The sequence below is a fragment of the Vulpes vulpes genome, chromosome X (assembly GCF_048418805.1).
Source record: "Vulpes vulpes isolate BD-2025 chromosome X, VulVul3, whole genome shotgun sequence".
NCBI classification, from domain to species: Eukaryota; Metazoa; Chordata; class Mammalia; order Carnivora; family Canidae; genus Vulpes; species Vulpes vulpes.
In genome coordinates, this window is record NC_132796.1 from 32,494,439 (window position 1) to 32,566,527 (window position 72,089).

General features: G+C 41.1%; 1 protein-coding gene and 1 pseudogene across 1 annotated transcript; one reads left to right on the forward strand and one right to left on the reverse strand.

The window, feature by feature from the left end:
* The first annotated feature begins 3,936 nt into the window (after positions 1 to 3,936).
* CYBB (cytochrome b-245 beta chain) lies at positions 3,937 to 40,910 on the forward strand. The gene is made up of 13 exons (XM_026012198.2): positions 3,937 to 4,085; positions 6,033 to 6,128; positions 7,472 to 7,582; positions 17,565 to 17,649; positions 20,387 to 20,532; positions 22,600 to 22,790; positions 25,605 to 25,734; positions 28,356 to 28,448; positions 31,260 to 31,513; positions 32,468 to 32,630; positions 34,172 to 34,318; positions 37,010 to 37,134; positions 38,416 to 40,910. The coding sequence occupies exons 1-13, from the start codon at positions 4,041 to 4,043 to the stop codon at positions 38,540 to 38,542; spliced, it is 1,713 nt and encodes a 570-aa protein (XP_025867983.1). The 5' UTR covers positions 3,937 to 4,040; the 3' UTR covers positions 38,543 to 40,910.
* Positions 40,911 to 49,423: 8,513 nt separating this feature from the next.
* On the reverse strand, positions 49,424 to 50,713 carry LOC112929921 (glutamine synthetase pseudogene; annotated as a pseudogene).
* Positions 50,714 to 72,089: the final 21,376 nt, after the last annotated feature.

Below are 72,089 nucleotides of genomic sequence, written 5' to 3' on the forward strand. Positions count from 1 at the left end.
TTAGGCAAAGGAAGTGGGGCCACATAACTCAAAGAAGCATATAGAGTGGGAACATGGCAGTTCTCAAAGGAACAGCATACACAGCAGAGAAAAAGGGAACAGAAATCAAGGCGCCTAAGTGGCTCAGTCAGTTAAGCATCTGACTCTTGATTTTGGCTCAGGTCATCACCTCAGGCTCGTGAGATCAAGGCTGTGAGATCTGCATCCAGGCTCATACCAAGTGTGGAACTTTCTTAGGATTCTCTCTCTCCATCTCCTTCTGCTCTTCCCCTACCCCATGTGTTCTCTCTCTTAAAAAAAAAAAAAAAAAGGAAAAAGAAAAGTAAAGAAAAAGAAAAGACAGAGAAATCCACTTCTCATCATCACCAGGAGCAAAACACACTAGGAATCTTGGTGTGGTAACATGCCTCCCTTTCCTCAGCAGTTTCACACATACTTCTGGGAATACATTAGGAGCCTAATTTAATTTGAAAAATCAAGAAAGAATTATACTTGGGAATGCCCAGTCAGGGAATTTCCTGACGACTTGGGTCTGTTCATCTCCTTTTTTCTCAGCCAGAGGTGTCCAGGATTTCAATCACATCTGAGGGTGTTACTCATGACTGTCTACTGGGAGGGCGAGTACTTCCGTCTGTTCGCCCACAATCTGGCTTGACACTAAATGCTTAGGAAACCATGGAAGCCAAAGCAGCTGGCAGAAGATACAGATGTTCAATTTTCTTTATTCTCCGTGTCCAGTCAATCCCAGTCAACCATTACTGGTTACTTCTTTATCAAACCCTCCATCTTTCCGAGAGTGGTGCACATTACAATTTACTGGAACAGTTTTCTCAAATGGGAAGGTACATTCCATAAAAGAAAGCTTTTACTTTTTTTTTTTCAGCTGATTTCTCTTCTTCCAGCTGTGAAATTGATTGAAGTTCTTCAGGCTCTCAAGAAATCTCTACTCACAGCCCTGTGATTACTTTTACAAAGAGGGTGAGGGAAGCAATGGGAGGGAATGGTTGATTACCCGCAGAAAATATTCTTTCTCTTTTGCATTTTCTCTCAAACCATGGAGGGAGCGGAAAGGAGTCGAACACGTTCAAGAAAAGAGTTTATGTGAAACAGAGCATTATTTCCGAGCGTATGAATATTCATCTCTGAGCATATGAATATTCATGATACCCTTTGTGTCCCTTCGCTAGAGGAGCACAGGCGTCAGGGGGTCAATGAGAAAATGTGAGAGAGGCTTGAAGATATATATTTTTTTAATTTTTTAAAGATTTTATTTATTTATTCATGAGAGACACAGAAAGAGGCAGAGCCATAGGCAGAGGGAGAGGCAGGCTCCCTGAGGGAGCCAAGTATGGGACTCCATCCCAGGACTCTGGGATCAAGACCTGAGCCAAAGGCAGACGCTCAACCACTGAGCCACCCAGGCGTCCTGAGGCTTGACATTTTAGATGGGATAAAGGAAGAGGAAGCAGCAGGCTGGGGAAGAGATGAGAGGGAGGAGTAGAGAGGAGATTTTGCTAAGTTTCACAGAGCTTGATGCAGCCTCAGTTTGTAGTACTCCCCCTGACCCCCCTGGAGGAGGCGGAGCATGGCAGAGGAGAGAGCAGATGTTTAAGCTGGTTTATTCCTCGTTGCCTCACTTCTTTAATTACATGAGAAAGTGAGTACATAACCTGAATTACATTTTGTGCATCAATAGGCAAATTCCAGTCAGAAAAACAAACCAACACATTTAACACAGGGAATTTCACACGAGGAATTTGCTGCATGGATGAGAGGAAAGCACAGAATCCCAACACAAGTGTGGAGGCAATGTAAAGATTTACAGCTACAGGAAGTGGTTACCCTCAGGGTTCGAGGGACACTGAGAGGAGGTGGTATAACTCGAGCCCAGAAGCCAGGGCCATCTGGCAGGAGCCAGAAGGACAGTGGCAATGGCCAGCAGGAGCTCGTGCTATAGAGGGAAAGGCTGACTGCTAGGAGCTGGAACCTTCATGGAAATGCAGCCACTTCAGAGATGCCACTTGAAGCAGAGAGCTAGGGGTCAGGGGCGGGGGCGAGGAACACCCTGGCTTCTCTCCTGCTCCTCATCTTTCCGTTTGGCTGACTGTATCGGACACCAGAGGGCCAAGGAGCCTGGCCAATACAATTCTCCCTGAAACAGAACAGAGCAAGGAAGGAGTGGAGAGTAGATCTCAGAGCAAAGAGGCCAATAATGGGCACATGTTTTCATTGTCTGTGTTTCTCTAATTCACCTCTGTGTGGAATGGAACCACAAAGCTGTCTGTCCTTTATGTGGGTTACTCATGATCCAAGAGCAATGGAGAAGGCCACAGTTTAATACCTTTTCTTAAATATTTTTTTGAAGATTTTATTTATTTATTCATGAGAGACACAGAGAGAGAGGCGGAGACATAGGCAGAGGGAGAAGCAGGCTCCTCGCAGGGAGCCTGATGCGGGACTGGATTCCAGGACCCCAGGATCATGACCTGAGCCAAAGGCAGATGCTCAACCATGGAGCCACCCAGGCATCCCCCTTTCCTTAAATATTAAGTGAAAAATAATATTACTTCTCTAATTGTCCTAATTCTATAGGCTGTTTCAAAGTGGCTCGTAAGTAAACAACCACCAAAAACAGTTTCATGCTTCTCCTCTTTTGATTCTCTCATTCCCATTTGGTCCTGCTATTTCTGCTTTGAATTCTTCATTAACTATAGCTATTGTACAACCACCCTTGTGTAATTTGTCAGCTTTGATCTCATACTGGGGTTACCATCCCACCCTCCTGTCTCTTTCATGTCCTGAAGACATAGTAGTCAGGAAAAAAAAATGCTAAATCTGGTTTTTGGCACCTGGCACATATACATTTGTTTCGACCCTGTTTACATATCTAACCTAGAGGATGTCATATCTTCCTGGGAATACTATAGTCATCCAAACATTTTGCTATATTTGTTATATTTTTACTTCCTGTAATTGTATTTGAAGTGATTTTGGATGGGGTTGACACAGTTAGGCTTTTTTTTTTTTTTTTTTTCTGGCATCCGGTTAGAAGTATAGCCAAAGTGCTTGGATTTCAAATCCCAACTTTACTATTTCCTAATTACATGACCGTGGCCAAGTAACTTAACTGCTCTGGGTCTCAATTTCCTTATCTGTAAGCGTAATCATAGTAATAGAAACTACTTTAGGGGCGCCTGGCTGGCTCAGTTGATAGACCGTGTGACTGTTGATCTCAGGGTTGTGAGTTCAAGCCGCATGTTGGGTGTAGAGATTATTTAAAAATAAAATCTTTAATTAAATAAAATCACTGAATTCTACTCCAGAAGCCAATATTGCACTGTTAACTAACAAAACTTAAATAAAAATTCAAAAACTAAAAAGATCTTATAAAAAACTATTCTATAGGGGTTGAATTGTTAGAATCAAGTGAATTTATTTATATACGGAATTTAATAGGTGTGTCTGTGTTTGGCATGTATCAAATCATATGTAAATATATATTGTTTGTATATGTATGTGTGTATATGTGTATGCACACACATATGTATCTTAGAAAATTGGCATGAGGTAAGTATGCTATAAGTATCAGCCGTCATTATTATTATTCTCAACAAGACTGTAAAATGCTGCTCAGTCTGTCAAAAGATATGTAATATTTTTATCCAGCATGAAGTCATGGCTGGTTGAGTGACTTTTTAAAAATTACTACTTGATAACCAATTAATCAAAAAGTTAAGTCCCCGTGTAAAATATATACCATCATTGGACTGTTATTTGTCTCTCAGTTGTAGAAATTGGTCTCATTTCCTACTCTGTTTAGTTATGACTGGATTATTATAGACCTTTTTCTGCAGCTGTTTTGTGGTTTAAAGATTTAAAGTTCTTATGGAAACAAGATTTTCAGTTGACCAATGATTAGCTAATTTCTGATAATAGAAAAGGAAACCGATTGCCCCAAGGCTGCTGTTTTCATTTCCTCATGGGAAGAAGAAGCAGAGCAGAGAAGAAAGGCAGACACAAGGCATTGAACCTTTGTCACCATGGGGAACTGGATTGAGAATGAGGGGCTCTCCATTTTTGTCATTGTAAGTACCAATGAGAGAGAAATGATAAATTCTCGAACTTGTCGGGGTTCTCCGGGAAACTAAAATAGGGCAAAATTATTTTGTTCATTTGTTTAATTTCTTTGAGAAATTGTATTGAAACTGATTTACTGTGTGAACATACATCTATCTGTAAGCAAGACTGAGTGCATTCTTCCAAACTTATTAATGATAAGAATGTATCTGGGGGATCACTTCGCCTACTTATTACTTGAATCTGGGAGTAATAAAGTAGCCAGCATTTCACAGAGCAAGTAGAAGACATTTCATGCTAATAATCTACAAGTCTAAGTTGTTTATTAATATTTACTCAGAGGCAAATTCTCCACTTTTTATGTGCTTATACCACTTAAGAATGGGGAATCATAATTTTACACCATCTTCTAAATAACAGGTACAAGGCTGACTCATGTATGGGAAATTGGCCTTTATTTCAGTGATTACACCAAAACTAATTGACGTTCTCAACTTTCTTTTTTTAAAAAGTACCTTTTTTCTCTGAGGTAAACTTGAGTTGTTTACAAGGTTTATAGAAATTCAAGGGAAGGAAATTGAAATAAACTAGACTCATAAATACAGTGGATATATATTATGTATATATATAAATATATATGTATAAATCTAGTTTATCTTAAAAAACAATTTTTGTAAGTAAAGATAGGGCTAATTTTCATGGTAATCTCTTTAGTCTTTTACCATAACAAGGACCAACTATTATTTTAACATGGCGGTCTCAGCAAAGCGATCACGGACAATTGGGAAGATAGAAATGTGATTTATAATTAGCCTTTCCAAATAGCCAATGAAAGTATTGTACTGATGCTAAAAAAGAACACTTGTGAGTGGAATTTCTGAAAGAATTTATCATAAAGTAAATATTGAGTCTTTGAGTTGCAGACATAGAGAGGAATTTGTGTCACAAATAAAAGCAAGAAATACTGTGTCATTAAAAAAAATATGCCAAACCAACATTCTAATGCCATATAGAATTCTTCTGAGGACTCAGAGCTGTTCACTTGGTTTCTTATCACCACTTTGAGAACAGATTATTCCTATAGAAAACAAGTTCATATTATACTTTTAGCTCCTACCACAGTTTTCCCCAGGAGATGACCTCCTCCTAAATTGCACACTCATATGCTTCACAGTAAAGACACATCTTGGAAAGCAAGAGTAAGAATGGAGAAGTAGTTTTAATACCTTCTTCTTCATAAAGAGTTCATTCTTAAGCACCCATTTAATGGAATTAAAGCACAGGTAAGAAAATATCGCTACGGAGCTGAAGGTTAGAGACTGAGCTGTGCCTCCACTTAATGCAATCTATGCTTGGGATGCAATGAGCAGTCAAAATGTAAAAGGGCCTCTTTAAAAAAAAAATCCCATGCCCCTTACCCCCATTGTTCCTGTTCAATATTCCCTCTTTTAAAAGTTAAGCAAACTTACCAAATAGAATCAAAGGCCTGACGTTCTAGCTGATGTGACTCCCACTAGCTGGGGTGGGGTGCCATGTGGTGGAGGGAGGTGATGGCACCCACGAGAATAGGATACAATGTCTTACAGGTGCAGAGGACTATATAGTAGCATATGCCTTTCCCTTCTTTTTTGAGAAGACTCACTCACCGCTATCTATTTAAGCTCCAGAAGAAAAGAAGAGGAAAAAAACAAAGGGGTGATAGACTAATAATAACCTGGCATACTGGCTGGTAGAGAAAGAATCATGGGAAACCACACAAGGTGGAAAGGTCAATCACACAGTGTAGTGGCACTGTTGTAGGAAAAAGCTGACTTTGAGCTGGTTACACCCAAATTTGTGATCAGCTTCGTTGAAGGCTAGACTGGGGAAGTCCTGACCCTAGTCTGACTCTAATCTTATGTGAAATCTACCTATGGAAATGTGGAAACTTCACGCAACTATTTCTCTTTTTGCAGCTGGTGTGGCTGGGGCTGAACGTCTTCCTCTTTATCTGGTTCTATGGGGTTTATAACAATGGAGAACAATTCTTTTACACTCGAAAACTTCTTGGGGTAAGTAAAAGTTCCATCTCATGCAATATTGACTGGCTCACATTTCTAATCAAAGATTCTGGTTCTTATTCTTTTCAACATTTTAAATAAATATTCTGACCAACCCAAATAACACACTAGCCTCGATCCCTCCATTGCAACCACCTGGGCACGAGTCTTGAGGCCACCCAGTGTTAGATAAACTAAAGCGTTTATCTGGGAATCAGAGATTCCCAGCAGCATCCCTCCTCTCCCAAGAACTACTGTGCCACTGTTTAGCTTAAAGAAGAAATCTGATGCCAACTCCGGAATGGCAGGCAAATTTGGAGAGATCCATCCAAGGGTGACATAGGTGGGGCAAGTGAGACTTTCCATATTCTTTAAATCATCTGATTCCTGACACTTTTGTGTATGGAGAGCTCTGCTCCTAGTGACATGTTGTGAAATGATCTTCAGGAAATAAGCCTCTCCCTCCAGATGGAATCGTTGAGGAACTTGTCCAAGAGTCACACTGACTAGGCCAGCAGAGTGAAGGCTGCCAATTTTCCTTGGGGTTCTTTACCATCCTTGATTTCCTTGAGCTGCCAGGGCTCTTCTTCATGACAAATGAAAATAACTACAATTACAACTGCCCTCACAGGATACCATTTGTTATATCATGCTGAAACCGTGAATTCATACTTAATACCAATTGTAATGTGTATTATATATCACATGTATAAAGAATTATGACACATAATTATATTGTACTATTATAATTGTTGTTAGCTTATTCAGGTTGACACTGAGAAGGATGATTTCCCTTTGCTTTCCCCTCCAAAATATGCAACTTCTGTAGGCGTTACAAAGAACAATTATAATGTCAAAGCATTACACCAGGCCAACTTAAGTTACTGCAGAAGTGAGTCTGAGAACTAAGAAAATCTTCTTTAGAAAACCCCAGTTTCTATATTGAACTCTAATTAATAATACACGTGCTTAACTATTTAGGGGGATGTGAAATAATGTCTGCAAGTCACTTTGCAATGCATCAAGAATAAGATGTATTGATGGATGGATAGAGGGATGGGTAGATGGGGGGAGAGATCTATGATGGTGGAATCTGGGAGTTGGGAAAACAGGTGTCATTATGAAAGTATTTCAAATTCTCTTTACATTTCAAAATTTTCATAGTAAAATGTTGGGGTGGGAGAGAAGGGCCAGATTAAAACGAAGGATCCCAGCAGGCCCTAAAGATAGACTCTTGGTTCTGAAGGGCCTTACTTCTCAGATTACTTGGTGTCTCATCTGGGAACTCTGGTCAAGTGGCAGAGGGGTATCCTGTGCTCACGGAAGTAACCTGCTTTCTATCCTGCACCTTCCAGTTTGCACTGCCGTTGGCTAGGGCCCCTGCAGCCTGCCTGAATTTCAACTGCATGCTGATTTTGCTGCCAGTCTGTCGAAACCTGCTCTCCTTCCTCAGAGGTTCCAGTGCGGTAAGAGCAAACACTTACAAAATTGAAAACTTCTCAAAATTTTCAAAGGCCATCAAACTAAATGTCCTTTCTAAGGAAAAACAAAAATGCCCTTTCTAAGGTGAGGATCCCAACCTCTGTCCAATATTCATGAGTCAAGTGATGCCTGATTCTCCATGGTATTTCTATATTTGTTGTTGATGGAGCTCCCTGGGACAACCATTTCACTTAGAATAGACATTTTTAAAAAGCCAACCAACCTACACCTCAAGAAGAGCAATCAAACACTTGTGCATACACATGCACACACACACACACATCAGACATATATGATATAATACATTATGGACTTTATGAGGCTGACATGGGATTTGGGAATCAATCTTACAATGCCATGTTTTTCAAAATATTTAAGTCAGACTCAGTCACTTTGTGCATAACATCCCAAGCAGTTGAAATCAATGAGTGATGAGCCACAGTATAATGAGAGTGACTAAGAGGTATTGAGTCCATGGAATTGAGGAGTTCAAAGCTTTCTAAGTGCTCAAGATTTTTTTTACCCTCACTTTGGCAATTTGGTGATCCCCTAAATGTACTATGCTAGAAGAAAGAAAAGATTATGTAAGAAGAAACTTTGTAACCTATAAAAAGGTATATGAATTTCTTATTGTTCTTATACAAAGATGAGAAACAAGGAACTTAGAATCTACTGAGATCTGTGTACAAAAATAAATACAATACAAAGCAAAATACGATGGGTCCCACAAAACATTAGAAATAAGGAGCTATGGGGGAATCAAAGAAAGGGGGAGATTTGGAATGAAGGTGGGGCAGGGAATGAAGAAAGGTTTCATCAAAAAGGTGGCATCAAATATGGGCATATGAGGATCAAATAAGCCACTAGGAGATGTAAACGAAAGAGAAAGACATTCTACATGGAGAAAATGGAATGAGACACGGCAAAGAAAGTGTTGAGGAAATTATATTCATGAAAGCCCCATATGGGCATGGCATGTGGCTTTTCATTGGATTTGTTTGCGGTTCCTGATCCCACCAAAGAGGGTAGCTCGGAAAAGTAAAAGGGATTGATATCTTGGTGAGACCCATTCCACTGGATCTTTAGTAACTAATAGCCTCTGTTTTTCCTCTTAATAAAATGTATGTGTTTTATATTAACTATCTTTAAAAGAATCTATTAAGTAGAGATAATTTATAGAGGAGAACAGTGAGCAATCTACTTTGATGGGGATGTAAGGATTGTAAAGGGCAGGTATCTGAGATAAGGCTGCAGAGGACAGCTGGAACTTGGCTGGTAAAGTGGGACCTTAAATGTATAGCTGAGAAGTAAATATTAATTTGGCAATCGTGGAACATTTGGGGGAAGGATCTGAACTGTCAATAACAAGTAGAATTTGCCTTACACTCTGCCTTATTTTTCCTAGTCTTACTAGATTTACTAGTTGATCTAGGAATATAGGATTAGTAGGATACAACTAATAGTAGACACTGATTATAAGGATTTCTAAATTATCTTCTCATTCTAAGAAACTGCAGAGGTAAAATTCCATTTGATTTAAAGTTTTGTCAACGAGCCCCCCGTAACATACAAAGCCTGATATATTACAATATATGCCCAATGCACATTTGTTAAGAGGCTCATGTACTGTAGCTTTTCATTTTTAGGGAGGCACAATTCTTCCTTTAGCCTTCCTTCCTATGCCCTGTTTGAATACTTTCTATTTAGAGGAAGTAAACCCTGAGAAATAGGCAGGGTTTTCACCAGGATGGCCTGTTAAGAAATCCTTGTTACCGCACAAGCCCCAATTGCACTGCCGTTGAGCTACCATGCCCTGTGAAAAGCACATGTTGTAATGGTTGCTTTCTGGCTTCCTGTGGCCCAGGAGGGAAGATCTTCATGAGTGTCTTTAAAGACAGGGACAAAATAAGGCTGTTCTTCAAATTGCACAGAAGCTTTGCTAATCAGAGAGATCTGTATGTAAGAGAATGTATTTTTTTAAATTAGCAGCATGCAACATTCTTTTATAAACACGGAGTGTCCCTCCTTCTGGGTTTCCCAACCTGAAATGTGAACTTGACAAATGAAACTTCTTTTCTGATTAGGATTAAAATAAGTGACCGTGCTGTGAACAATGTTGGAAATCCAAATAGCTGCCACTTACTGAGTCTTCACAGAGCTCACTTCATAAAGGCTGCACGTCAAGTCGGTGAGATGGGGATGCAATGAAATGGCAATGTTGGAATTCAAACCCAGCTCATTGTGTCCCCAGAGGCCATTCACTTCCCTACGTGCCACCTAAACTCAAAACTATCTTATTGTCCTATGACAGTCTTTAAAAAGTCCACCATCTATGTGAATGTTGGGCGTGCTGAATAGCCCAGGCAGAAATGGCAAGACTGTTGTAACTTCAAGGATTTGTTAGTAGGACGTTGTGCAAACTACATAGTCATAGAACTTCCCTTCAGTTTCCAGTGGTCTTAATCAGTTAGACTTTGCTTTATAATCCTTGTGATTATTTGGAGAAATAAAGCCCCAGTATTGGCCCACCATGGGGAAGATAAAGACTCTCAGCTTCCTTTGTTGAGGGGGATGGGGAAGGATGGGGCTTAGGATGCAGAAGTCCCCAGAGAATCCTTAATAAACCCAACTTGCCATGCAGAAACTAAATTCTCATTGGATGACAGTTCTAGTCTTCAGACCAGAAAGAAAAAGGAAGGTGAGACTGTTAGCTCTTATCTGTAACCTTATATAGTCTGAGAGTCAGAGGTCGTCAGTGTGGTTCTGTGTCTAGCCACATGGTCTAGGGAAGTCTGTTGGACTTCCTGTCTCACAGGGTTTTTTTTTCTTTTTAGCTGAAAAGCAGGTGAGACAATGCAATTGTAAGAATGAATATAACATCCTAAAAGTATATTAATTGATTAAGCTGTCAACTGCTGAGTTGTCAGTCAACAAATATGTGTTGAGTGCCAGCTACATGCTAAGTACTGGGGGACACATGGTGAATAAAGGGTAATAAATACATGGGCCATGAGCTCATGAAAGAGAGAATAAACATGCCATTGCAAAGTTTTAAACAGTGCTATACAAATAAATTAATGTTTTCTTTTTTTGTATATTTTTTATTAAAGTTTGATTTGCTAACATAGAGTATAACACCCAGTGCTCATCCCGTCAAGTGCCCCCCTCAGTGCCCGTCACCCAGTCACCTCATCCCCCGCCCACCTCCCTTTCCACTACCCCTTGTTCGTCTCCCAGAGTTAGGAGTCTCTCATGTTTTGTCACCCTCTCTGATTTTTCCCACTCATTTTCTCTCCTTTCCCCCTTAATTTCTTTCACTATTTTTTATGTTCCCTGAATGAATGAAACCATATGTTTGTCCTTCTCCGATTGACTTACTTCACTCAGCATAATACCCTCCAGTTCCATCCATGTTGAAGCAAATGGTGGGTATTCATTCTTTCTGATGGCTGAGTAATAGTCCATTGTGTACCTAGATCACATCTTCTTTATCCATCATCTGTCTAAGGACATGGAGGCTCCTTCCACAGTTTGGCTATTGTGGACATTGCTGCTATAAACCTTGGGGTGCAGGTGTCCCAGCGTTTCATTGCATCTGTATCTTTGGGGTAAATCCCCAGCAGTGCAATTGCTGGGTCGTAGGGCAGATCTATTTTTAACTCTTTGAGGAACCTCCATACAGTTTTCCAGAGTGGCTGCACCAGTTCACATTCCCACCAACAGTGCAAGAGGGTCCCCCTTTCTCCACATCCTCTCCACCATTTGTTGTTTCCTCTCTTGTTAATTTTTACCATTCTCACTGGTGTGAGGTGGGATCTCATTGTGGTTTGGATTTGTATTTCCCTGATGGCCAGTGATGCGGAGCATTTTCTCATGTGCTTGTTGGCCATGTCTATGTCTTCTTTGGTGAAATTTCTGTTCATGTCTTTGCCCATTTCCTGATTGGATTGTTTGTTTGTTTGCTGTTGAGTTTAATAAGTTCTTTATAGATCTTGGATACTAGCCCTTGATCTGATATGTCATTTGCAAATATCTTCTCCCATTCTGTAGGTTGTCTTTAAGTTTTGTTGACTGTTTCTTTTGCTGTGCAGAAGCTTTTTATCTTGATGAAGTCCCAATAGTTCATTTTTGCTTTGTTTCCCTTGCCTTCATCGATGTATCTTGCAAGAAGTTGCTATGGCCAGTTTCAAAAAGGGTGTTGCCTGTGTTCTCCTCTAGGATTTTGATGGATTCTTGTCTCACATTTAGATCTTTCATTCATTTTGAGTTTATCTTTGTGTATGATGTAAGAGAATGGTCTAGTTTCATTCTTCTGCACATGGCTGTCCAATTTTACCAGCACCATTTATTGAAGAGACTGTCCTTTTTGCAGTGGATAGTCTTTCTTGCTTTGTCAAATATAAGTTGACCATAGAGCTGAGGGCCCATTTCTGGGTTCTCTATTAAATTGATATTCTCATTTACCACATATCTTACTGCCACTAGGTTTGGACATTACTGTTGGCTTCTTTGCCTGAGTTCTGTAGATTCAGGGGTAGCTTTTGTGATTTCTTCCAAATTGCATATAAACAGCAAATTTAAGTGAATTCATGGCATGTGTGGTGAGACCAGGTGCACATAAAATAGAGCTTTTAAGGTTTCGAAATGGTCATGTTACGGAAACTCATGTTATATACCCCATTAAATATGCACTCCTTTTTAGTTCCATTTCACACTTAAAAAAATTTTTTTTCAGGGTGCCTGGGTGGCTCAGTTGACTGAGTGTCCAACTTTTGATTTTAGCTCAGGCCATGATCTCAGGGTTAGTGGGATCAAGCCCTAGCGCCTGGCTCTGTGCTCCACACAGAGTCTGCTTGTCCCTCTCCCTCTACACAACCACACACCCCACCCCCCGTGTGCACACACACTCTCTCTCTCAAATAAATAAAATCTTTAAAACAATTTTTTTCTCTTCAGAAAATTTTTTTTTCTCTTGCAGTTTGAATGGGCATAGGAATCTCCTGAGATGACTCCATAATCTCCCTTACACTTGAATGTTAGCTTAGTGAGATCGGGACAGCTCTAGGTGACAGTAACAGAGGAACTTTCCTGTAGAAGTCAATGGCAAGGGGCACCTGGATGGCTCAGTGGTTGAGCATCTGCCTTCAGCTCAGGTCGTGGTCCCAGGGTCCTGGGATCGAGTCCTGCATTGGGCTTCCCGCAGGGAGCCTGCTTCTCCCTCTGCCCATGTCTCTGTCTCTCTCTTGTGTCTCTCATGAATAAATAAATAAAATCTTTAAAAAAAAAAAGAAGTCAATGGCAAAAGGCCAAGAGGTAGTTCAGCAAGGAAGCCACGGGGCATGATGGCAGCTTGAGTAATTAGGAGGTGGCTGGCAGTAATCCAGAAGTGGCTCAAAAGCATAAAATGGTATCTGTGTGATGAGGAAGAACAAACAAGCCCTGGGTGGTCACAGGCAGCAAAGCCCTTCCTTCCCATCCCACCAACCAGCTGCCTTGCTCTCCTTTCAGGAAATGGTGAGAAAATTATATTTGGAAGCTCCATATAACATGACCTATGACTTCTCTTTGGATTTTCTTTTTTTTTTTTTGGCCATCCTCAGCATAACATAGAGGGAAAAATTAGGGATTGGTGCCTTGGTGAGACCTATTCCATTGACCCATTAGTGACTAATGGTCTCTGTTTTTCTTTTTCAGGAGATATACGTGTTTCATATTTAGTGGCTTTTTAAAAAATTACCTATTAAGATTGGAGTATTACTGAATGGACCTTTATTTCTCAAGCACATCTCTCCATTGTTCTGGCATTCAGTTTATTTTTCTCTAACACTGCTGCTCAAGGTGATAGGCATCAGAATCTGTTCTATATTTTTGATGATCTATTTTGATGATGATAAGTGTAGAACTATGGAGACACTGTAAAGGCCACATCAAAACCATATTGCTTTTCTTCAGATTCAGCATGCAGGAGCATAGTATTTTCCCCCCAAATTCCAAAACAGTTTGTCAAGGAAGTAAAAAAGAAAAAAAAGTGTGGCAAGTATAGATATGTGGGTAAATACATTTCTATAGGTTTAGAATAATCATCTTAGGTTCTAGAAGAGTGAAAGTGGAATTTATTTAACCAAATAATTATCAAGGGATTTTTTTTAAAAAAATCTATTTATAAAAAAAAATCTATTTATTTATTTTAGAGAGAGAGAGCAGGGCAGGAGTTGGGAGGGCAGAGAGAGGATGAGAGAAACTTAAGCACACTCTGCATTGAGTGTGGAGCCCGACATGGGGCTCAATCTCACGACCCTGAGAGCAGGGCCTGAGCCATACCAAGAGTCAGACACCTAATCGACTGCTCCACCCTGGTGCCCCAAGGGATATTTTTTAAAGCATATGATATATTGCTCTGCACATAGGAAGCTTACTCTCTAGCTGGGGAGCCACACCATACTAGTAAAAAGTTAAATAATGATACCAAAAAATCCTCAAATATTTATTAAACACCTCTTTGTGAATCTAGGAAATGGACCTATGAGAGAAGAACTCTGGTAAAAAAAAGAAGTGAAGAAGTTAGAAACTGAGCATATTGTTCAATGTCACACAGCTAGGCAGTAGAGCTGAGATCTAACACATGTATATCTGATAGCAAAACTTGCCCTCTGAAATGTAAGTCAGTACTAATTTCTGATCCTACTATTTCCATTTTCTCAGTCTTAGGACTCCAATTGTGGTCCATCGCCCTAATAAAGACTATATTAATTATCTGTTGCTGTGTGACAAATTTCCACAAATTCAGTGGCTTAAAGCAACCCCAATTTATTAGCTCACAGTTCTGCAGGTGAGAAATCCAGCATCCTGTGTATGGTTGGGTTCTCTGCTCAACATATCACAAGGATGAAGTCAAGGTGCCCCTTGGGCTGAATTCTCAAATGGAAACTAGGTAAAAGCCTTCCAAACTCATCCTTACTGGCAAAATTCAGTTCCTTGCAGGTGGGGGACTGAGTTTTCTGTCTGCTTACTGACAGCCATTCAGGATCTGAAAGTCCCTGTGTTCCTTCCATGTGGCCTCCTCCACGTTAAAGCCAGCAACATTACACCAAATACTTCTGGCTCGTTGAATCTCTGAACTCTTTAGTCTCTGAGTTCTGGACCCAGATTCAAAGGGCCATGTGATTGGCTCAGGCCCACCCAGATAATCTTTCTCTTAAGGTCAACTGGGACTTTACTTATCTCTGCAATGTTCCTATTGCCATATGATGTAACAAACTCGTAGGAGTGACATCACATCATATTCACAAGTCAGGTCCCACCCCCACTCAAGGGAAGGAGATCATATGAGGTCATTGGGGATCATCTGAATTTTGCCTACCACACCAAGGACTCCAAGAAACTGTGGAGGAACCTAGCAATTGGGAAACAGGAAAAAGATAATTCCTTAAAATTGTACAAAGTTGTAAAACAATGAACAGCACTTGAAATAAACACAAAAGACAATGAGGCCATGTAAGAAACCAAGGACAATTTTTCACCAACAGAAATGTAAATTAAGTGATTTCAAACAGGAAACCCTTATTTTGAGAGCCTGAGTCACTGCCTAGCTCCACTAGTGGACACTTAGTTTTATAGCTGATGCTGATGGTGGAACTCAGGTTCCCTCCACACTTACCGTTCTACAGCGCACGGAGTAGCTGCCTTCTGCAAGCCCTACTCATTCTCTGCCTGAGGATTTTCTTTCAGCCCTCTCCTGGGGCAAGCCTGAGATGCCAGGGAGTTGATGCCCTGGGACCAGCCCTCGGCCTGTGATGGATGGGAACTGGGGGGTATCAATACCTAAGCTTTCCTGCCCCTCAGATAAAAAACAAACAAACAAAACAAAACAATAAACACCTCTGAGGCATTTTCTGTATCTCTCAGAGTCCTCTAATCAAAGAGACCATGGTATGATATGACATAGGATATGATATGATATATGATAGTAGTATCTGATCTGATTAATATGCCTTTCATTGGTTTCCTTCTCTTCTGGTCTCTCTTCCCCTGACCTTGCTTTCTGTGACCACCTTGCTGTTGAGTACTTACACTTAAATTCTTGTCTTGGGTTTTGTTTCTTTTGTTGTTTGTTTTTTGGGGTTTTTTTAGACATGTAGAATAATAGTGACTATATCTTTGCATTTGGTTTGGTGGGAAAGGATATGAACTTTAAAGACAAATAGACTTGGATCCCAGCCAATGGGAGATTTAGCTTTGGTTTTTTATCTGTAAAATGAGGACAATAATTCCTATTTCATTGCCATTGAATGAGGTGACGATTATGGGTGAATGGCCTGGCTCACAGAAAGCATTCAATAAAGGCTAATTCTTTCTTCCTCTCTCTGGAATCCTCTGAGTCTTCCTCACTAGTATTTCTGCCGTTCCAGGAATCTGCTCTAGTGCTCCCATACTCTCCGTAGACGTAGCTAACTGAGAGATAGTGGCATAAGCACAATTTTCCACACAACTACATTTTTTTCTATCAAATCAGGACATTTTATTAAAAAATAAGTGAGCCATGGAGCACCTGGGGGGCTCAGTCGGTTAAGCGTCTGACTCAATCTCAGCTCAGGTCTCAATCTCAGGGTTGTGAGTTCAAACTCCATGTTGGGGCTTAAGTGTGGAGCCTACTTAAAAAAAATAATAAGTCAAATATTAAACATCCCTAGATTAAATTGAATATGTTTAGAACCAGGTACTTATAATACCTAAGATTTTCTTTGGCACTTGGCTCTCCTTAACAATCCTCTGTATTTCTACGGCAGTACATTTAGACTTGGGAACAGCAGCCAGAGCAAGCATTTGACCAGTTTTCAGGAGGACCAAGCTTTGATTCAACCATAAAGCAGAATTTGTTTATTTGTTTCTACTTTGAGCATTGATCTAAATCAAGATTCAAACTCACATCTTCTAACATGTATTAGTAGGACAGTTACACTTGAGTACTGGCCAAAATACTCTTTTTAATAGCAAAGTAATCATGCAAGGTATGAAATATCAGAATATTGATACTCTGGCATCAGATAGCCTGGACTTAAATCCCATCTCTGCCACTGACCAACCATGTGCCCTAAGGCAAAGTAACCTCTCCACACATTTTTCCCTAATCTGTTATACAATGATCATAATGGTACCTCCCTGATAGGACTGATGCAAGAATGAAAAGTCAGAATGCATATAAAACACTTAAAACGGGTCCTTGCACAAGCTCTTTGTAAATATTGGCCATTGTTCTCTTTGCTATTGACATTTGGCTAATGATATCTTGTGATGTCTCTCTCAACAGAGATGAGTGGATAATTTTTTCTCCTCCCCGCCAGTGTATGTCTTAGAAGGGTGTTATTCTAAAATTATTCACTTGTTCTAGAAATGTTCACTTATCTATGTCCCCGTTAGACTTTCAGGGTCTTATGAAATGAATACACTTTTTTTCTTGGAGAGAATCCTATTACACTGCCAGTATTCCTAGGAGAGATGACATTTGAATCTCTCACCTGACACTTAAGTTACTGGCTGACATCTTCACAAAGATGAGCCTTTGCTAACTGCCCAGCATGGGACTATGAGAGCTCACATACATTCTGGGGCAGGGAAAAGTGATGGAGAAGACACAGAGCCAGAGCTTTCCTCCTTCAAGTCCAGGTAAAACTGGTTGTAGGGACCTTACACCTGTTGCTCAACAAACTTCAGGTTTCTTGGGGCTGAGCTGGTTCTGCATGCATATGGTTACTGCAGGTACCTGTCAGGTAGGCCACTCACTAGCAGTTTGACCTTTGGAAAATGAACACAGGCATCTGAGCCTCAGTTTTCTCATCTATCAAATGTGTAAAATGACATAGTTTAAGGGTGGTTATGAGAATTGAACAAGATGATATATATCTACTGCCTGGCACACAGCAAACGTTCTTGTTAACATTATTATTTTCTTTTCCCTTTAATCCAAAGTGCTGCTCAACAAGAATTCGAAGACAACTGGACAGGAACCTCACTTTTCATAAACTGGTGGCATGGATGATTGCACTTCACACTGGTAAGTTTATTAAGATATTTGAGATTGCAGAGAAAACTTGGAACCAGAGAGTTCCCTCTATCCCTAGATACTTTTTATTTTCTAGGAGATATAAGTCTTTTTAGGTAGATTAGGTTTTTGATTGGATATGTTGAATTTTTAAAATTTATTTTTAACTGAAGTATATTTAACATACAATATTATGTTGGTTTAGGGTATATGGCATAGTGATTCGATGATGACATGTATTATAAAATTCTCACCATGATAAATGTAGTTACCATCTGTCACCACACAAAGTCATTACAGTATTATTGACTATATTCCCTATGCTGTACTTTACATCCCTGTGACTTATTTGTTTTATAACTGGAATTTTATGTCTCTTAATATCTTTTACTTATTTTGCCCATCCCTTTTCTCCCAACCCATTTGGCAACCATCAGTTTGTTCTCTGTACTTATGAGTCTGCTTCTGTTTTGTTTTGGTTGGTTGGTTTGGTTTTTAGATTCTACATATAAGTGAAACCATATGGTATTTGTCTTTGTCTGATCTATTTCACTTAGCATAATATCCTCTAGATCCATCCATGTTGTTGCAAATGGCAAGAGTTCATTCATTTTTATGGCTGAGTAATATTCCGTTGTGTCTATATACCACAATTTCTTTATCCATTCATCTATCAAGGGATACTTAGGTTGTCTCCATATCTTGGCTAAAAATGCTGCTATAAACATAGGGGTGCAGATAGCTTTTCTTAAAATTAGTGTTTTCATTTTCTTTGGGTAGGATTACTGGGTCCTATGGTATTTCTTGTTTTAGTTTTTTGAGGAACCTCCATAGTGTTTTCCATAGTGGCTGTACCAATTTACATTCCCACCAAGGCATGTTGTACTTTCTGAATGAATTCCACTAAAAAATATTCACCACTCTTTCTCCCATCCCAATATTAGGATTTATTCCTTCAAGTCTTAAAACTTTTTAACCTTGGGCTTTTCTGACAAAATCCCAGTGTCTTTACCCTTTTCCATGCTTTTTAATATAAAAAATGTTAGTTCACAAGTGAGAACTTTTATTTATCCATTAAAAAAATGCTAAGTTGAGGGATGCCTGGGTGGCTCAGTGGTTGAGCATCTGCCTTTGACTCGGAGTGTGATCCTGGAGTTCTGGGATCAAGTCCCACATCAGGCTCCCTGCGTGGAGCCTGCTTCTCCCTCTGCCTATGTCTCTGCCTCTCTCTCTCTCTCTCTCTCTCTCTCTCTGTTTCTCATGAATAAATAAATAAAATCTTTTAAAAAATACTAGGTTGAACATGTAGATTTGTGGATTTCTCGCAGTAATCCTAGGGGGGACCACAACCCATAAGTTGAGAAGTTATCTTATCTTAAGGGTAAGATAACCCTTATCAGCTAAGTGTCTTCTTTATTATTATTGTTATTTTATGTCTAATAGGTATGCATATGTATATACATATTCTATCTTATGTGTTATTTTATAATTATTAAAGCAGTGATGTTGACACAAGGGATGTATCTGGGACCCTTATTGAATCATCACTAATTCACTTAATAAATAAGTGATGTCCCAGGCAATAGGCATGCACACAATGTACAGTGACGAACAGAAGAGACTTTTATTCTGCCTTTAAAGAGTTTACCCATAATTTGAGTAAAATAGTCTTAGACTACAGATATTTAACTGGATTTCTCTTATTAGTAGACTGTGCAGGCTTTCTAAGCTGTGGCAAACAAAATGGTTCAAATGCAAAATGCATGATAAAATCTTATCAGAAAGTAACATAGCATAATGGTCAGAAGCAAAGATTTGAGTACCAGATTGCTTATATTTGATTCTTAACTCTACTGCTTCCTAGCTTGGTGATCTTGGGCAAGACATTAAAGCAGTCTATGCCTCAGTTTTCTCATCTGTAAATTGAGATGATACTAGTAGTACCTACATCATAGCCTCCATATAAGGATTAAGTCATTATAAAGCACTTATAACAGTTCTTGGCACCCAGTAATTGTATATAAGTGCTTGTTAAGGGCAGCCTGGGTGGCTCAGCAGTCTGGCACTGCCTTTGGCCCAGGGCATGATCCTGGAGACCCGGGGTCAAGTCCTGCGTTGGGCTCCCTGCATGGAGCCTGTTTATTCCTCTGCCTGTGTGTCTCTGTGTCTCTCACGAATAAATAAAATATTTTTTTTAAAAAAATAAGTGCTTGTTAAGTAAGGAATGCAATTTTCAAAAAGATATTCACTCTTGTGGCCATTGGTTTATATCAGTTCAATAAAATCTTGTTGTCTTTCTGGCCTAATGTCAGAGTCAGTTGAATGAGCCAGCTAAAGACATACATTACATGAGAGTCTTCTTGTTTGAGCATAAATATATTAGGAGGAGAGAGACAATGAGAACACAGCTAAATATCCTTGGAGACCAAGATTATTTTTGTAGAATCTTAGAACTTGCTTGGATCTTTAGGATGGTGTCGTTTAACATCTTCATTTTACAAATGAGGAAACCAAGACCAGAGAGGTGAAGTGATTTGTGTACAATTTCACAACTGGAGAACAGCTTACCCACTAGAACTGTCTTGCCTCTCTGGTCTGGAGACACAGTTCTTGTGTCTAAGTGTCCTGGGCCATTCCTGTGTCTCCCTGTAACTTATCACAGAGTCAGGGGCTAGAGGCAGAAACCCAGCTTACAGTAAAATTGTGCTCACCCTTCACCTTGTTTGTTTCTCTTCTCTCTCCTCTTCAGCAATTCATACCATTGCCCACTTATTTAATGTGGAGTGGTGTGTGAATGCGCGAGTCAACAATTCTGACATTTACTCAATAGCACTCTCTAACCTTGGAGATAATCCTGGTGAAAGTTACCTCAATTTTGCTCGAAGGAGAATCAAGGTAAGGCCCCTCTTTCCTAATGCAGATGTTCCCTAGGCCATTAAAACTGAGACTAGATTTCAGTGAGTGAAGAACTCCACTTGGGCAGAACAACAACAATGACAAAGGTTGACTAACTGTCAGTGGGATGAGCCTGCCTGTTGTTTCTAAGAATGTGGGTACAGAGAAGATGTCCCCCACATTCCCGACTCCATGTGTGGAGGGTCTCTAGATGGTTTCCGGTTCCTGAGGCCCACCTGTGGCATCTGGACTAACTCAGGCTCAGCCATGACAATGCCCACCATCAAAGAAAGACAAGAAAAAAAAAAAAAAAAAAAAAAAAAAAAAAAAAAAAAAAAAAAAAGAAAGACAAGAACACACGTCTAGTCAAACAAAGTTGAGTTATTACTTACTGCAGCAAAAGAGGCCTCCCACCATGAGAAAGTCTGGGACATTCCAAGAAGGTGTTAATAGAGGCTTGTTGTAGGACATGGACTTGTGTTAGGTGGTTTTGGAGGGGTTTAAGAAAGCAAGGAGTTGCTCTGCCTCAGGTATGGTCAGGAATTGGGGGGAGGTCTTTCGAGAATTGGGTATCTTGGCAGCAGTCACTTGTGTTGTTGTCTTGGCTCTGACATAATTTTGGAGTGGTCTTGTTTTTGTCTCACTCCCCCACGGTCACAGAATGACGTCATCTGATGTACTATGAAATTGTTCATGTGAAATAGGGAACACTCCCGCCTTGGTATTAGTCCCAGGCCAGCCAGTAGAGGCACTTTTCTTCTCTCTTGCCTATAACATCTGAGGGGTGGCCTATGTCTGCTGATTATCATCCATGAGCAGCTGAATGCACTGGGAGTAACTCTGTGGTCTTCCAGGGGCAGCCATTTGGGATAGCCACAGCAAGGACTGCTTCCCTTCCAGCAGTTGCTAAAGCTTCCTACACTCAGACGGAGAAGCTCCAAGTCATCTTCATGTGCCCAATGGCTTGGGGGGGATGGCCAAGTCACAAAATCATACACCAAATTCCAAATACGGTTCCTCGTGTTTAGAAAAGATGATCAGAAAAGTCGCGTAACTTTGTAGAAATCATTCTCCTCAGGCTAACATAAAAAAAATAACCTTGCATAAAAGTAAACAAACTCCTTTTCTGTAATGCCTGGGATAATTTTTCTTTCCTATTGCTCATTGTACAATGATACAGAAGGAAGGCAATGTGAACACGCTAGGTGAGCCAACTGCCATGCTCTGCCTGGATCTCTTTGAACCACTTGCACTATGTCTGTGTTCCCTCCACCTTTCTGTGTTTCCACTTTCAATTTCTGATACCTGGGTTTCTTTCTCCTTTCTAAGGGAGTCCTTTTGCCCACAAGCTCAGAGATCTGGAAGGGCCTGGAAGGCTACCTCTCTGTGGGCAGCTGTTAGCCAATAACTGATGGGCACAGGCCACGAAAGCCCAGCTTCCTTGCCTTGAGTCAGGATGAACTCTGAGGCATGACTCACCCTCCATCATTCCTCAGCAGCATCAGGCTGAAGCTACCCTCTCTAAAGACTTGGCCTAAGATCACCCTCTTATTTGACTTTTTTCTCTTTCCTGTCCTATAACCCATCTTCTTACCAGTCTCTTCTGGAGCACACTTTTTAAAAATCACTTGCTCATGAATCCTCATCTCAATGTCTATCTGCTTCAGGGGAACCCCGCCTGAGATGGTAGGCATGCCCACAATACATTTGCAGGCTAAGAACCATGGCCTTTTCCAGACCAAAGGAAGAAGGAGCTTCAGACCCTTTTAGGACATCTTATAGCTCACCAATGTTCTTTATTAGACACTCCTTCAGAACTATTTCAGTATATTGATTAGTACTTCCTATGACACCTCAACCACATAAGATGTTTTTAAATTGAGAAATATCTATTCCAAGTGTATATCACTCTGTGAGGGATGGTTAGGATTATCTAAGGGGGATTGAAAATATCTGTTGCTCTGTACACTGGACATTTTATAAATAGATAGTCCTGCATTTAAGAGCCTGTGAGTAATGTGTGTGTGTGTGTGTGTGTGTGTGTGTGTGTGTGTTTATATTTTACAGAATCCTGAAGGAGGTCTATACGTGGCTGTGACTCTGTTGGCCGGCATCACTGGCATTGTCATCACACTGTGCCTCATATTAATTATCACCTCTTCCACCAAAACCATCCGGAGGTCTTACTTTGAAGTGTTTTGGTACACACACCATCTTTTCGTGATCTTCTTCATCGGACTCGCCATCCATGGAGCTGAGTGAGTGTTTCATCTCTGAGGTGAAGTCCTTTAAGTGCTTCCATTTCCAGGTGTGATGCTGTTAGAGGCACTGTGATCTCCTTGTCTGTTTGTGGTTAGCCTGTCTGCTGAGGGAAAATGAGGAGGGGCCCACAGAGGTCAGTCTGATAGAGACCACTCAGCAGAATTTTAGTTTCTTGTACCCGATTAATAGCTATTATTTCTGAAGTAATTTAATAACAGCTATTATTAATGTATTTATTTCTAGCAAGCTATAAAAAATAGACCAAAGCTTGAGTACCTCTGCAAGTGTGTAAAACACGTTAAGGGTGCTGGAGGGGTCTTGGATGTCTGCAATGATGTTTCTTATGGCTTAATTAAATTAGACACTCCCAAACTGGAGGGGCTAATGATTAATCAGCTGAAGGGGTTTGCTGTAGTTCAATGAGCTTCAATTCAAGCTGGACATTTATTGATTGCCTACTGTGTATGAGGACTGATCTCAGGCACAGTGGGGGAATACTAGAAGGAAAAATGCATGATTATTGCCTTCCAGCATTCTAATATGACAAAGGTAAGAGCTCACTTCTATTGAGCATTTGTTATAGACATGAAATGTTTCCCTTAGGTAGAGATGCTCTTACATCCCCATTTCCTGGGGAAATTGTAGACAAAGGAACAGGCTAACAAAGGTAAAAGATATAGCCCAAGTCACTCAATTTGTAAGTGGCAGAGCTAGGATCGGAGCCCAGGTGTTGTAAAGCAGACCACCAGCAGACAAATACTCTCATAGAGACTCACAGTGCCTGCATGTGTGGTAGACAGTTCGTCTTACTGGGAATCCTATTTACTACCCAGTTTCCCTTTTATGCTGTTTCACACCAGCTGATTCTCACACCTGCACACAAAAGTAGGCTGGGGGAGTTCCCTGGTGAGTTTGGGTCTCCATATAACTCAGTGTGAAGAGAGCAGATGCTCAAGGCTCTGCTTGATGTTCTCTGCTGGGAGCCAAGTTAGCCTCGAGGTGACTAAGACCTGAGTGTGAAAAGGGGAAGGGTGAGAAGAAGCAGCATTAGGCAACCACTGAAAAATCTGCGTAGACAATCTCTTGACTCTCCTCAAGCAATCAAATACCTTTAAGTGAGATTTGGTCATAATCCAGCTGTTTCAGAGAACCCTAGAGACAAAAACTGAATCCCTTTTCCTCTCTAGCTTAGTGATTCCACCACTTTCTTTCTGCTTGTATAGTTTCACAACTATGCATTTCCCTTTGGAGCAGAGGAGATAGATCTGCCCCACTCTCCATCTGAAGACAATCTGCTACTTACACTGGTTGGCTGATTGCTCACAGTCTCATGGCCAGGCAGCGGCTGAACTGGGATTAAAACCCAGGTTTTTTGACTTCTGGTCCTGGCAGTGAGAAGAAGGGAGAATCCTTTTTTTTCTTTCCTTACACTTCCTTTCCACGTGAACTTGGGCATTAGGGACTTTGATAATTATCATTTGTTGTATTTTTACCTTGTGTTGGCATTTTTTATGCATCAGGCCAATTGGTCGCTAAAGTACACCTTTGATTAAGTATGGCTAAACCTATTTTCTGGCTGAAGAAAGTGAAGCTCAGAAGAAGTTGAATAACTTCCCCAAGACCACCAAACTAGCCAGGGGTGGACCTGGGATTTGAAACCAAGGCTGTCTGACTCAGGCCCAAAACTGTTTTCTCGCAATCATTCTGCTTCTAAGTTACTAGTTTCTCTAAGCCTCTATGTTCTCATATGCTAAATGGGGGTGCCAATACCTACCATTCAGGCTTGTTATGAGGGTCAACTGAGATAATTTGTGTAGAGTAACTTACCCCAGGCCTGGCACATAATAAATGCTCAATACATGGTAATTCTCTGCCCCAAGACCTAGGGATAGAAAAAAAATGGTTAACAGCCTTGAATTAAAACAGTCACAGAATATATCAAGTGGCACAATACATGTTAGGTCCCCCATACAACTATGGCAAAAGGCCTTCTGTGTCTCTTCTTAGTATATATTCTGAAGACCCTGCCATTTATGTTCCTTGAGGTTGGGAACATGACTTACCTGACTCTATGCCTCCCTTCCTCTGTTCCCACTAAACTCACATCATCTTGTGTGTTAGCAGTTGCTGCAATTACAATTTATGGAATTGAAATGAATGGGTTCTGAGCACCTCAAAGGACATACCATTAGTGTTGATAGCTCTGAGAATGTCACAATCTCCACAAGGTACCCTTAAATTGATTTTGACCTTTTGATTTTAATTTAGACAATTTTGGAACAACAAATGAAGCACTTGGACTAAACCTCAGAGCTACTGTGTGACAGTATGGACTGTCCCCCACACAGGGGTGCCTATCTGTGGGGCGTACTACTAGCCCATGCTTTGGGGCCAACTTGTGTGCTTCTGGGACTGTCTTCACAGGGGCAGGGCGGGGGCATCTTTTTGTAATTTGCAGAAGGGCACTGTATGGGACTTGCTCTGTTAGATTTGCAGTTTTCCTGTTTTTTGCTTGCTTGCTTATAAATGAAAATAATCTTGAAGCAGAAGCACAAATGCTTCCTTTGAGAAAACACATATTGATGATCCAAAATCTACATATTCTTGTGCCATCGTACATATGGTTTTTTTTTTCTATTGCTGAAGAAGACATATTTTCTCTCAAATCTACTCAGGGATCAATAAGATATAACTGTTAAATAGAAAGTACAGGATCCATACTAGAATACTTGAGATGTTCTTAGAATCTCAAAAATATAAGAACTTAATTTCTTTCTACTAAATGGTCTGGACTTACATTTCCTCCCCAGGCGAATTGTACGTGGGCAGACTGCAGCGAGTAGACTGGAACACAATTATAAAGTTTGTGCGGACAATATCTCACAATGGGGAAAAATACCTGACTGTCCAATCCCACAGTTCGCTGGAAACCCTCCTATGGTATGTACAGTTCATTGTTACTATTACAATTTCATTACCAACAATCTTTAACCTGTGTCTAAGAAATACATACAAATGCCATAGAGATGTCCATTATGAATGCCGGGGAACTACTAGAATGTTAGAAGTATTGACTTTTTTCTTCTCTACTTACTGTCTAGAATTATTTCTTAAAGAGTAAGGATTGCATTGGACTATTATGAACATCCTGATATAAAACATGGAAGAGCATTGTTTTTGAAAGTGCTGTTGAAGAAATTCCATCTCTTCTCTTCCAGATGTGAGGGCCACAATAATAACAGTTAATGATTTCCACAGGGATCCATTCTGAGATAAGTTGGATAGCTCAGATAATCACTTAGAAGGAGCTAAAAGTCTCCTCAGATACCAGGAAGTAAGACTTTCTTTTTTTATTTTTAAAGATTTTATTGATAAATTTGACAGAGAGAATGAGAGAGCACACAAGCAGTGGGAGGGGCAGGCAGAGGGAGAGGGAGAGACAGACTCCCTGCAGAGTGGGGAGCCCAATGTGGAGCTTGATCCCAGAAGCCTGAGATCACGACCTGAGCTGAAGGCAGATGCTTCACCAACTGAGCCACCCAGGAACCCCCAGAAATAAGACTTTCTATACAGCTTTCAAAGCTGGGAAGGAAATTGATGAAGTGACACATAGGGCTGCCTTTAACCATCAGGAGGCATGTCTATACCATACAAAGGATGCTGGACAGCCAGGTTCAGACCAACGCCCATTGGCTTTGCATGTGGAGCAGGAGTGTGGCAAGGATGACCAAGGGGAAACATGCTGTAATATTTACCTCTGTTGGGAGCTCTTGTTGGGTGCTCTGCAAAGTTCCATTTTGTGAAATCTTGGTATCTCCACTCCACTGAGTGAGAAGTGGGCCCTGTGTTCTTCATACCTTTTCCTCCATTGACAAGTAATGTACTTTATTGGTTATCATGCTAACCATTGGTATAAAACTAGGTAAAAATCAACATTTGTATAGGGCTTCTTTTTTTTAAGATTTATTTATCCATTCATGAAAGACACACAGAGAGAGAAAGAGGCAGAGATATAGGCAGCAAGAGAAGCAGGCTCCATGCAGGAAGCTCGATATGGGACTTGATCCTGGGACTCCAGGATCATGCCCTGGACCGAAGGCAGGCGCTAAACCGCTGAGCCACCCAAGGATCCCCTGTATAGGGCTTCTGAACAGGATTGTTGTTGTTGTTGTTTTTTAAGCACAGTATAATATAAAGGCAAATGTCCCATCCCATTATCTCCTTTCTTTTTTCTACACTCTTAACATAGGAGTTTTCTTTCTCTAAGACACAGTCTGCTGTCCAAGGACTTAACATCTTTAAGGATCCTTGCTCATTAATGAAAGCAACGAGATGTATCAGTGAACTGCTCCCACTACATGCAGACATCTATTGATTAAAAAAAAAAAGGGATTAAAAAAGGAACTGCATCGAGGGTCCTCTTATGGGTTAGGGGAAGGCACATTTCCTTGAAGACAGCTGGAATCAGTGTACTACTACCTTAACAGGCATCTACCTCAAAGGAGCTTCTGGGTTTCTGGGATTAGAGGCAATGTCCAAGACCTTGCTCCATTCAATGGAACCCCATTGTGGCCCCCAGGAAGTAAATGCATGATGCCAGCCTGTTTTAAAAACCTGTCCCATGAAGACAAAGGCCAGCAGCAGAATATTTCTGACTTTCAGAGCAGATATCCTTCCACTTTGGCTGGAGGTGGGGACATTCAGGTGCTCTCAACTTCCAATAAAAAGTTTCTCAAAAAAAATGTAATAGAAAGATCATATGTGAGGCTGTAGCAAGCACTCTGTAATTTTATTTTTCTTTTTTGAAATCCATTCTGGAATGCCATCTTTTAAATGATTCTGCTTTCTAAAACTGTTTGCTACTTCAGGTATTAAACTAGGAACCTAACTGATGAAGTCCCAGGATGGATTTGCTTATCCTAAAGGTTTTCATATAGTTAGAAGTACTACAAGGTGATTCCAGTATTGTGAAACACTGAAGATTCTGATGGGAGGAGAATCTAAAAAATCTGAAAATCTTTGGGCTTGTCCCTCTTCGGCAGGTGCATTGCACAGCTCCTAGAACTTACCAGGATATTGGAGAAACAGCTAAATTCTTTGGATGAAATTTCTTATCTTGCAAAAGATTAAGCTTTGGCTACAAGGATGAGAGAAAGCAACTACAATGTTGCATTAAAAAATATGGTGTTGTTGAAATGCTATCCTTAAGAGAAATATTAATTCTGAAACTAATCTTACTCCGCTGTAGGGTCACTGCAACTTCTATTGCAACACCAGGAGGAAATCTCATTCTTGTGAGCAGTTCCTCTTGGGAAAGTTTTATACTGTAGATAAAGTTTCCCAATATGGCTAAGGAGAATGTTCATCTGCGTTGGCTCAAAAATTTATTTTAATTTTAGATATTTTTCATGCATTCTGTTGTATTAGAAATTTATGAATGTGATCCTGAGTATTTAAACAAGCCTACAAAGATTGACTTCTAAAATGTTTTGTCCCCATGAATCTTATATCAGCTATTACCCCTTAACACACCGTGTTTTCATGTTTTGCTCTGATTACAGACTTGGAAATGGATAGTGGGTCCCATGTTTCTGTATCTCTGTGAGAGGTTGGTACGGTTTTGGCGATCTCAACAGAAAGTGGTCATCACCAAGGTATGGTCTGGTTTGGGAATTACTAACAGTATCTAACTATATCATGTTTACCCAAGTTCCCTATAGCATTGCTCGGAGCTGGCTTCCTCTTAGTTTCTTAATTAAACATAGGACAGAGAGAAGACCAACAGTTTATTTCAGTGTACTTAGCTTGATAATCAAATGATTGGACTTTTTAGCTGGAGGAAGTACAAGTTAACATTTTCTGTTGCAAAATAAAGCTGATTGCTTTGCGTGCACGAATCTGTGTGTATATGTGCGTGCGTGTGTAGAAGGGAGGAGGAACACACAATGATGATGTGAGCAGATAAGAGTGAAGAAGCAAAACACATGATTTCGAAAGGGTACACACTGAGCCTTAAAATACTCAGATGCCAAAAGAACCAGGGAGCCAAGGGCAGGAGTGACTGAGGTTGAGATAATTTTCCAGGCCTCTCTTTACCTCCTTTTCTGTGCTGTGTATATAATCATAGAATATCACAGCTGAAGAACCCAAAGTCTCAAGGAAATTAGTAACTAAACTGCATCCAGAATTGAGTCTGCTAACTCCAGGAATATGACAACTTTTTCCCCATGCTTCTGTGCTGCTTCTCATTACTCTAAATACCCAACTCAATAGATAGAAACTCCTGGTTGTCATTTCAGGAAACAACAGGCAAAACTAGTTTTATCAAATAAATTTTTAAATGTTTTTCAAGATTTTATTTTATTTATTCATGAGAGACATAGAGAGAGAGGCAGAGACTGGAGCAGGCTCTCCGCGAGGAGCCCGATGCCAGACTGGATCCCAGGACTCCGGGATCACTCCCTGAGCCGAAGGCAGACGCTCAACCGCTGAGCCACCCTGGTGCCCCTATCAAATACAATTTAATTCCATTAAATACAGTTTAAAAAGTGTTTACTAAAAGCTACTACGGGCTATTCGTGCACAACACTGAATTCTTCTTGTCCTCCACCCTAGCTTTTCTCTCTTGGCATCTGTGGAAGGCCACAGTAAAGTTAGTCCAGCTGGCACTGGAAATCTTGAAATATAGGAAGCTACAGCAGTTCTCCTTTTTTACTTATACTGTATTATAAGAAAAAGCCCACAGAAGAGCAAGAAGGGCTGCCACAAAATTTCCCTTACTAGGCTAGACCTGACTAAGCAGGCAAGTATTTCCTTTAAACATATTTTAAAGGCAACTTTGTTTTCCCGTGGAGCAAAGAATCATTTTCTACTCATAAAAACAAATACTCGTTTTCTTCTCAAAAACAAGTAAGAAACAAGGTGTCATCCCAAAGTATTCCAATGTCCATTCCACTAGTGCATTTTATGGAGTTGAATCCCAATTGCACCTGTGGCAGCAAAATTGCAACGGGGGAAAAGTTTTCTCACCACACAAAGTTGTGACACAGTGAACACCATATTCAAAATAATTTTTGTCAATTTTTATTTTCTGTTTCCAAAACGAAGCTTTAGGTCTCTTTATTTTAGTGATGAAAGGACATTGGGTACTGCTTTATCATTTAAGATGGACTGAAATCACAAGTTTGGGAAATGCTTGGCGATGTTTAGCAAAAGGGTTTCCCATCTTATCCCTCTTCACTCACGGAGGGAAAAGCTCAGCACTGTCAGTCAACATTTAGGAAGCTGCTATGTTGTTTCTATTGCTCCTTCTATTCCTTTGATGTGCCTTGGTTGGTTTTCCAGTTGTACATAGAAAGTCCCGTGTATCTCAGGAATCGTCCCAGAAACAGCATATTACTTTCTGTATTATAATGACATCTTTTTATTGTGCTTTCTTTGTAAAAGTTATTTACCACCTCACCAGCTGCTGGACGTTTGGACCGTTTTCAGTTTTTGCTGTTGTAAACAAAGATGCCATGCCCTTGCACACATGGAGAATGGGGATGGCCATGGGGTGTGCTTTGGGGGAGACAGAGAGTGTACTTCCAGGGTCGGTGGAAATGTAGACAGGCAGAATCAGGTGGATTCCAAGGCAGATCCAAGGTGTGAGTCAGAACAAAGATAGATCAGTACATGCGGCTTGGCTTGTGGGATGTTGCTAAATAGCCAGCCCAGGGGATCTCCTTCTCTCCAGCTGCCAAGGCTCTCGAGCATCCCCCAGGAGACAGGAAGGCCCGGCAGAGAGCCATCTCTTCTTCCTGTTCCTAGGACCTGCCTTGACTTCTGGGAGAAAAAAAATATCACAATAGGCTGGTGTCTTAGGCTGGACTCCCTGACAAGACTCTGAGACAAACAATCACAGACAGAAGGTTTCTGGGATGTGTTCTCAAGAGATGAACCTGTGAAAGAAAAGAAAATCAGAAATTGGGGAGGAAATGAATGATTCTGGGTGGTTGCAGCTGCAGCCTCAGCTGATCCTACAAGGAGGGCAGGGGGTTGGGATGACGTCTGGGAGTTGTCTCAAGTTGAGGACAGGGCCAGTCCTTTTTTTTAAGGTTTTATTTGTTCATGAGAGACACACAGAGAGAGACAGAGACATAGGCAGAGGGGGAGCCTGGTGCGTGGGGGAGCCTGGTGCGGGACTGGATCCCAGGACCCCAGGATCACGACCTGAGCCAAAGGCAGATGCTCAGCCACTGAGCCACCCAGGGGCCAGTCCTTTGTACCCCTGCTCATCGTACGCCGTGGGCTCCAGCCGAGGGCAACTCTGAATGAGGGCCACATCTGTTGGAGGAAAGGCTGCGTTGGCCCTGAAGAATAGATGTTGGTGGGCATGTTCGCTCAACCTTTTGTCTGTGTGGTCAGTGAAAAGGCAAGTATTTGGGGAAAGTGTAGTTTCCAGACACATGTTTTATGTGTTTAAGGTGGTCACTCACCCTTTCAAAACCATTGAGCTACAGATGAAGAAGAAAGGATTCAAGATGGAAGTGGGACAGTACATTTTTGTCAAGTGCCCCAAGGTGTCCAGTCTGGAGTGGCACCCTTTCACACTGACCTCTGCCCCGGAGGAAGACTTCTTTAGCATCCATATTCGGATCGTTGGGGACTGGACGGAAGGACTTTTCAATGCTTGTGGCTGTGATAAGCAGGAGTTTCAAGATGCTTGGAAACTACCTAAGTAAGTACAAAGCGCATATTTATGAAAGTGTATGAGTTCAGGAAAAGAATGTCACTAAATAGGTCCCCTGTCTCACCTCTCACTACCCTGTCTCCTTGGTCTGACCAAACACACAAGTTCTACAAATACAGGTAGCTATTTCTGTGTTCCCCATTTTATGTGTGCAGTGTGTTTAGGCATGTACTTATAAATCTTGTGCGGAATATAAAATATTTGAATCCAACATTAATAATGACTATTCCCCAATTCCTTTCAAAATGTAAGGGGCAAGGCCAAAGTATATTAACTTTTCTAACAAACTAAGTTCTAGTATATCAAATATATTCTTAAAATTTAATTGACATATGTTATTTGAGGGTAAATGCCATATATTATTCACTTTGTCCCGTTCTTCCCACGTGCCTGAGATGGTGCCAGGCACTTAGAAGATGCTAAAGAAAAGCTTGTCGGTTGACTCAGTGAATAGACAAATGAGAAGTGAAGGTGTTAAACTTAGAAGATGTTATGACAGAAAATTCGCACTTCACTTCAGTGTGCAAAGTAAGCAGGAATTTCAAGTGTGGGGTGCCCTGGCAAGAAGTACAGGTGTGTGCGTGTGTGTGAGAGTCTGTACGTGTGTATGAGTCTGTATGTGAGTCTGTGTGTCTGTGTGTGTGTGAGTCTGTGTGGGGGGGGTTGGTTGTGGGTGTGGGGGCATAGGTCAAAGGGTGGAGAGATGAAAAAAATACCCCCGAGAGTTACCAAATATTTTCAGTTAGCTAAGACTTCCTCTTCTTACTTCCAACCACAATGTTGACACTGAGTTGGTTACTTGAAAGCTATTTCATAGAAGAAAGTGCCCCACCAGGACACTGTCCCGGGGCGATGTGACACATCACACATGCCCGGGGCGAGCTGTGTCCGACTCCGCAGCGCAAGGCAGCCCTGTAACCACGTCCTCGCGCTTCCCCCCAGGATAGCGGTGGACGGGCCCTTCGGCACGGCCAGCGAAGACGTGTTCAGCTACGAGGTGGTGATGTTAGTGGGAGCAGGGATCGGGGTCACGCCCTTTGCATCTATTCTCAAGTCGGTCTGGTACAAATATTGCAATAACGCCACCAACCTGAGGCTCAAAAAGGTAAGGCCCTCAGGGTTTCTGAGGGCGCGGGCATCCCCCACCCCCACCCCTGGGAGGCCGCTGAGAGCCTTGGGGCGGAGCTGACCAAGACCCAAGGAAGTGAAGACAAGTTCCGGCTGGGTCCAGAGAGACCCACACCTCCTAAAAGGGCTGTTCACACGTCGGATGTGCTCGTGCGTCAGCAGGCCTACTGTTGCAAGTAACATGCTGCACTTGCAAGGCGGTCGTAGAAACTGGGAAGAAAGGAAGTTGGGGCAGAAAGTATTCACATCCCCAACGCAGCAGCTGCCCTCTGTGGCTCCTCTGCCGATGTTTTCCTACGTGTTTACATACTCTTGGGGAGTTGTAAATATTGAGTAGGAATACTTCCGTGTCCTGCTTTAGGAAAACAGTGTTTTCCAGTGTTGTCACAGGCTTTGTCATGATCTTTTTTTTTTTTTTTTTAATGATCCTTGTATGTTCCTTTGAGGGGATATAGAACAATTGTTCTATCGTCCTGTGTTAGATACTGAGATTGAGTCCATTTCCGTCCCCCAGTCCTTTTTTTTTTTTTTTTTTTTGCAAGGGGAGGGCAGGAGACATGTCCTTTCATGAAACTTACTTTCTTATGGGTATTTCCTCACAATAAATTCCCAGGCCGGGCAGCCCGGGTGGCCCAGTGGTTTAGCACCGCCTTCGGCTCAGGGCCTGATCCTGGAGACTGGGAATCGAGTCCCACGTCGGGCTCCCTGCATGGAGCCTGCTTCTCCCTCTGCCTGTGTCTCTGCCTCTCTCTCTCTCTCTCTCATAAATAAATACATAAAATCATTAAAAAAATAAATAAATTCCCAGGGCAATTTTTTGGTCACATGTAAATTTGGTTTCATAGCCCGATAAAGGACATCTTGAATAAAACATGAGTCATTCTAATAACTTTGGAGATAGCCTCTAATTGGGACATGGAGCATAAGTTGACTTTTTAATTCTCCCCTTTCTCTCTTTACTATATGGAGGAGGTATGGGAAGGTATGGGAGGTATGGGCGGTATGGGACTTTTTAATTCTCCCCTTTCTCTCTTTACTATATGGAGGAGGTATGGGAAGGTATGGGAGGTATGGGAAGGTATGGGAATGCCATACCTTTGGGAAGAAGGGCGTTTTTTCCCTTAGGAACCCAGAAATGTCTGGCATTAGCAGGCAGTGGAGTAGTTCTGTGGCAGCCACTGCCAGCCTAGGTGGCATTGGTCTTTCTGACAGGAGGTACAAAGGAAGCCAGGGAGGTGAGGTGGGCAAGAGCAGGCCCAGGAGGAAGGTGGTGAGCTACTGTTTTCCTAAGCCATGTATTTCTGAGACTGAGCTATTTATTTACTGCCCCACAGGGTGAAGGCCAGTGCAGGCTCTTGTGAGCTAGCTTGTGAAATGTCCAGAGCTTTCTGAAAACCTCTGTTTCTAGGCATCCTGAGCTGTAGGAAAAAGTTGGGGGAGGGGAGGTTAGAAATACATATGTCATTCTGATGAGGCCTATTTAAGTATAATCTGCCTCATGATCTGTTGCTCTTACAGATATACTTCTACTGGTTGTGCCGGGACACGCACGCCTTTGAGTGGTTTGCGGACTTGCTGCAGCTGCTAGAAACCCAGATGCAGGAGAGGAACAACGCTGGCTTCCTCAGCTATAACATCTATCTCACCGGCTGGGATGAGTCTCAGGTGAGGGAGAGATCCCGGCTCTCGGATCCTTCCCACAATGCCCGGGGGCTGATTGCTTCCCTTTGGTTATTGCCGTGTTTTGTGTACTGTGTTTTCATTTCATTTTGTTTTGTTTTTTGTTTTTACCAAGAAGAGTTAATGGATTTGGTGATCCAGCCTATTCACTCTCACTCAATATCCCCACATGTTCAGACTCTTGAGGCTAGATTCAAAGTTGGTATCTGTGGAACAGATTAGCACTAAGGAGCCCACAAGGATATAAGAGCCATGCCTTTGACCTTGTGAGAATCACGTTCCTACCAGGGGTCTTGAACCAGCTGGACAAGATGATCCATAGGGTAATGGGAAGAAAATATTAGCTGTCTTTCTCCTCTCTTTATGTCTTTCTCTCTCTCTCTCTCTCTCTCTGTCTTTCTATCTTTATATCTATACACACACACATATTCCATTAATTTTATGTTTATATGCATTTCACCATATACATAATGCATTTAGTAAGTAGTAATAATAATTGTGCATAGTTATTAAGCATATATAATTTGCTAGGTATTTTTATTAGTGTTTACATAGATTGGCTGACTTGATCCTTAAAATAGCCCTATGAAGTAGAAACTCTTATTATCCACACTTTACAGATGAGGAAACCAGAGCCCAGAACAGGTTAGGTCATTTGTCCAAGGGCACCCAACTAGTAAGAGGCAGAGGCAGAATGTTCCAGAGCCTGCACTCTTAGGAACTCCCACTAGTTTATGATTATTATTTATAAATAAAGCAAAACATATTTAATGAAGATGAAATATATTTGTGTGCATATGTGTATATGTATATAGCATATGTGTATGTATATGTGTGTGTGTGTAATATAACATATAACGCATAATCCATAACATGTTTTATCTATCTATCCAGGGACATTTAACAATGAAAACAATTTATAAGACAACCCCTCCCAACAAAGAATTATCTGGCCTCAAGTGACAAAGGTGCTGAGATTAGGAAACTCTGAAACAAGTTACTGATTCCTAGGGGGTAAAATCTTCCTAAATAAGCAAACATTAATAATTTGGCCTGGAAGCAGCATAAGCAGCATAAGCTCCCCCTGCATGAGGAGCCAAGGCAAGAGTCTCCTCCTATCCCTGGCCGGTGTCTCAGCTGGCCATAGCCACACATCCTGGGCATGTTTCACATGCACCTTGTACTTGTGAAAACGGACTTCTCATTTGGGTTTCGGTGTATTGTTTATCATAGATTCTCCAAGTCTTAGAAGAGTCTTGTTACAAATGTAGATCCAGGAACACATGACCCGTAAACTTTGCTGCTCCAGAAAAAGGGATTTCAAGATGCCATTTCTGCAATTTAAAAACAAAACAACAACAAATATTTGATAAATGGTAAAATCTATAAAAATGAAACCCAGAGAAAAAATGTGATGAGCACTGGGTGTTATACACAATTGATAAATTGTTGAACATTAAAAAAATCTATAAATACAAATTACTTTGCAGTTTTATGATTTAAAAAGCCAGGCACAATTTTTTAAATGGGAAATTTATTTGCATCAAAAAATAACTATTTTCGGGCAGCCCGGGTGGCTCGGTGGTTTGGCACTGCCTTCAGCCCAGGGCCTGATCCTGGAGACCCGGGATCGAGTCCCACGTCGGGCTCCCTACGTGGAGCCTGCTTCTCCCTCTGCCTGTGTCTCTGCCTCTCTTTCTCTCTTTGTGTCTCTCATGAATAAATAAATAAAATATTTTTAAAAAAATAACTATTTTGCTCAAGGAAACTGGTCCTTATAGGATTATTAAACCAGAGTGGTCACCCTTCCTTACCTCCTCCATCCCCATCATCTATCCCCTGTCCAGTGAATTTAAAATCTGATTCAAGTTTTAAATAAATTTAAGTAACCACTTTTTAAAAAAGATTTTGTTTTTATTTATTTATGAGAGACACAGAGAGAGAGGCAGAGACATAGGCAGAGGGAGAAGGCTCCTTGTGGGAAGCCTGATGCAGGACTCGATCCCAGGACTCCAGGATCACAATCCGAGCCAAAGGCAGATGCTCAACCACTGAGCCACCCAGGTGCCCCTAATTAACCACTTTTATGAAAAATATCTGTTGGTTGAGCTGAGGCCCGGTAGAATGGTAGCAGAAAACAACACGTGACTATGTACACACACACACAGACTAGCTTTAGACTTGATTTGTTGTGTCATTATGTTGCCAAAATATGAATGCATTTTAATCTGTAGTTACTTTAGTTCTTAGTGATTCTCCTAAAGGAGTGGGAGTAAGTATATTAGGGGGAAGAGAGAAAGTCTCATGCAGAACAGAGAGAAAAACAGTGAAACAGTATTTAAATCCTACCCACACCTTCAAAGATGTCAGGTGCTGCCAGGCTGCAATCTTCCCATCCTCCCATGCCAACTCTCTTAGCTTTCACTGAGATATTTGTGCCTCTCCCATGGCACTCATGATACCCTATTCTACAAATAGGATGATTCATGTTCTTACTTCCAGGTTGGCCCTTCTAGATTATAAATTGCCTGAAGAGACCCGGTTTATTCATCTTGATGTACCTTCTAGCCTTCAGATATATATGGTTAGCGAGAGCTTGGCCTGTGAGATACGTCAATCTATCTGTGCTTTGGTACAGTGTGTCTCTGTTTTGTGACTTCATGTCCTTTCCCACAGGCCAATCACTTTGCCGTGCACCATGACGAGGAGAAAGACGTGATCACGGGCCTGAAACAAAAGACCCTGTATGGACGACCCAACTGGGATAATGAATTCAAGACGATTGCGAGTCAACACCCAAAGTAAGGAGTCCCCCAGCAAGGTGTCCTTGAGGCTTGTGCTCCGCCGGAAGCACCAGCTCCCAAACACAGCTAGATTTGTATATTCTGAAAACTAACATACACCCAGATGACTATATTGACAACCCATAAAAGGTTCTAGTTATGCAGGACTTTATGAGGGAGTCTTTAAATCACACCAAAATTACCTGGAGTTATTATCAACAAAGATGCTTGGGGGCCCCCCCACCTCTGACTTTCTGCACCCTGCTCCCCCCAAGTAGGGCCATAACCCACTTCTTTTCCTTCAGCTCCTAAATCTCTTTTAATTCAATATGATTTCTACCTTTATTATTAGGGAGATACCGTCCCTACGTTCAGTGTTTAGGTTTTGGGTCTAGAATCATAAGTTGTCGGACATCCTAAGGTCCTTTCTACCCATTCTGAAACTTTGAGGGGCTCCTCTACCTTGCTACAACACTTGAGAAACTCAAGAAATCACCACAAATAGACCCTTTAGGCCTTTGCTTTTTATGCATTAATGAGCATATGAATCACTTGGGGATCTTTTCACAATGCAGATGCTGATTTAGTAGGTCTAGGGTGGGGCCTTAGAATCTACACTTCTTTTTTTAAGATTTTATTTATTTATTTGAGAGAGAGAATGAGCGAGCTGTTGAGCCTGAGCAGGGGGAGAGGCAGAGAGAGAAGCGGACTCCCCGCTGAGCAGGGAGCCCCATGCAGGGCTCCAGCCTAGGACCCCGGGATTATGACCTGAGCCGAGGGCAGATGCTTAATCAACTGAGCCACCAGGGTGCCCCAAGAATCTATATTTTTAAAAGGTTGACTAGGAGGCTACTGGTCTGGAACCACACCCTGAGGAACTAGGCTTTAGCATCTAAAACAGAGAGGGATGAAGCCCCACCCAGCTGTTGGCAGAGTCGGTGAACCGAAAGCAGACGTGTTCCTGATTTCTAGATGCTGGAGCGGGTTGGAGACATAGAGCCCTGAAGGCAATTAGTCCACAAACTCACAGATTCGCCGCTGTTTTCTCTGTGGCAGAGATTTCTACAAACTCCACTTGAATATGGTTTCCCAGGGAAGTCAACTGCCTTCTGTAGCTGTCCCCACAAACAGGGCTGAACCACTCTCGCACAGGGTTAGTGGGAAGGACAAAGGAGCAGGAGTGGGGGGCGGGGGGGGGGGGAGAACTCTGCCCTGGAGCCAAAAATCAAGAGGAAGTTCCCCCATGTGCTTTGTAATCCAAAAGCCTGACTCTTTTATTTTTCCTTTCTTTCCCCAAAGCACCAGAATAGGAGTTTTTCTCTGTGGACCTGAAGCCTTGGCTGAAACCCTCAGTAAACAGTGCATCTCCAACTCTGAGTCTGGCCCTCGGGGAGTGCATTTCATTTTCAACAAGGAAAACTTCTAACTGCTCTCTTCCATGATATCAGTGTGGGTTATGCTGCCAAGTACCTAACCTAATAATGCTAGTTGATGATGTAAGTTCCACCCCCCCCACCTTAAAAAAAAAAAAGAGAGAGAAAGAGAGAGAAAAATCAAACTGTAAGGGGAAGGTTTTCCTTGAAAGGAATGTCAAAGATTATTTGATAGTGATAATTTGCATTTGCATGGGGCTTTATGGTTTTCCGAGTGCTTTTATAAACTTGATTTCATGTTTCACTCACAACGATGCCAAAGAAAGGTAGGACAAGTGTGCACTTGACGGGATGAGCACTGGGTGTTATTCTATATATTGGCAAATTGAACACCAATAAAAAAATAAATTTATAAAAAAACAGAAAGGTAGGACAGGATTCCTGGACTCAGTGTTTAGGATAAAAAAAAAATAGGGATGCAAAATGGTGAAGTAACTTCCCAAAGATTATGAAGCTTGGACCAGATCTAGTCCACGCAGCCCTGGGTTTGTTTGGCGGTCTTTCCGTGATCCCAGGCTGCCTGGAAATAAGCTCATATACTCCCCAAAAGAAGCAACAACCCAGGGAGTGACCATTCATTTTCCATCTGGTGTTATCTTTGTTATCATTATGTCATATGGAATGACATTTTGCAAATATTTAGGAGGTAATACATGCCAAGAAGGATTGAACACTCAAGAGTGACAGGATGGACATCTGAGCATATACTCCAGGTTAGCAAAGCAACACACCGACTGGGTCAGAGGTTCTTCCTCCAGAAGAAGGAATGGAATTAATTAGCCTGGAATTAATGTATTACTCAGCATTTACAATGAGGCTTGGCAGAGTGGATACTCAATGAAAGTTTGTTGAATGAATGAATGAAAACATATTTAGAACCATACAAGGCCTGAGTAGAAATATTTTAAAGCCTTAAACTAAGAATTGTGACAAATGTGTACCTGATAGGCCCAGCTGCTTTAAATAGCATCTACCCCCTTGTTTTACTTAAATATACACACAAAATGGCTCTTATTTTTGTGACTACTGACTGGTTTATTGTTACATCATCATCAAATTTGTGTCCTAGAAATAAAAATCCCCAGCTTACTGTGTAAGTAATGAATTCACACCCAGTAGAATGTTCTAGATGTCCATGAGTTCAACAGGGAGTCTCTAAATCACTGTTAGTGTGGCCAGAAACAGGTTTTTTTTTTTTTCTTTGAACCGCTCTTATTTCTGGAAACTAAAAACAGCTTTATTTGCCCCACCCTCTGGAGCCACAGGTATTTAGAACTACTTAACTTTGGTAATGAGGAAGAAAGAGAGCTGGGGGAAGGACACAAAACTGGGTTAGGAGGAATGGGGAAGGGCAGAGGGAGAGAGAAGAGGAGGAGAGGGAGAGAAATCAAAAAAAGGCAAAAAGGAAGGAGAGAGGTGGGGGGTCTCACCCCAGATTCCACAATCTTGTATGTATTGGATGGAGCCGATGGAGGCTTACACACACTCATTTTATTTTGATTCCATATGGCATTGAAGCTGAGAATTTTGAGGCTGGGCGGGGCGGGGGGGGGGTTATATTTCGAGGATCAGGATAAAGTAGTGAGAAAGTGAGAACTCCGTTGTTCCTCTGGGCTCCCACGCTGCACAAGTCACTGCAGGCCTGTCCTGACAAGTCAGGCCTGCCTTGGGAATGTCACCTCCCCCAAATGTCCCAGCAAGCTTTTTCCTCAGAGAAACTTAGATCCAGCCTGTTCACACTGCACCCCAGGTTTCAGTTCATTCATTGACCAAATTTTTATTGTGCTATTACTCTGACTCAAGGCCCTGGTGCCCAGAGTTTCAATTCTTTACACCAGAATGTGAGCAAGAGGGGGAACCACAGTTCGAAGGAGTCTGAGAACCTTGGCCCTCTCTAACTTCCGTGACAGAAGTAAAACCAACTCCATCTGCTGCTCTGAAAATGTGTCTCCAGGGGTTTGTTTTGTTTTGTTTTTTACCTTGATGACATCGTAGTTACCAAAACAGAGAGCCCTGCCCTGTGTTCTCCTGGTCCTGAGATGAAAAATGAATGTAAAAGTGCTCGTCATAAATCCATTCCTCTCGCAAGCCGCTAGCTGCCAGCTGCCAGCACAGCTTTTCTGGCTTTTAGTATTTAGCACTTAGTAACAGATACCGAGAGAATGATTAAGCATTGCTTTTAATCTCAAGGCTACAAAGGCTTTTTTCTTAGTTCTCCTGTTTTTGCAATATTACATTTATGAAATGTGAATTCTTGTAGGTGTTGTATTTGAATCGTTTGTGGGGGAGGGAGGGTTTGGGAGGTAATTCCTAGGAAGAACTATTAAAACTGTGCTAGACTATTAAAAATGAATGAGCATCCTTGGTGTCTGTGTTGTTAATCTTCTTCGTATTAAAGGGTGGGTTCATGAAGCAAGGATGTGCTCTGCCCTGGTGGGGCTGGGATTCTCTGTGTTTTTGCATGTGGCAGGCCACACAGGTCATGATTTATGGGTGAGGAAGGGGAAACTGAGTACTGAGTTTTGTGCTCATGTCCTGGTGACCCTCATGGTACTGGTATGAGGCATGAGTGTCACCTCATGCTGTAGACAGAATCTCGAAGGCAAAGAAACCCTAGTATGACTCCTCCCCCCCTTTTCTTCACTTCCACTCATTTTGTAGGCTCTGACTTTGCAGTTAGATGATTGTGAATATAGACATATGCTCATGGTTATGTCTTGGCCATTGTTCTGAGTCAATCAGTTATGATCTGCTCTGTCTAGAAAATGGATAGAGATGTGGGCATATGTTCTTCTGGGGGGTTGGCAAGTGCTGCCACAAGGGGAAAGGACATTACCTGAAAGAAATGCCAATGATAGGAAGAGCTAATGTTGGGGCACCTGGGTGGCTCAGTGGTTGAGCATCTGCCGTCAGTTTAGGTGGTGATCCAGGGGTCCTGGGATTGAGTTCTGCATCGGGCTGCCCAAGGGAAGTCTGCTTCTCCCTCTGCCTATGTCTCTGCCTCTCTCTGTGTGTCTCTCATGGATACATAAATAAAATTTTTGAAAAAAAAAAAAGAGCTAACATTTAGCAAAACACCTTCAATTATGCCAAACAGTTTACATACACTTCAGCTAATCCCTTAGGACACTGAAAGGTAGCTATTTTATCCCAATTCTGTTGATGAAAATCGAGGCCGAGGACAGGATAAACGATAGGCACGGACTATCTCACACCTACTGTGTAACTGTCAACATCAGCGCACACTTTCCTGGTGAAGAAGTCCCATGTTCTTTATACTATGCTAGCAGATTAGTCAAGGTATAAGTAACCAAGGATATTTTCAAAGCTACTGTGTGAGGTACAGATTATGCACTCAGAATAGCTGGGTAAGAAGTGCTGGCGGGGACACCTGGGTGGCTAAGCGGCTAAGCATCTGCCTTCGGCTCAGGACACGATCCCAGAGTCCTGGGATTGAGTCTCACATGGGGCTTCCAGCTCCACAGGGAGCCTGCTTCTCCTTTTGCTTCTGCCTCTCTCTCTGTCTCTCATGAATAGGTAAATAAAATATTAAAAAAAACTTTTTATAAAGAAATGATGGCTAACCCAATTCATGCTCATTTTTACTTTTATTTATATTTATTTATAATGTTTCTTCAGCTTTATTGACAGATAATGACCAATAAAATTGTAAAACGTTTAAAACATCACGATGTGATGATTCACCAAAAAATGTTTTTTTTTTTTTTTTAAATGTTTTTCCCAAGAAAACCTTTTACCTATACAAGGCAATGAACAAATCCAAGGAATTTAACGCTGATACAGAACTATCACTTACTCTCTGTTCTATGTACAGGTGACTCTGCATCCCGTTTGCATTAGCGGTGGGTACTGTCAGTTTGTCCTGTTACTGATGGTATTAAGTTTGATCACCAGATTTCTCTGTTGTAAATGTAAAGTTTTCATTTTACTTTTGTAACTAGGAAGTCCCATTTGGAGAATGCTTACTCTGTGACCATATGAATCTCATTTTCTCCTATAGCCTTTTTTTGAAAAAAAAGATTTTATTTATTCATGAGAGACAGAGAGAGAGAGAGGCAGAGACACAGGCAGAGGGAGAAGCAGGCCCCACGCAGGGAGCCCGATGTGGGACTCCATCCCAAGTCTTCAGGATCATGCCCTGCGTCAAAGGCGGCGCTAAACTGCTGAGCCACCCGGGCTGCTGTCTCCTATAGCCTTTTACCCAGTCATTTTAGCATACATCAATGAAATTTCACTGAATCAAGTTTTTTTTTTTAATTTTTATTTATTTATGATAGTCACACACAGAGAGAGAGAGAGGCAGAGACACAGGCAGAGGGAGAAGCAGGCTCCATGCACCGGGAGCCCGACGTGGGACTCGATCCCGGGTCTCCAGGATCGCACCCTGGGCCAAAGGCAGGCGCCAAACCGCTGCGCCACCCAGGGATCCCTGAATCAAGTTTTATAACGATGAATACAAAATAAATGGATTCTTAAACCTCAATAATTTGCCAATTTCTTTTTTTCTCCACATTTATTGAGATATAATTGACACTTAACATGGTGTAAGTTTAAGATGTACGAACTATTGAATTAATACATTTATGTATCGCAGAATGATTACCACCATAGGGTTAGCTAACACTTCTGTCCCGTCACTTAATTACCATTGATTTGGGGGGTGGTGAGAACATTTAAGATCTAGTCTCCTAGCAATATTCAAGTATATAATACAATCAAGTATATATTATAATCACCATGTTGTACCTTAGATCCCCAGAACTTGTTCATCTTGTAACTGTAAGTTTGTACACTTTGGCCAATACCTCTCAATGTCCCCCACATCCCAGCACTGGGTAACCACCACTCTATTCTGTTTCTCTGAGGTCAGCTTTTATAGACTCCACATATATGTGAGATTATACAGTATTTGTATTTCTTTGTCCAACTTATTTCACTTAGCATGATGCCCTCCAATTTCATCCAGGTCATTGCAAATGCAGAATTTCCTTCTTTCTCATGGCTGAATAATATTCTGTTGTATATATATATATATAAAACATCTTCTTTATCCATTCCTCTGTTGCTGGGCACTTAGGTTGTTCCACATATTGGCTATTGTGAAATAATGCTGGAGTAAACATAGGAATGTAAATATCTCTATGAGATACTGATTTCAATTCTTTTGGATATATATACCCAGAAGTAGGATTGCTGAATCATAGGGTGGTTCTATTTTTAACTTTTTGAGGAAGCTGCATATTGTTTTCCACAGTAACTGCACCAATTTACATTCCTACCAGCAGTGCACAAGGGGTCCTTTTTATTCACATTCTTGACAACACTTGTTATCACTTGTCTTTTTGATGGTAGCCATTCTAACAGATATGAGACAATATCTCATTGTGGTTTTAATTGGCATTTCCCTGATGTGAGTGATGGTGGGCACATTTTCATGTACCTGTTGGTCATTTGTATGTCTTCTTTGGAAAACTATTTAATTCCTCTGTCCAGTTTGTTTTAAAGATTTATTTATTTATGATAGACAGAGAGAGAGAGAGAGAGAGAGAGAGGCAGAGACACAGGAGGAGGGAGAAGCAGGCTCCATGCCAGGAGCCTGACATGGGACTCGATCCCGGGCCTCCAGGATCGCGCCCTGGGCCAAAGGCAGGCGCTAAACTGCTGAGCCACCCAGGGATCCCCCTCAGTCCAGTTTTTAATTGGATTGCTTGATTTTGCTGTTGAGTTGTAGGAGTTCTTTATATGTTTTAGATATTAACCCCTTATCCAATACATAATATATATATTTTTTCAATACATGATATTTTTTATTTTGATTGTTGTTTCCTTCACTGCGCAGAAGTTTTTGGTTTGATGTGGTTCTGCTTATTAATTTTTGCTTTTGTTGTTTGTAGTTTTGGTGTCTTATCCAGGAAATCACTGCCAAGACCAATGTCAAGGAATTTTCTCCTTACGTTTTCTTGTGGGAGTTTTATGGTTTCAGGTGTTAAGTTTAAGTCTTTAATCCCTTTAAGTTCATTTTTGTGAGTGGTGTCATATAGAAGGATTTCATTCTTCTCATGTGGTTATCCAGTTTTCCTAGCACCACTTATTAAAGAAGCCATCCTTTCCCCCCATTGAATATTCTTGACTCCTCTGTCAAATATTACTTGACTACATATGTGGGGGGTTATCTCTGGGCTATCAGTTCTGTTTTATTGGTCCATGTGTCTATTTTTATGTCAGCACCATACTGTTTTGATTACTGTAGCTTTGTAGTATAGTTTGCCTCTAGCTTTGTTCTTTCTTAAGATTGCCTTGGCTATTCGGGGTCTTTTGTGGCTCTATACAAATTTTAGAATTGTTTATTCTATTTCTGTGAAAAATATCACGAGCATTTTGATAGAGATTGCACTGAATATATAGATGGCTTTGGGCAATATGGACATTTTAACAATATCAATTCTCTTGATGCATGACATGAGATATCTTTCCATTTGTTTCATCTTTTCCAATTTCTTTCATTCAATTCTTATAGTTGTCAGTATACAGATATTTCACCATGTTGGTTAAGTTTATTCCTAAGTATTTTATTATTTTTGATCTCATCATGAATGAGATTGTTTTATTTCTTTTTTAGGTGTTTTGTTGTTAGTGTATAGAATCACAGCTGTTTTTTGGATGCTGATTTTTGTATCCATCTTTACTGAATTCATTGATTACTTCTAGCAGTTTTTTTGGTGGAGTCTTGACAATTCTCTCTATGCAAGATCATATCGTCTACAAACAAAGACAATTTTACTTTTCCCTTTACTATTTGGATGTCTTTTATTTACTTTTCTTGCCTGATTGCTCTGGCAAGGACTTCCAGTACTGTGTTGAATAGAAGTAAAAAGAGTAGGCACCCCTGTCCTGTTCTTGATGTTAGAGGAAAGGCTTTCAATCTTCCACCATTGAGTATGATGTTAGCTGTGGGCTTGTCATGTATGGCCTTGACAATATTGAGGCATCTTCATTTTATACCCAATTTGTGAGAATATTTTATCATGAAAGGATTTTGAAACATTATATGGTCTTATTCATTTGGGGAATATAAAAAATAGTGAAAGGGAATAAAGGGGGAAGGGAGAGAAAATGAGTGAAAATATCAGCGAGGGTGACAGAACATGAGAGACTCCTAACTCTGGGAGATGAATAAGGGGTAGTGGGTGGGGGGTTGGGGTGACTGGGTGACGGGCACTGAGGGGGGCACTTGATGGGATAAGCACTGGGTGTTATGCTATATGTTGGCAAATTGAACTCCAATAAAAAAATAAAAAAATACAAAGCAAACTAAAAAAAAAAAAAAAGAAAGGATTTTGTATTTTGTCAAATATTTTTTCTACATCTATTGAGATGGTCACATGATTTTTATTTTTGTATTAATGTGGTATATTATATTTATTGATTTCTGTATATTGAATAATCTTTGGCTCTCAGGGACAAATCCTACTTGATCATGGTGTATGACCCTTTTAATGTTCTGTTGGATTTGGTTTGTTGGTATTTTGTTGAGAATTTTTGCATCTGTGCTCATTAGGGTTATTAACCTATAACTGTATTCATTTTTTGTGATGTTCTTACCCAGCCTTGGTATCAGGGTAATGCTGGCTTTCTATAATGAGTTTGGGAATGCTCCCTCCTCAGTTTTTTTGGAAGAGTTTGGGATAGATTTGTGTTAATTCTTATTCTTTTTTTTTTTATTATCTATTTATTAGAGAGGGAGAGAGCATGCACACAAGATGGAGGAGGGGCAGAGGAAGAGAATGTTCAAGCAGACTCCAGCAAGCCAGCAGGCCAACACAGGGCTTGATCTCAGGACCCTCATATCATGAGCTGAGCTGAAACCAGGAGTCAGATGCTCAACCGACTGAGCCACTCAGGCACCCCTGGGTTAATTCTTTAAATGTTTGGTTGAATTCACGAGTTAAACCATCTGGTCCTAGAGTTTACTGTGTTGGGAGGTTTTAGATTACTGATTCAATCTCCTTTCTTGGTTTCTTCAGATTTGTATTTCTTTATGATTCAGGCTTGGTAGCTTGAATGTTTCTAGGAATTCATCCATTTCTTCAAGATTATCCAGTTTGTTGGTGTATAATTATTCATGGTATTCTCTCATGATCCTTTGTACTTCTGGGGTATCGGTTGTAATGTCTCTTATTTCTGATTTTATTTATTTGAGTCACATCTCTTTTTTTTTTTTTTTTGAGTCACATCTCTTTTATTCCGAGTTAGTCTAACTAAACTTTTGTCATTTTGTTTATCTTAACATAGATACCAGCTCTTAGTTTCATTGATATTTTCTGTGTTCTCTGGTGTTTATTTATTTTTGCTCTGGTCTTCATTTCCTTCCTTCTGCTAACTATGGGCTTAGTTTGTTTTTCCATTTCTAGTTCCTTGAGAATTAAAGTTAGGTTGTTTATTTTAGTTGTTTCTGTAAGCATTTATTTCTATAAACTTCCCTCTTAGAACTGCTTTTGCAGCATCCCATAGGTTTTAATATGTTGGGCTTCCATTTTTTTCTGTTTAGGGATATTTCTCAACTTATCTTTGATTTCTTCTTTGACCCATTAGTTATTCAGAAGTATTTGCTTAATCTCCACATATTTGTAAATTTTCCAGTTTTCTCCAGCTATCAATTTCTGGCTTTGTACCATTGTGGTCAGAAGACCCTTATGATTTCAATCTTCTTAAATTTGTTAAGACTTGTTTTATGACCTATTATTTGATCTATCCTGGGGAATGTTTTGTGTGCATTTGAGAAGAATATTTATTCTGTTGCTTTTGGATAGAGTGTTCTGTATGTGTCTGTTATTTCCATTTGGTCGAAAGTATGGTTAAAATCCAATGTTTCCTTGATTTTCTTTCTGGATGGTCTGTCCATTGTTGAGAGTGGGATATTAAAGTCCTCTACTATTACTGTATTTTCTAGTTTTTCTTTCAGATCCGTTAAAATTTGCTTAATAAATTTAGAGACTCTAATGTTGGGTGTATATATATTTATGATTGTTATATCTTCTTGACTAATTGATCCCTTTATTATTATATTACCATCTTTGTCTCTTATTACTATTTTTGGCTTAAAGTCAATTTTTTCTGATGTAAGCATAGCTACCTCTGTTTTCTCTTGATTTTCACTTGTGTGGAATATGTTTTGCCATCTTTTTCAGCCTATATGTGTTCTTAAAGCTGAAGACTCTCTTGTAGGTAGCATACAGTTGGATCTTATTTTTTATCCATCCAGCCACTGTGCCATTTGATTGGAGAATTCAATCCACTAACATTTAGAATAATTATTGATAAGCAAGGATGTACTAATGCCATCTTTTAAAATGTTTTCTGGCCATTTTGTAGTTCCATTTTTCTTTCCTCCTTTCTTACTGCCTTCCTTTGTAAATTAATGATTTTCCATAGTGCTGCGATTTGATTCCCTTCTCTTTATCTTTTGTGTATGTATTGTATATTTTTGTTTTGTGGATCCCATGAGGTTTACATTAAACATCATATACATACATATGTATCAGTCTATTTTACACTGATAACAATTTAATTTTGATCACATACAAAAACTGTAAGCCTTTATTCCTCCTTTTGTTTTTGATGTCATCATTTACATCTTTTTATGTTGTATAATCATTAACAACTTGTTGAAGCTATAGCTATTTTTAATACTTTTTTCCTTTAACCTTTATACTAAAGCTAAGTAGTTAACATGTTGCTATATTATAGTATTAGAGGAGTCTATAACCGACTCTGTGCTTACCTTTACCAGTGTGTTTTATATTTTTACATGTTTTCATGTTGCTAATTAGCATCCTTTTGTTTCAGCTTGAAGAATTCTTTTCAGCATTTCTTTTTTTTCCTTTTTAAAAAGTTTTGATATATCAAAAGGCCTGCTTTAATGACATGCTAGTCCCATCAGAAAATAATCCCAATAACCCCTTGTCAGTAACATGCAAGTTGACCAGCCAGCCCTTTATTTCTAAACCTCTGTGTGTACATGTGCGTCTTTTAAACCAAAGCCATGGGGCTCAGGTGACTCCTCCTTCTACACCGTGCTTTCCACCTGTCAACCGACTGGTGTCTACCCCCAATTGCAGAAGGGTGGGCAGGGCACATGGGAGTCCTATAGTGGCAGTGAGGGAAAACCAAGTCTCCACTCAGTAGGAGATCCTTATTTCCAGACTATTCACCTCAAATCTGGCTCTCCATGACCAGAATGTTTTTCCTCCTTTAGGAAAAAAAACCACACATATCTGCACACCCATATATATAATTTTTTTGTTTTTACATTTAAATATAAAAATACTACTCTTGCTTTGTGTTATAAATGGAGGACCAAGCAATAAGAACTTTTTCTGCTAAGGTAGGTCAATCCATCCTTACACTGAGCTTGTCTTCAGGTGAGGGCTATCTCACCCCAGGCAGGGGAAGCCCTGCACCAGGAGGATGGGAGGCACATTCCCGCCTGATTCTCTCATAAGTCTCACTTTTAATAGAAAGTTGGTTATAACTTTATTCGAAGTGGAACTTCCCACCAGGAAGGGAAATCCTAACCTAACCCCAGAGTAAGTAACCCTCCCCCACCTCAACACTCAGCTACCTCGAAGAAAGAGCCCTCCCCCTCCCTTCACAAACACTATTCTCTGGATAGCTATGCCTATTGGACAAACACACCTGATTAAATGGGAACAGTGGTTATGTCTCCCTACCCCCTCCCTACTAACATACTAGACCGCTTTCAGTGACAGGGAAAAAAAGGGGGGAGGGTGTAAAAAATTAAGAGCTTGACCCCTCTATCCTGGCCAAAGAAAGCAAGAGATATTAACTAGGCATGAGGAATAAAAAAAGACCTTGATATTCTGCCCTTTGAGTTACAGCTATTAGGACAGTCAAGAGAGGGGCAAACACGGAGGCAGGATGGAGAATTAGGAGGGGTTCGATGGCTGCCAAGTCTAGTCCGCTTAGTTTTTGTACTGGAAGGGTTCATCGCCAGTTTTGTTGAGAAGACATGTGCGGATGAGGGCTTCTGTCACCGAAAAGGGGTCGCAGTTGGCAGAGGGGTGACAGTCTTCAAAGTAACCCTTCTTCTCCTGGCCGACAGTCCGGGGAATGCGGATGCTAGCACCACGGTTGGCCACGCTGGCAGAAAAGTCGTTGATGTTGGATGTCTCATAGAATCCAGTTAGGCGCCAGGCATTATCCAGGCCTCCCTTGGGATCGTAGGCTCAGATGTGGTACTGGTGCCACTTGCTCAGTTTCTCAATGGACTCCTCAATGTACTTTAGACCATTCTCCTCTCGCATGGCCTTGGTGCTGAAGTTGGTGTGGCAGCCTGCATCATTCCAGTTTCCGGGAATGGGCTTAGGATCAAAGGTTGCTATCACTCCGAAGTCTTCACATACACGATGCAAGATGAAACGGGCCACCCAGAGATGATCTCCCATGTCGATTCCTTCACAGGGTCCTATCTGGAATTCCCACTGGGCAGGCATGACCTCAGCATTTGTCCCAGCAATCTTGATGCCAGCGTACAAGCAGGACCGGTAGTGAGCCTCCACGATATCCCTGCCATAGGCTTTGTCCACTCCCACACCACAGTAGTACAGACCTTGGGGCCCAGGGAAGCCATTGGAAGGCCAACCAAAAGGGTGCCCATATGTGCCCATGAGAGTATATTCCTGCTCCATTCCAAACCAGGGGTGCTGGTTGCTCACCATGTCCATTATCCGTTTACAGGTATGCCTTAAATTGGTTTCTGCAGGCTTTCTGTTGTATTTGAAGACTTCACAGAATACCAGCTTGTTGGGGTCTTTGCAGAAAGGGTCGTGAAACATGGCAGCAGGGACAAGATACATGTCACTGTTGGAGCCTTCAGATTGAAAGGTGCTAGAGCCATCAAAATTCCATTCAGGCAACTCTTCAACACCCTTGGGCTCACTGTCCAAGGTCCGGGTCTTGCAACCTAATCCTTCTCCAGTCCCGTCAATCCAAATATACATAGCTTGCACTTTCTCGCCCTGAGGCAGGGACATGTACACCTGCTTGATGCCTTTGTTCAAGTGGGAACTCGCAGAGGTGGCCATGGTGGAAGTTGTTCTGGGAGGGTCACAAGCAGCAGGGCAGGCAGGCTGCGAGAGCAAGGTACGGTGAGGAGAGGAGGCTGGGGCGCTGCTCAGAAGCTCCCCTCCGCTCCCATTCTCGGCTCTGCCTCTTTTCAGCATTTCTTATAAGGTATATTTATTGGTGATAAAGTCCCTTTGCTTTGTTTATTAGAGAGAATCCTTATTTTTGCCTTCAATTCTGTAAAGGAGTGCTGTTGGGTAAGGTATTCTTGGTTGGCACCTTCTTTCAGCACTTTGAATATATGATCCCATTCTCTCTTGGCCGATAAGGTCTCTGCTGAGAAATCAGCTAATAGCCTTACAGGGGTTTCCTTGTATGAGATTTTTTTCCCTTGCTGCTTTTAAAATTCTCTTTTTGTCTTTTGTTTTAGACAGTTTTATTATGTATCTTGAAGAAAATTGTTTTGTATTAAAATCTTTAGGTGACTTTTTAGCTTCATGAACTTGGATATTCAAATCTCTTCCCAGAGTTGAGAAATTCTCAGCCATTATTTCTTTAAATAAGCTTTCTATCCCTTTCCCCATCTCTTCCTCTTCTGTGCCTCCAATGATGTATACATTATTTCTTTTTAGGGTGTCTTACAACTTACCTAAGCTTTCTTCATTCTTTTTCGTTCTTTTTTTTTCTCCTTGACTAGATAATTTCAATTGATTTGTCTTCTAGCCCACTGATTATTCTGCTTGCTCCAGTCTGCTGTTGAAGCTCTTAATTGGATTCTTTAATTCAGTCATTTTATTTTTTAGCTACAAAATTTCTGCTTGGTTCTTTTTCATCATTTTAAAAATCTCTTTGTAGTGTTCCTCATTTCATTTTTATCTTGCTTTCCTGATACTATTTTTAAAAATATTTTATTTATTCATAAGAGAGACAGAGAGCGAGAGGCAGAGACACAGGTAGAGGGAGATGCAGGCTCCCTGCTGGGAGCCTGATGTGGGACTCGATCCCAGGACTCCAGGATCACATCCTGACCAGAAGGCAGATGCTCAAACACTGAGCCCAGGCATCCCTCCTGATACTATTAAATTGTTTATCTGAGTTCTCTTATAGCTCTATGAGCATCTGTAGAATAATTATTTTGAATTGTTTGTCAGGCAATTCCTGGTTCTCCATTTCTTTGGGGCCAGCTGCTGAGGTTTTACTGTATTTCTTTGTGGCATCATGTTTCCCTGATTCTTCGTGATCCCTGTAGCCTTGCATTGGTGTCTGCACATTTGAAGAAACAGTCACCTCTCTCTCAGGCTTTATGGACTGAATTCAGTAAGGGAAACTTTTCACCTGTGTGTGGGGGCACATTGGATCAAGTTGTAATCCACTGGGTCTAGCGGTGCAAGTGCCAAGCGTGGGGGTACATGGCAGCACCAGATCTGGAGAAAAGTATTCTATCTCTTTGGCTCAGTCCACTGGGACCCATAGCATCAATAACTATGTGGTCCTTAGTGAGCACTGTGAGGAATCTACAGTGGCTGTGAGTCTACAGTGCCATTGAGATCCTCAGTAACACCTCCAGTTCCAGGAGTTAAGGATCAAGGTAGGCAGTGGTGGTGTCCTGGTGGTATATGCAGACCTAACTATGGGGGCCAGCTGCAGGTGCTTATGCGGTGGCTGGGGCCAGTTGCAGACATACTCCAGTTGATGGGCACCAGGGCAGGTAGCAAGGGCTGGGCTAACTATGGGCTCACTAGCAACTGCAGAGGACCTGACTATTGTTGTACTCTCCAGTGGCTGCATACCCTTGCCACAGGAGTGCACGCTGGTGACAGGTTCTGGCTGGGGGTGTACACATAAAAGCTGGATGGGCTAGCTCTAGGTAGGCATGGTCATGCTGGCCAGTGATGGAAGACAGGGCCTGATCTGGGCCCACAAGTAGCTGCAAAAGCCCTGGTTGTTGGCGCACTCACTCATGGCTGTACACATTTCCCCTGTGCTTGCTGGCTGCAGTAGAGGCCAGTGACTGGGTCAGGACAATGGTGGGCAGGTGCACAGCTGAAGGTGCTAGCCTTCAGAGCAGGCACCGGTAGTGGGATCATCAAGGAGGGCCCTAGTCTCATGTCTTCCATTCGTGTGGCTGCAGAAGCTAGCACTGGCTGTGAGCAGGGCTCCTGGCCTCTGGTGGTTGTGGATGGGGGCTCCGATGGGTGGCCCAGCCACAGAGACTTCAATGGCTGCAGGTGCTGGTCTCGGTCCATGGTGGTGCTGAGAGGGGGGAAGGTCAGGAGAGACTCAATCAGCTGGGTTCAGCAAATGAATAACCTGTGGGGCACAAGCTGGAGAGATGTGCACAGGGTCTGTGGCATCTGTGCAGACTTTTGGCTTCATCAGTGACAAAACCTGCAGCTTTTCTGCACAGTGGGTCTCTGGGAACAATGATTGCTGCTGCTGTGTGTTTGCTAATAACAGCCTCTGCTTTTCTTCCTTATTCTTAGCTGGCTCAACACATCTCAACTTTGCAGGTCTGGGTGGGGTGACAGTGAAGCGGAACCTTTGTGCAGTATCCCAAGAGACTGGGGAAGCTGGTCACTCAACCCTTTTTGGGCAAGAGGAACTCTTTCTAGCCAGGAAGTTCTTTCTTGGTGTTGAACAATGCTAGCCTGGGAGGTGCAATGATGTGGGCAGAATGAATCTGTTTTCCTTCTCTTTTTGTGTGATTACTCTCACTTTTTTGTTCCAGTGTTTCTAAAATGTCCTATGTGGGCCCTGGAGCTCCCCCAGAGCTGTTTTTGTCCATGGATGGTGTCTACTTATTAAGCTTTGTGGGGAGGGAGACCAGGTTCTCCTATGTCACCATTTATTTCATGTAACCTAATTTTTACTTTTAAACTAAAATCAGACCTATCAAGAAATGAAATCATTTGTCTTGGAGAAAAGAAGGTTCTAGGATGACTCAATAGTATTTATGAAATTGAAATCTACTTTTTGATACTTATTTTATTTATAATGTATTTCTATCTGGCAGAGAATGGCCAGTTATCCACATCGTGTGTGTGTATTATGAAATAACATTGCATGAGGAAGAAGCTAAGTTAAAAAAAGGACAGAATTTCACAGCTCTAAGTGTTCTTGGGTAAAAAACAAATTGCTGGTGGAGGCTAGAATGTCTGACCCTTAGAGATTTCTAAAAATTCTACAAAAGATCAACCAGAGGGCCTGAGATTCTTTTAAAACTGTAGTCTTGGGGCACCTGGGCGGCTCAGTGGTTGAGCGTCTGTCTTTGGCTCAGGTCATGACCCCAGAGTCCTGGGATCGAGTCCTGCGTCTGCCTATGTCCCTGTCTCTCTCTCTGTGTCTCTCTTGAATAAATAAAATCTTTAAAAAATAAATGAAACTGTAGTCTTTATCATCTTGATGAGGAATGAGGTAGTTTCAGCAATTGGATATTCTAATTAATACTAATTATTGTTAACAGATGACCAGTTTTCAAGGAATCAGGATACCATAGTTTAAGAAGAGATCAAATTTTTTATGTTTACTGTGTTGTGGGGAAGTACTAAGGAAGACTGTACATGAAGAGTGGTGACTGTGAGTTTATTTTCACAATCGTACTCAGAACTAGTGACCTGGAGGCTGTGCCTGTCTGACATTTGGAAATCGCCCAAAGTATTCTATTCTGAAATTTATCCTTCAGAGAAGACTACTGAAAATACAGTAAACCTGATTTATATATATATATATATATATATATATATATATATATATAGGCTCAAAAGTTCTTCATAAATTTTAGAATTGCATTCAAAGATTAAGTAATCACTAAGTTTACCATTATGTTAGATCACTCGATTACTAAACATCGCTTCCTTTTTTCAGTCATGCCATTCCCAATTAAGTAACAATAACATCTCTAACCCTCCCACTCACATGGAAACAGCTCAGCATCACGCTTTCAGGTCAGATGGGGGGAAAATTCGGGACATGAGGCATGAGTCACCTTTGTCCTTTCTAAAGGCTTTTAGAGCAAATTTCAGAGCTCCTTGGGTAGGTTGATAAGAGTAAAAACCATGCTATCTGAACATCTCCTGAGGTTAACTAATGCACTTGGCCCCCAGGGCACACTATTCACAGGGGCCATTCCAGATCTGGCTACTGAAGGACCACAGACCTATCTGATCACTCTGTTTTCCAGTTGGAGGCTCTGCATAGCCCACAGCTAAAATATGAAACTCAGAGGTCTGTGTTGCCAACTTCATGCTGCATTTATTACTTGCTGTTTCATTCTGTGAGGGCAAATGTGCCCAGGACTTTACTGAGATTGAGGGTAACAGCAAGTTTGACCACATCCAACTCAAAGTGGAAGTAGGCTGTCAAACATCCTTTAAAACTATGAGTTTTTGCACTTTTTTCTTTTGTAGCAAATGTTCAGCAACCTTTACATTCCATTTGGTTTATCCAAAAATGCATTTTGAGACATCTTCTTTAAGGTATTGTATATCAAAGGGTGAGGAGTTGGGAATAGGGAAAAAATAAAACACAAACAGATGGTATCAGCATTAACTACAGGGAGAGAAATGAAATGGGGAATATTAAAATAAAATAGAGCAGTTCTTTTTCCTTGCTTTTAAAAAAAGCAAATAATGCTTAAATTGATTGCAATCTGGCCTCAATTTTCTACGTGTCTCTGTATCCATCTCCTCTGCAATGTGACTTTGCAGTTTCTTCTGTCAAAAGGAAGACTCTGGCAGCCCTGGTGGCTTAGCTGTTTAGTGCCACCTTCAGCCTGGGGTGTGATCCTGGAGACCCAGGATCGAGTCCCACAAAAGGCTCCTTGAAAGGAGCCTGCTTCTCCCTCTGCCTGTGTCTCTGCCTCTCTCTCTGTGTCTCTCATGAATAAATAAATAAAATCTTTTTAAAAAGAGGAGGAGTCTGTAGGCTTACCCCTTGAATTTGGGCTCTTCTTGTGACTTGCACGGATCAATCGGATGCAGCAGAATTGATGTGTGAGTTCGAGTCTAGACCTCAAGAAACCTGACATGCTTCTGCTCTATCTTTTGCTCTTTCACCTTTTTCATGATAGTATGTCCTAACTAGCTTGCTTGGAGATGAAACATGTAGGGCAGAGCAGAGTCAGCCTACCAGTGCCCAACCAAGACACCAGACATATTCGAGAGAGCTCAAGATTAACAGAGCTTTCTAGGCAACCTATGGCTGACTGCAGATGCATAAATGAGCCCTGATCACATCAACAGAATCACCCAGATGACTTGTAACTGGATGCATAGAAAATGTAAATAATTGTTGTTTAAAACCTCTAACTTTAGGGCAATTTGTTATGAGACAAAGCTACTGATAGAAATGATATCAAAAGTTGATGAAAGAGATGGATGGGTCCAATATGAGAGTTTTAGGTGATTATATTCATGCTTACATTGCAATGGCAAACTTTTATGGGAATTACCATAGGGTACCTATTGACTTCGAGGAAAACACTATATCCTCGGAATCATCATGACTTACATGGAGTTATGCTTGCTTTGAAAATCCTGGGGTTTTTAGAGCCTAAAGGTGTTGTTATACAGAAAATACAGGTAATTTATATTAGACACTTCTATCCCAATCCCTAGCACATTGTTTCATCCATGTAGAAATAAGCTATCTGGCAGTCTTACGATCTGAAATAGAAGTAAAAAACTGGAGATGAGGGCAAGGAGGAAGTGTCTGGGCAACGAAAATGGAACTAAAATTCATCAACAATACATTAAACTCTGGTAAAACCAATCAGAAACTCACCCAGAGCTTTTTTCACTTGCCATAGCGAGCTTAGCAAGCTTGGTCCCAAATCCATACTTTATGAGAAGTGGTGAGTGAAAAGAAACAAGAAGAGTTTGTATACACCATTGTGTGTATACTTACAATTTGGTACAATACGTGCAATGGCAATCACGTGTTTAATAGTCCACTCATGAAACATGTTAAGTCAGCTCAAACATTCAGACGTAATGGTTAAGATTTTTGCCCATGCCCATGTTTAAAGGGTAAATCTTTAATCATCCAGAAAGTGCAGACATTGAGAATGACTTGCAACAGGTGTTCCCAGAGGGCTTAAGTTTTATGTTATTAATATGTCTGATTTTTTTGTAAGTTTTGTATCATTAGCATGAACAATTCCAGTACAGTAATGTCCAGATTTCTGGGGGAGGGGAGAAGAGAACTTGTGTAGATTCTGCCTAAGTAAAATTTATGAATTGATTGAAAGATCCAAATAAAGAATTAGTTTGCTTTAAAATCAGGGAGGGAAAATAAAAATTATGTGATATTCAAGGCACTAAAAGAAGAAAAATCGAATTTTTATTTTTCTGTAAATAATTCCTTAAGTCTTCTGCTAGAAGTGAAAAACAGACTACACTAACTACTTTTTCACTTTCCACTTTCTTAGTGGCATTTAAAAAACACAATTTGCTATTTGCAGAAATGACGATGTGTTGACCTTCTGGTTAAAGGTCTGCTGCAGGGGTGTTGATCGCTTTGAGACAGCAGATAACTATTACTTGTCTCTAAAAGTTTACACTGGCCCAATGAATCAAAAACATGCCTAACATGTAGAAAATGATCGTCTTGTTAAGTAGTCATGAAACACGCAAGCTGCATGGCAAAGACGGATTTAACTATGTAATAACATTTAGATACTTCCAGTTCAAGGTGGCGAACCAACCCTAAGCAATTTTCCTCCTCTCGCCCCCAAGGCTCTTAAAGTGCATTAAAAATAGATAATTGTAGGGATCCCTGGGTGGCGCAGCGGTTTAGCTCCTGCCTTTGGCCCAGGGCGCGATCCTGGAGACCCGGGATCAAATCCCACGTCTGGCTCCCGGTGCATGGAGCCTGCTTCTCCCTCTGCCTGTGTCTCTGCCTCTCTCTCTCTCTCTCTCTCTCTGTGACTATCATAAATAAAAATTTTAAAAAAAGGTTTAAAAAATAGATAATTGTATAACCCCGCAAAGAGACTAGATGAGGACCTCAAGGGATAAAAGGTTTCAATATATTTCTAGAAGCTGGATAGTTGGTAGAGAAATGATAATTTGGGGCACCTGGGTGGCTCAGTGGTTGAGCGTCTGCCTTCAGCTCAGATCATGATCCCGGGGTCCTGGGACTGAGTCCCACATCAAGCTCCCTGCACAGAACCTGCTTCTTCCTCTGCCTATGTCTCTGCCTCTCTCTGTGTGTCTCTCATAAGGAAATAAATAAAATCTTTTAAAAAAAATTAAGAAATGGTAATTCATGAATTAGGAGGGAGGAAACCAAATCCAGAAGTATCTGAAGAGGAGGCCCTACTTACCCTGAAGGATGCCAGAGAGTTTAGGGATGTGAGATTATCTGATTTAAAGGAGGAGAAAAGGGATCCCTGGGTGGTGCAGCAGTTTGGCACCTGCCTTTGGCCCAGGGCGTGATCCTGGAGACCCAGGATCGAATCCCACGTCTGGCTCCCGGTGCATGGAGCCTGCTTCTCCCTCTGCCTATGTCTCTGCCTCTCTCTCTCTCTCTCTCTCTGTGTGTGTGACTATCAAAAATAAATAAATAAAAATTAAAAAAACATAAAGGAGGAGAAAAGTGACATGGAACTGAAAAGAGTCATTATCCAACCAATAGAAGTTCCAGAAAGACAATATAGAGATAGCAGGTACAAGAAAAGTATCAAAGGAAATAAGAGATAATTTATCTGAGCTAAATAACACAAATCATCACATTGATAAGGTCCACTGAGTAATCAGTTACACATGACATATATGTACATATATATACATATTAATAATATGTATTACTATTTTTAACTTTGGGTTGAGTTGTATGCTAGGATTATTTTTCCTTCTCTATGGATCTAATGTCATGACTATACCACGAAAAAGGGAATATTCCTAGAGTGATATTTAAATAGATTCTTTTTAAAAATCTTCACAGGGTATCCCTGTCCTGTTTTCCATTGGTCGAGTTCACTTCAAGGAATGTAGCCCTTCATGATATTGTGATATAATCAGTACTATACATACTTTGGTCTTTATTCCAGGCTTCTGGCCAGAGCTCCTAAAACCTTTGTAATTTCCTAAGCAATAAAGGCACTAGAAGGCTTTTTGGTTCTAACGTTTGGTCTTTGACCCAGTTCCTGACACAGAACTCCTAAATCTCTTGGAATTTCCTGAGTGATAGGAACATTTTTGGTTCTAATGAAGTGACTCTTGATGGGCTCCTGGATGGCTTCAAGATGGAGGCCTGTCTCCTGAAAAAACACACCATGATTAGAAGCTTGGAAATTTCAGCCCTACCCACCCATTCTCCAGGGAGGGTAGGGGGGCTGGAGACTAATTTAATAATTGAACCAACCTCCATAAGAATCTCTGAACTACAGAGTTCAGAGAGCTCCCAGGTTGCTAAACTCCTCAAGGTGCTGAGAGGGTGACATAGCCCAAGAGGGCAGGAAAAGTCAAGCCCTCCCACATACCTGGCTTTAAACACCTCTTCCACCTGGCTGTTTCTGAGTTGAACCTTTTGATAATGAACTGATGATCTGATAAGTAAACGGTTTTCTTGAGTTCTGTGAGTGGCTCTAAGAAACCATCAAACCTGAAGAGAGGGTCAGGGGATCTCTGACTTACAGCCAGTCAGTCAGAAGTACAGATGACAGCCTGAGACTCATGACTGGCATCTGAAATGGGAGCAGAGTTGTGGGACTCAGCTCTGAACTTGTGAAATCTGAGTTACCTCCAGGTAGAAAGTGTCAGAATAAGTGAATTGTAGGACACCCAGCTGATGTTGGGCATTTGGTCGGTCTGGGGAAATGCCCACATATTTTGTGACCAGAAGTGAAATGGTGTCAAAAGGAAAAACAGTTTTTCCTTTTTTCCACCCCCCCCACACACAAACACACACACACACACACACACACACACACACACACACACTTTCGGAGTGTATCATCTAGCCTCAGTGGCATGTCAGGAACTAGACCTCCTGTACTTTGTTGGGACATTTCATTTAGGTCTGGAAGAAAAGGAGCAATCAACACACATGGGGCTCTGTCCAAGAGGGCCTTTAAGGAGGCATTTGAGGGAACCTGAGAGGAAGCACACAGTTTGTGTCCTTTAACCTAGTTAAACACTCAACTGTGAAGCAGAACAAAAATATTTTCAGACTTCCATTTCCTTTCCTTGACTTATTGATATATGACATACGTAAAGCAAAGTATATAATGAACACTGATCTTAAATGTACAACTCAAGAAATGTGTACATACATAGGTGCCTGTGTAACACCACCCAGATCAATATAGAGAGCATTTCTGGAAACCAATTTTCATCATGCCTCTTGACAAACAATACCCTGCCCCCTAGAGGTAACCATTATTCTGATTTCTAATATCATATATTTCTTTTTGGAAGCTCTTGAGTTTCATGGAAACAGAATCTTGTAGTATATGCAGTTTTGTGTCTTTTGCTCAAAAATATTCCTGAGATTCATCCATGTAATGGGAGGCAGGAATTTGTTCTTTTTCGTTGTGTAATCTTCAATTGTATGACTCCACTAAAATTGATTTATCCATTCTCCATTAGTAACACTTGGTTTATTCCCAGTTTTTGGCTATCATGAATAAAGCTTTACAAACATTTTTGTCTGTCTTTTGGTAACCATACATTTATATCTCTTGGGCAAATACGTAGGAGTCAAATTCCTAGGTCATAGGGCAAGTGTATGTTTAGCTTTACTAGACATTGCCAGACTTTTCCAAAGTGGTTGTCCCAATTTATACTCCTACTAGCACTATGAAGGTATAGTAATTAAGATAGTGGGGTGTCGGGGCAAAAATAGAAAAGTTGGCAAATATATATATATGATATATATTAACATTTATATATATGTTATGTTCAAATTTATATGTATTTAAGTTAATATTATATATTATAAGTATATATTAATGTGCCATTGCAATTAAGTCAAGGGAAAGGATGGTCTTTTTTTTATAAATGGTGCTGGAGCAATTGTACATCCATATGGAATAATATGGACCTCAACCTCTACTTCATACTACACCCCAAAATTAGAGAAAACATAGACTTAAGTGACCTAAATTGAAAAGGTAGCAAACAAAACTTCTAGACTAGAACAGAGGAGACTATATTTATGATCTTGGGGATAAGCAAAGATTTAATAAACAATATACAATGCTCAATCACTATCCATAAAGAAAAAAAATAAAAATCAGACTTTATAAAATTAGGAACTACTATTCATCAAAAAATATTAATAAGAAAATAAAAAGACAAGTCACAGACTGGAAGAAAATATTTATAATACATATGTCCATAAAGGACTCAGAATCTGAATATATAACAAATTTGTACAGATCTATAACAGAGACAAAAAAAAAAACTAAGAATGGACAAACCACTTGGACAGCCATTTCACAGCACGACATATCCAAATAACCAATAAACATGAAAAATTCTTAATATCATTAGTCATCAGGAAAATGGAGATTAATATCACAAGCAATACCACCTCTTATCCACCAATATAGCTTCAATCGAAAAGTTTCAGTGTTGGTGAGGATGTGGAGCAATTGGAACCCTCAGATGTTTTTGGATTTTTAGGCGTTACTAAAATTAACCTCCCATAACTCTTTTATGAGAAGTCACTTGATGCAGTATTTTTGAAAAATGAGGAACTAATGTAAAACAAATGAGGAAATAAGACCTAGAGAGAAATGTCTCTAACCCAGGGGGGCAGAGAAAGAATGCCTCAGGATTATGCCTGTGCAGTTTTTCAGGCTGAGCAGCTATTTCAAATAGAAGCAGGAGAAAAGAACACTCCAGGAAATTAAGAAACGTGATGGAATAAACAGAGATAGAGAGAGTTGGCTTCTTGAGCATATGGTAAAAGCATTTGATAGGAATTTTTAAAAAGGGAATCCATTCAAACCTCAGTCTAGGAATATTCCCCTTTTTGTGGTATAGTCATGAGTTTAGATCCATAGAGAAGGAAAAATAATCCTACCACACAACTCAGCTCGAAGTTAAAAAAATCTACATATTGTTGTTATTGTTACATAATATATGTCATAGTGATGTAAATGTCTACTTGTTTTTAAATTTTAGAATTAATTAATAGACAAAGCACAGAAGAATTAGCTGTGCTTTAAAAATGGAAAGTAAAATTATCAACCTTGACAATATAAAATTAAAGGTACAACAGAACGGGTGCAGTATTGGGAACACCTCAGGGAGAAAGGGGATATGCCATCCAGATATGTAGATATGCCATGGGAAATCTAAAATCTCACTTGTCCAGACGTGGGACAGGAAATAGCTGAGAGATACCAGATCTTATGGGAAAAATGGACAGATGATAGGGGGAAATGTCCAAATGCTCCAGCCCTTTGGCTTGTGTAAGGTTCCATAGGTGGCAGTAAAGCCATAACCCTTCAAAGACCGGTTAATCTTACTTCTGTATAAAAAAAAGAAATTAAGTTGTGTTAGAGGGAGTCATACATACTTTAAAGTAAAGAGAGTCATACATGGTATACACTTTGGTTTAGAGTTCAACTTCACAACTACACGAGATGTATACAAGGATATTTACACTATTGGAAACATCATAATTGCACATTGATAATAAATTATAGTGTAGCCACACACTGGAATACCTATAATACAGCCATCTAGTTAGATCTATATGTATTATCTCATTAATGTAAAAAAAGAAGCGTGTGTGTGTGTGTGTGTGTGTGTGTGTGTGTTTAGGTGCATGGCAAAGGTCTGGAAAGATGCACACCAAAATATTGATAAAATACCCTGGGGAAGTGAGAGGGATTTAGGGTCAGGTAAAAGGGAATTCTCAATTTTACTCTATATTACGTTTTGTTATATTTTACGTTATTATGTTATATTACGTTGTGTTAGGTTTTGAGTATTTTAATGTTTTTCACATTTTCAGATTTTTGCATAGTTATTGTTGACAAAACATTGCCTATTCTAAGTTTTGGTGGGGAATGCAATTCTGACCAGCCCATCTTCTATCATCCCTCTTTTAAAAACACTTCAAAGTTTCCCTCCTTCTTCAGGACAGAGTCCCATGGTTTTGTTTTGTTTAAAGATTTTATTTATTTATTTGAGAGAGAGAGAGAGTGACAGAGAAAGCACAAGTAGGCAGAGGAGCAGAGGGAGAAGGGGAGAAACGGACTGCTGAGCAGGGAGCTCACCCCAAGATCATGATCTGAGCTGGAGGCAGATGCTTACCCAATTGAGCCACCCAGGCACCCCTAGAACTCCATGTTTTTAACATGACTTGAAAGGGACTGTGTTTACTTCTGTGCCTTCCCTATACTTAATATTAAGTGTCCTAGAAAGTGCCATCCTACCGTGTGCTTACAAGTAAGACTGGACATTTTTGGAGAATAGCACTAGTTTATGATCCTTTTTGTATACAAAATACACTCCTTGCTCAAGGTTGACAACCCCGAAGGCCTCCCATCCCATCACAGAATTAAGCTCAAAGTCCAGGAACTATAGTTGAAACTCAGGAGTTACTCTAATTTCTACTTGCAAGCCAGTCAATTCTCAGCTAACGGCCAGCAACACACTACTAGCATTAAGTTTTCCATCTTTTCCACCAAGACAGGATTCACAGATACATGAAATTCTTCCCAAGTGACTACAGGCAACATTTTTTAAAAGATTTTATTTATCCATGAGAGAAACAGAGAGAGAGAGAGGCAGAGACATAGGCAGAGAGAGAAGCAGGCTCCCTGTGGGGAGCCCAATGTGGGATTCGATCCCAGAATCCCAGGATCTTGCCCCCAACCGAAGGTAGATGCTCAACCACTGAGCCACCCAGGCATCCTTACAGGCAACATTTTAACCAATGTTTTTCCTCTGCATAACAGAGATCTTCACGTTTTCAGTCTTTGATACCTGTTTCTTTGCCACCCACCAACAGGTCACTATGTGAAAGTCACTAATTTTAGGTTTTGTTACAGTATGCCCTACTTCCAATCTCAATTTCTATGTCAGTCAGTCAGGACTAGGTTATGCTGCGGTAACAAACAACTCCCAATCTCAATGTCTTAAAGCGATAAAAGTTTACTTCTTGCTCTACTACATGACCATTGCATATTGGTTGGGTATAAGAAGAGGCTCTGTTCAACATTTTCCTTTTTTATAGACCCAGGCTGGGGCAGGCTCCATCTCCCTGCTTCTACTATATGCAGAAGGCTTTATATGCTTCATCTCATTTAATCCTCATAGTTATTATTCCTGCTTTTCAGAGGAGGAAATTGAGGCATAGAGGTAATAAGCAATGTTCCCAGTGTTACATCTAGGAGATGAAGGAGTGAGGATTTGAATTTGGCTGGTGTGTTGCCCACAAAACTTGAGTACTACCCTATATCTTCATAGAACAATGATGATCAAGGTAAATGAACTGAGGTACTGAAATTCACTCCAGGGTAGGAGTTGACCTCAAAAGATGATCTTGCAAGAGAATTCTACTTTCAAACTTAGAATTTTAATTAGTGACAGTATATAAAGGCAAAATTAGGTTATGCCATTAAATAGTTAACAATTGAGAATAATGTACAACCATTTTAGTAAGTCCATTTATTTCAACAAACTGTTTAAAGCATGATCATTAAATAAAGCGCAGCACAGTTTCCAGATCCGGGGCCACTGTGAGCTCTGGAGTGCTTGAGATTATCTAAGAAGACTGGACTTGGGGGGGTAATGGCCATAGAGGGGGAGCTGAGATAGATGGTCAGTGTGAAGCAGCATTCTAGGTGGGAAAGAACCACTCTGAATGGGGAAAGCTGGATTCTTCTTATTAGACTTGCTCTGGGAGCTGAACAGGGTGTGCCAGGTGGAGCCTTTTGGATGTAGCCTTTCATGGGGTGTCCCTTTGTCTCCCAATGCAAGATGAGAGTTCTGTTGTCTTGTCTCTAGCGGAGCTCCAAGAGACTAGGAACTGAGAACGAACATAGAGGACCATGACATTTTGAGGTCAAGTATGAGAATTGTCTCCAACTCTCAGGAAGGGAGGAGTATCTTCCAACCCAGCAGGCATTGAAGGTGGCAGAAACATCCACCGATGTCGGTGAGACTGTGTCAGGCAGCAACTGTAGCCACAGCTGCAGAAGAGATGCCGCACCCCCCCCCCCATTAGTGTGTGAGAAAGTTTTTCACACTTTCTTTCTTACAAAAATTTCTGTCCTTGACTTTTCAGGAGTCCTCACTCTTGTAGTGCTTTTCTTACTTCGATGCCTAGCCGGTAGTCTTTCCCACCACAGTAAGTGGAAGACTCCTTCTGCTTTGGCCAAAACCATAACCTACCCCGAGTCCTCTTTCTTCAAAAAGCCACAGGCAATTTATTATCAAATCCCGTCAACTCTACCTTCACAATGTTTCCAGCATCTGACCTTCTCCTCCACTCTTCCGCTGCTACCATCTTAGTCTGAGCCACCATCTGTCACCGGACCTATAGCAAGGGCCTCCTCACTGGGCTCTTTGCTTCTGTCCTTGGCCACCTCTGGTCTACTCTCAACACCGCAGCCACAGTGACCACATCACATCAGGGCTATCTCCTCTCACGCAGAAATGGGCCTATGTGATCAAGTCCTCTATTATCTACTTGGTCTTATGTCCCATCACTCTCTCCCTTTCTCACTCAGCTCCGACCACGCTGGCCACCTTGCTGTCCTGAAAACATACTGTGAGTTGTTTTGCCTCAAGATCTTTACACCTGTGCTTCCCTTTGCCTGATATGAATCTCATCTCACAAATCTGTATGCTTCACCCCCCCTCAGCTCCAGATCTCCTCAAGCATTCCGTTCAGTGGGGAGGTCCGCCCTGACCATCCCATCGAAAATGGCAGCCCTGCCACTGGGCCCTCCTTGAATCTCTCCCTCTCCCCTGTGCCACAGCACTCCAACCGGTACACTTACGTCCTCCTTGCCTGAGAACTAACCTACTTCCCTTGAGATCCTGCTGACCACTGGCCTCGAGGAACAAAGGACCAGGCTTTCGGGAAGAGAAGGCCTGACTGCGCTCAGAAACAGCCCTCGCTGACCATGGTATCCTCCATGAGAGACACCTGGGAGCCTTGATTATGGGCGGATTGGTAGAATCAGGACAAATGACTAACTGCTGAGCACCAGCGTCCCCTGCATGTAGCCTGGTCACTGTTTCCCCGAGCCTTCCCCTTTAAAAACCTCCTGCTATTCCCGGAAGGGCTCCTTGGGACATTAGGCGCCATCTTTCTAGGCTGCCCCTTCCCGGGGTAAAGCAACCTTTCCTCCCTCTTCTCTCAAGTATTGACTTCCGGGTGGTGAGCAGCAGAACCTGAGTTTGGATCCAGCCCTCCATCTGGTAACACCCGCGTTCCTTCTTATTTCTTATTACTTCTGTAGAGCACTTACCACCGTCTGAACACATTTGCTTACTGTTTGCCTCCCCACTGGAATGTAAGTTCCATGAGGCAAGGGCTTGTTGGTCCGTTTCCCCAGCGCCTGGAACAGTGTCTGGCGCAGAGTGAACGCCAAGTAAGCACTTACTGCAGGATTTACTGACCTCACCCCTGTTGCCTGTGGGAAGAGACCAGGGGAGGAAAATGGGCATTGGGGGGCTGGCAGGAGGAGGCCTGGAAGGGGCACTGAGGAATACACAGCAGACGCAGTGGAGAGACCTCGAAGGGAACAGCAGGATTTGGAACTCCAGTGATTTCTCTGAGGAAGGGTTGCCATAAATCGGACTGCCACTATTTCTTCTTGCTTAGGTACTCGGAAGCCTGGAAAATGTGGGTTCCAGTGTGACGGGCTTAAAGCTTGACAGGTTGTAATCATTTTAACAAATGGATACATTTTCTAGGCAAAGCAGGAGGTCTATGGCTAGACATCCTGGGTGACCGACCAAAGCTGGCAGAACCATCTTTGAATCTCAGGGAGAGACGAACTTTCGAGTTTCTCATCAGCACATAATCAATGGCGTCCGTCTGTCCCCTGGTGGCAGCACAGCTAAACTGCACAGGGAGCTAAATTCCTTGAAGAAGAGAAGGCAAAACAAGAATTTCAATATTATACCTTCAGGATAAAGACTTTTAAACACTGAGCATGTTTTTCTTCCGTGAAATCCAACCATGCTTCCCTACTGGTGTGACTTCAGATCAAAGGGGACCAGTTTAATGGAAGGCATTACCCTGCCCGGTAATGGATTTGGATGTAGAACATGACCCCTAATCCAGGCCCTACACAACCTCCCACATAAACCATCTGTCAAATGTGTTTGTAGAAAGGGTTTCTGTTATGGCCAGGAAGTTAGCATAGGCAACCTCAAAGCCCCCTCCAATTCTAGGATTCTACAACTTTATGATGAGCCCTTCTCCATTCCCTTCTAGTCTATGAGTCTGGGCATTCCTAACTTTTCCATTTCCAACTTCCACTTGCTGGAGCCATCTGCATCCCCTTGGAGTCTTCACCATGTGCTCCTTCCTTCTGCTTAATAACACTTTTTTTTTTTGCTCCTGAGTATTGTTTGTTTTAAGGGCTGGCACAGGATCTCTTTAGCCATATATGTGTGCATTGTATGTACATCCATGGGAGGGAAAGTTCCCTCCCATGTGCAAATATATTTGCTTGCTATTTTCAAGAGTCTGAATTGTTTTCTGTCTTCTTAAGACAAATGATTATTTTTAAATTACAGAAGAAATGCAATATATTCATATTTAAAAGGTGCACATCTTAAAACCCAGTAACTCTACTTCTAAAATATTTTTGGACAGACATTTGCAAACACAAGGCAGTTTGTGCAAAGATATTCATGTCAGTATTGTTTGTAAGAGCAGAATGTTGGAAATTACCCAGTTGCCCATGAGGACAGAAAGGAATAAACTATGGCCCACCCATACCGTATGATGCAATATAGCAGCTAAACTTAGCAGTGTGGCCCTATATATGTTAACATGAAAAAAATCCCCAGGGTATATACTGTTGCCTAAAAGGAACAGTCTGCAGAATCGTATCTATTATATACAATTTTCCAGTGGCACATGCATATATGTATATAAATATAGGGAAAATCCTGGAATTATATACATCAAAGTGCCAGCAGTTATTACCTCTTATTATCCTTGGGAGTGGATGACAAGGTGGGAAACCAAAAGGAGACAAGATGGAGGGCAAGGGCCTTGTTAAGCTTTGGTTACATGGAAGGGCTTCAAATAAAAATGTACTCGTGTGTAATTTAATTTTTTAAAATTACTATATAATTGTTTAATGGTTTCTAACCTATAATCCATGAAGTCCAATGTCATACCTTCTCTTTTCTTCTCCATGATTCATTTATTTCTTGTCCTAGTGGTGGACATTGTAGTTTCCTTTTTGTAAATTTGCTTTTATGAACAATATGGCAAAGAAAATTCTTATTTTTTTTTCTTCATCCATGAATGTTATTATTTCTGTTGTATAGATTCTAGGAACTGTGGTTATGGGCTGTAACACTTAAACATTGGATAGATGCTGCCAAATTGCCCTCCAAAGACAGTATACTAACGATTCATAGAACAGTAGTTCTCTGATGAGAACATACCAAGGTTGTACTAATAGCAGCTGCTCCCAGACATACTGCCTTGGCCTTAAGTCCAGACAGCGGCTGACTTAATTTTCTTCCCTTGCTTATTATTGACCACTGTGGGACTATTGCAGTGTCTGGGCATCAGCCAAAAAGTGGAAGAGACTGGGACAAGGTGGGAGGGGAGGCCACAAGGTGGCCTAGGAGACCATGAAACAGAGACAAACTAATGACCCATGGACCATAGTGACCCACAGACATGCTTTCTTTGGCCTGGACAATGTTAGGCTACAAAGTGTTTAAAAACCACAAAATCAGGGCACCTGGGCGGTACAGTTGGTTGAGCGTCCAATTCTTGGTTTCTGCTCAGGTAGTGATCTCAGGATCATGAGATCGAGTCCTGAGTTGGGCTCTGTGCTGAGTGTGGAACCTGCTTGAGATTCTCTCTCTGTCTCTGTCTCTCCCTCCTTCTGCCCCTCCTCCCTCTCTAAAATAAATAAATGAATCTTTAAAATCTTCAGAATCAGTGACAAGTGTTAAGGGAGCGGTGCTAAAATTCCACTCATGATGTTTCCTTTCATATGGTTCCCCATGTGGGCCATCACCAATTCATGTGACGTTACTGATCTTTCTTTGCTCCCTTACTCATTCCTGCCCTGGGAAGTGGAATGGCTGCTTCTTATCTTCCTCTTTCTAGCTGATTCACCAGAGAGACTATGTTTCTGCTTGGGACTGGGCGGTGATTCAAATCCTGAGGTTCAATATTAAAAAGATCAGTCGTTCAGGTAAGTCCTATTCTCCAACAGAAAGGTGATGTTTGACTGTATCCTTTTTTCTTGTCTCTTAATTTGTTCAGAGCTCAAGTAGGAAAGACCTATACAATTTATTGGGCCCCCAAGTCCAAAATCCAATGTTGAAAAATATCAAGATCTTGAAGTTGAGAGATTTCACAGTATAATGGATATTTCTGAATTTTTATGAAACTGAATTTCTTACAAAACTGAGGAATCTTGAGACCTTGTTTCTAAATGTTGATGATGGCTGAAGCTGATATGTAGTTTCCATCTTTGAAGGGGCATGTGCTATTCAATTCATTATGGTCCCCAATGCTTTTCTGATATTTAGACCGAATCCATTGGCATTCAGTGTACAGTAATTGAGTTGTACTAGACAAAATAATGACTGCCCCAACATATCCACATGCTAATCTCTAGAACCTGTAAAAATGTTACATGGTAAAAGGAATTTTGCAGGTGTGATTAAGTTAAAGAACTTAGGGTGATGACATTATCCTGGGTGGGCCCAATGTAATCACAAGGGTCGTAGGAAAGGAAAGATGGAGGCTGGAGGCTCGGTCAGAGAAGGAGATGACAGAAGCAGGGGTCAGAAAGGAGAGAAAGTTGAAAATGCTATACTTCTGGCTTTGGCAATGGAACCACTAACCAAGAAATGTATGTAGGCTCTAGAAGCTAGAAAAGGCAAGGAAACAGATGCTTTCCTAGAACCTCTAGAAGGAATGCAGCAGCCCTACTGGGGCACCTGGGTGGCCCAGTGGTTGAGCATGTGCCTTCAGCTCAGGTCATGATGCTGGGGTCCTGGGATCAAGTCCCATGTCGGGCTCCTGCAGGGGGCCTGTTTCTTCTCTTTCTGCCTGTGTCTCTGCCTCTCTCTCTGTGTCTCTCATGAATAAATAAAATCTTTAAAAAAAAAAAAAAAGGAATGCAGCTCTGCTTAAACCTTGATTTTATCCCAGTAAGACCATTTTGGACTTATGACCTCCAGAACTGTAAGAAACTTAATTTGTTTAGTTTGGGGCCATCAAATGTAAGCAGCAATAGGAAACTAATACAAAAGGTAAGGAGAAAGTGAAACATTTCTTATATGCATATCTATTCCTAGAGGGAAAGCAGAAACTACATCAAGATGGCTATATATTTCAAAACAATGTGGGAAAACATTTCATTGTGGAAGGGTAGTGGGCATTGCCAATTTCTTACCAGGCGTCCCATCCAATACTCACTGCACCTTTCACACCATGTGACCCAGCAATTACACTCTTAAGCATGTGCCTGAGAGAAATGAAAATGTATGTCCACATAGAAACTTGGTCACAAATGTTCATGACAGCATTTTCATAATATTAAAAACTAAGAATCCAAATTTCCATCAACTGATGAATGGATAAATAAAATATAGGATGCAAGAAAAGTACTGATTTTTGGGGAAATGTTCAGCCCTCTTCCACATCTGATACACCTTGTGGAAAGCTAACACTTATCTGGTCTTAAGTGTAATTGAATCCTTGCTACTACAAATCATTCATGAGCCCAAATTTAGCAGAGTCAATACAGAATTTTCCAGATTAAGAGACTGGCTTATTACAGAGCAGCTTGGCTATTCTGGCCTCTCACTTTTTCTTTCAGGATGTCTTTATGTAGTGGTGTATCCTGGGGAGTAGTGGGAGTGGTCTTTCCTGGAAGCAAACAATAAAGGGGCACATTTTGGAAGAGAATTCAGAGTCAAGAAAACAACCAAAAGTTGATCTGCATTTTTAAATGTTTTTTTTGTATGAAATTGTTTCACCTTCATTTTTAATTAAAATTTTTATTGATGTAATTATAGGTTCATATGTAGTTATAAGAAATAATAGATAGGTTCCCTGTGTCCTTTTCCCAGTTTCCTCTGATGGTAACATTTTGCAAAACTATACTACAATATCACAACTAGGATATTGCCATTGATAAATCCACCAACCTTATTCAGATTTCCCCAATTTTACTTGCACTTATTTGTATGTATTCAGTTCGACACAATTTTATGACACGTAGAGTTGTGTGTCCACTACCACAGCCAAGATACCAAATGGTTCCAACCCCACAAGGATTTCTCATGCTGGACTTTTATAACCATCCCCACTCCCCTCCTGCTTATTATCTCTACACTCTGGAACCCACTAATCTGTTCTCCAATTTTTTAAGTGTCATTCCAAGGGGTACCTGGATGGTTCAGTTGGTTAAGCATCCGACTCTTGGTTTCAGCTCAGGTTTATGATCTCAGGGTGGAGAGACTGAGCCCGGAGTCAGGTTCTGCACTAAGTGGGGAGTCTGCTTAAGGATTCTCTCTCTCCCTCCCTCCCTCCCTCCCTCCATCCCTCTGCATGTGTTCTCTCTCTCTCTCTAAAATAAATAATCTTCAAAATAAAAGTGTTTCAAAAATGTTATATAGATGGAATCATATACTATGTATTCTTTTAGGATTGGCTTTTTTACTAGGCCCAGTTCTCTTGAGATTCATGCAAATTCTTGTATCAATAATATATTCCTTTTTTTCTGAGAAATACTCCATGTACATACCAGAGTTGGTTAAACTATTCACTCACCAAAGGACATCTAAGTGGTTTCTAGGGTTTTTTTTTGTTATTACTATTAAAACTGTTACGAACATTTGAGTATAGGTTTTTTTCTTTTTAGCACCCTATGCTAGTGATTCTAAAAGCCAGACCATTCCCATTGACTTGCTCCCTGCCTAATACACCACTCTGCCTGCCACAATTGCTGCTGGTACTGGAATTTGGTCTGTCTTCTCAGGATTGAAGGATGGTAGACAGAGGAGAGGGCAAGGTATGGTGACTCTTCTTCCACTCAGAAAACTTGCACCAATCTTTGACAAGACTTTTGCTTCTCTCTTTGCTCCCCTCTCCTGTTGACTAATGCTCCTTATTTTCGATCCACAATTTGGAGGAACTATTTTGCTTGACTTAATGTACCCCAGCCATTCCTGGGTAAAGAACATCTACTTTCCCAAATTATGAGGCAGGGTTATTTGATCTGTAGGCTATGCACTTTCT

What these genes read in the sequence shown, in the direction of transcription:
- CYBB (XM_026012198.2), top strand. Translation starts at nt 4,041, where the DNA reads ATGGGGAACTGGATTGAGAATGAGGGGCTCTCCATTTTTGTCATT. An exon ending in CCAACCTGAGGCTCAAAAAG is followed by an intron (nt 32,631 to 34,171) that starts GTAAGGCCCTCA and finishes TTGCTCTTACAG; the next exon opens with ATATACTTCTACTGGTTGTG. An exon ending in ATTGCGAGTCAACACCCAAA is followed by an intron (nt 37,135 to 38,415) that starts GTAAGGAGTCCC and finishes CTTTCCCCAAAG; the next exon opens with CACCAGAATAGGAGTTTTTC.